The sequence below is a fragment of the Neovison vison genome, chromosome 7 (assembly GCF_020171115.1).
Source record: "Neovison vison isolate M4711 chromosome 7, ASM_NN_V1, whole genome shotgun sequence".
Taxonomy (NCBI): Eukaryota; Metazoa; Chordata; class Mammalia; order Carnivora; family Mustelidae; genus Neogale; species Neogale vison.
The window spans coordinates 73,369,208-73,440,750 of record NC_058097.1 but is presented as its reverse complement, the minus strand read 5'-3'; positions in this window follow the sequence as shown (position 1 = coordinate 73,440,750).

The window sequence follows — 71,543 nt, the reverse complement described above, 5'->3', positions numbered from 1 at the left end:
GATTGCTTTAAACAGTATAGACATTTTCACAATGTTTATTCTTCTCATCCATGAGAATGCAATGTTTTTCCGTGTTTTTCGTTTTCTTGCATTTTTTCATGAGTGTTCTCTAGTTCCTCGAGTACAAATCCTTTAAATCTTAGTTTGGTTTATTCCCAGGTCTATTATGGTTTGGGTGATGTAGTAAATGGAATTGATTCTCTAATTTCCCTTTCTGGATTTTTATTGAAAATGTAGAAGAAAGCCACTGATTTCTCTACCATGATCTTGTATCTTGCCACATTATTGAATTGCTGTATGAATTCTGGTAGTCTGGAGGCGGAGTCTTTTGTGTTTTCCATATCAAGTATGTCATCTGTGAGGAGAGAGAGTTTGCCTTCTTCGTTGACAATTTGGATAACTTTTCTTTCTCTTTGATGTCTGATTGTTGTTGCTAGGAATTCACATGCTATATTGAACTAGAGTGGTTTAGTGGGCATCCTTTTCATGTTCCTGATTTCAAACCGAAGGCTGTCACCTTTTACCTTTTGAGGATATTATGCATGGTGGTTTTTTCATAGAAACATTTTATGAAGTTGAAAATATTCCCTCTATCCCTATACTTTGCAGTTTTTAGTCATGAGCAGATGCTGGATTTTGTCCAAATATTTTTCTTCACCAATTGAGAGGACCATGTGGTTCTACTCTCTTCACTTCTCAATTTGTTTTATGACATTGATTGATTTGTGAATGTCGAACCAACCTTGCAGCCCAGGGATAGATCCTACTCGGTCATCGTGGAATGACTTTTTAATGTACTGTAGGTTTCAAGGAGCTAGAATCTTGTTGAGAATCTTAGCATCCATATTCGTCAGTGATATTGGTTTGAAATTCTCCTTTTTGGTGAGGTCTTTTCCTGGTTTGTGGATCAGGGTAATGCTGGCTTCATACAAAGTGTCTGGAAGTTTTCCTTATGCTTCATATTTTGGAAAGAGCTTCAGGGGAAGAGGTGTTAGTTCTTCTCTTAACGATAGGTAGAATTCACTAGGGCATCCTTCAGGTCGCGGGGTCTTGTCTTTTGGGAGGTTTCTGATCACTGCTTTAATCTCATTACTAAATAACGGTCTATTCAAGTTAAACATTTCTACCTGGTTCAATTTAGGGATTTTACAGTTTTCTAGAATGCATCCATTTCACCTAGGTTGCTTAGCTTATTGGCATATATTGTTTTTTTTTCCAATTTCTTTTCAGTGTAACCGTATTAATTGTTTTAGCACCACACCTAGTGCTCCACGCAATCTGTACTCTCTCTATTACCCACCACATATATCCCCAACCTCCAACTACCACTCTTTCAAAGCCCTCAGATTCTTTTTCAGAGTCCATAGTCCTTCATGGTTTCCCTCCACTTCCAAATTCTCTCCACTCCCTTCTCCTTTCCATCTCCCCTTGTCCTCCATGCTATTTGTTATACTCCACAAAGAAGTGAAACCATATGATAATTGACTCTCTCTGCTTGATTTATTTTACTCAGCAGAATCTCTTCCAGTCCCGTCCATGTTGCTACCAAACTTGGGTATTCATCCTTTCTGAATGGAGGCATAATAATCCAGAGTGTATATGGATCTTCCTTATCCATTCTTCCATTGAAGGGCATCTTGGTCCTTCCAAAGTTTAGCAACCGTGGCCATTGCTGCTCTATACATTAGGTTACAGATGGCCCTTCTTTTCACACCAACTGAATCTCTGGCGTAAATACCTAGGAGTGTAATTACATGGTTAAATGGTAGTTCTATTTCTAATTTCTTGAAGATTCTCCACAGTGTTCTCCATAGAGGCTGCACCAACTTGCATTCCCACCAACAGTGTAACAGGATTCCCCTTTCTCCGCATCCTCTCCAACATATGTTGTTTCCTGTCTTGTGGATTTGGGCTGTTCTAACTGGTGTCAGGTCCTATCTCAAGGTCATTTTAGTTTGCATCTCACTAATGGCTAGTGATGGTGAGCATTTTTTCATGTGTCTGATAGTCATTTGTCTTTCTTTGTTGGAGCAGTGTCTTTTCATATCTTCTGCCCATTTTTTGATATGATTATCTGTTTTGTGTGTGATGAGTTTGAGGTGTTCTTTCTAGATCCTGGATATCAGCCTTTTGTCTGTCATGTAATTTGCAAATATCTACTCGAATTTCGTGGGTTGCCCCCTTTGTTTTGTTGACCGTTTCCATTGCTGTTCAGAATCTTTGGATTTTGAGGAATTCCCAAAGGTTCATCTTTGCTTTGTTTCCTTTGCCTTTGGAGACATATCTCTAAAGAAGTTGTTGTGGACAATGTTGAAGAGGTTACTGAGTATGTTCTCCAAGATTCTGACGGATTCCTGCCTCATGTTGAGGTATTTTATCCATTATGAGTTTCTTTCTGTGTATGGTGTCAGAGAATGGTCGAGTTTCATTCATCTACACATAGCTGTCCCAATTTTGGCAGCACCTTTTATTACATACTGTTTTCCTCTGTATATTTTTTTTCCTGCTTTGTTGGAAAATTATTTGACTGTAGATTTGTCGGTCCATATGTGAGCTCTCTACTCTGTTCCACTGGCCTATGGGTCTGTTTTTATGCCAGTCCCATGCTGTCTTGGTGATCACAGCTTTGTAGTAACCCTTGAAACCAGGCAACCTAATGCTCCCACTTATGTTTTTCTTTTCGGCATTTCCTTAGCAATACGGGGTCTCTTCTGATTCCACACCAATTTTTGGCTTGTGTTTGCTCCAGCTATTGAACTATACCGGTGGAATTTTGTTCAGAATGGCATTAAAAGGATAGATTGCTCGAGGCCGGACCAGATCCATGGGACAGGGCCAAGGAGGGGAGCACCGCAGGTCTAGGAGATGGAGGCGTCGGCCTCGCCGGTTCCGCTTTGGTGGCATATGAATTCGTTGGGTTAGCCTAGAAGTTCCAGTCTGCAAGAACAGAGTCCATGTGGCTTTAGACCTACAGTGGCTTTTCGGAGCTGCCTTAGGGGTCTGTGGTATGCTCGGCAGTACCGATTCATGTCACTGGACAGCGTGGTGAGTTGTGGTTCCCAGAGCTCATTAGGCTGCAATGCTGCTTGCCCCCAGCGGGGGCAGTGGCGAGCTGCCGTGGCCAACACACCAGAAGAGCTGACTGTGCAGCCTGTTGGTTCTGAGAGCAGTGATGAGGGGCTGCAGGAAACGTGAGGTACGGCTGCTTGTTGTTCCTGGACAGAGTGTTGAGCTGAAGCCTCTGTTTCCCCATACTCAGGAATGGTGGTAAGAATTGCTGGAGTCAGGCCCCCACTCAGTCAGCATGTGACCCATTGCCCCACGTTGATGGCAATGTGCTGTCAGGATGGTTCAGGAGGGCCCTCCCGGTGGGGCACTGGAGACGGGGGAACCTAATTCAGTCCATGGTGTCTTTGGAACCAAGGGGTGGAGTGTTTGTTTGGAAGAGTCTATTTGCTTCTCCAAAAAGGACAAGGGCATGGGCCGGCTTGAGAAGGAAGTGGATGACCACTTAAGAAACAAGAATATGTCTCTTATTCTCGCAGGAATTGAAGCAGGTGTGTAGGCTTTAGGTGGGAGTTGCCTCAATATCCGCACCTCACAACCCTTCTTCGTTCTGGCTCCACGATACCTAAAGTATGGAAATCAGCATCTGAATCCGTCCTGCAGCTTGTGTCAGGACGTTGGCATTCAGAGAAAACAGCAGGCCAGTGGAGCACAGTGGCACATCCATGCCAACACGGGAGGTCAAAGTTCTCTTTCACCCCAAACATCCTGGGTCCTCTCTCACCTCCAGTGGAGCCAAAAAGTCCCACGAACGTAGCTGTCAGCCATGGAGGTGGGTGCTAGGCTTCCTGAGTTTCCTTGCAGGGAGCACCTGGCAAGGGAATCTCATTTTCTCTGCTTCTTTCTGGCTCCCTGATGTATTTGGAACATCTATTTCCTAGGAAATCCCTTAGATTCAAAAAGGAAGATGAGATGGACTCGGTGTGTTTTTGGGACGTAGACTGCATTCCTTTTTCGAACAAGGTTGATTCCATGTGTCCTAGGTTGTGGTGGAATGGCCGGCATCTAGAGGGTGGTGGCTGTTTGTGGTCAGATAGAGGCTCGGAGGATGCCTTCTCCTTTGTCCAACGGGATGGATCCTAATGGATTTGTCTTTTTTATCCGAAGAGTTCCTATGAGGGCAGAGGGAACACTCGAAAGGATTCCAAGGAGAGTTGTAGGATTAAAAAGGGAAGCATTACTTTCTACTTTCACTCAGTGGACCCTCTAGAGTGTTGGCCATGACATTCTTTCTCAGTAGTAACATGGGTGGTAAAGTCAGAAGGAGAGTCTTTGGGAATTCCCCTTGATAGAGGCATTCTGATGGCTTCCCATCGCATGGCGTCAGGAACCCTGGGGTGATTTTCTGGGGCTGCTTGCCGGCCATTGTCTGAGTCACGTTATACCCCAGGTTTTCTGTTTCCTCCTTAGAAAATTGCTGGCAGGGAAGGTTCTGCATCAGGAGGAATGCTCCTGCACTGTTGGTGGGCATGTGGGTTCTTGCAGCCCCTCTGGAAAAGAACACGGTGGTTCCTCTGAATGCTTAAAACAGAACAACCCTAGGAAACAGCAGTTGCCCTCCTAAGAATTACCCTCAAGGGCACAAAAATGCACAACCAATGAGGTACAAGCACTGTGATATGGACACCAGCATTATCAACCACAGCAAAACGATGGAGGGTGTCCCAATGTCCATTCGCTGATGAGCGAAATATATGTATATATGAATGTAGACATCTAATCTCCCACATATTCTCACTGGAATAGGAGCCAGGTTCAGAAAAATGTAATCTTACCATTTGCGAGGATGTGGATGGATCTAGAGTGGATTTAGCTATGCCATATCAGTAAGAAATGACCAATAGCCTATCATTTGCCATCTATGGAATTTCAGAAAGAAAAGATGAACATAGTAGGGGGAGAAAGAGAGGTCAGTGAGGAAAGAGACTCCAACATAGATCACCATCCGAAGGTAGCTAGAAAGCAGGGGTGTGGAGGGGAAGGATTCAATGGGTGATGGCTCTTAGGGAGGGCAGTCGTTGTGATGAGCTCGGGGCGTTCTGTGCAGGCGAGGAATCCTGAACTCCTACCCCTGAAGCGTTGGAACAAACACTGCATGGGAAGGAATTGGAATGAAAGTGAAGGAAGGAAAGAAGAAGACCGTGTTCTACTTCATGAAGATGGCGGTAAAAATGGAGTGATTTTCGCTATCTTGTTGTTTTGATGATCATTAGCAAACATACTGTGTTACGATCCACTAGGTTCTGCTTGCATAAGTCGCCGTCAGAAAGCTTCCAGGAAGTTTCAGATGTCAGAGCATTTCCATGTTCCATGGATATGTTCCTTGCAGTTCACCCAGGTACAAAGGTAAGTGGAGAGAAATAAGGAAGAAGAGGAAAGGAGGTGTGAATCAGTCAAGAGGTAGCCATCCCCCTTTGTCAAGGAAGCCTTGGGCCGATGTCCATCAAGAAGAAGGAGAGGGGAACCCAGAGTTTTTGGCAGGAAGGGGAGTTCCAGGTCTGCCTATAGCTGACAGGGGTCTCTGAAGAGAGATGAGGTAGGGGTGTTGCTTATCCGTACTTCCTATCTGTTGGTTGGATCTGCAAGGAGCCGAGAGGAGGACGGTGGTCAGGTGGTGCATCATGCTCCGGGGGGGCATCAGAAAGTGGGTGAGGACTCATGTGGACACAGTAGTTTCCACTAGCTCTGACAGCCCCGTGCAGCTCCAAACAGACTAGGGACCTGTTAGGTGTCTGGCGGACTCCTACGGTGTGACTTATGGTTTCCAAAGTGAGAGAGATTATGAGAAAGGCCCCTGTCAAAGGAAACTTGAAAACATGACTTAGGGTTAGGGTGATGGACATGGGGAATGGCTACACCGATTTGCCAGTGCCGAGATGGCTCCCTTCGTGGTTTACCTCAGGAAATGGATCCTGCTGTTTGGCAGAATCTGGGTTTGTGGTCAGGGAAAACAACCAGGATAGAATTGGTTTACAAGAGAGACCAGGCTGGTTCTGCTCCATCTCGGGATGAACATGGAGAGGATGCTCCTGGGAACTGGCCGGAATTGAAAGGCCCTGAGGACCAACGTGACCCCAGTGGACAAGGTCGCTTAAAAATCAGGGCAGTTGGCTACCAAAATTAAAAAGGGCCAATACCCAGGGGCAGGGGAGTGTACCTGAAGCAGAGTTGAGGGACAGGTGGCACAGGCTGTGCGATATTGTCTATTCAGGCGACAGTGGTGCCCAAGGATGGGGCTGACCTCAGTGGGGGCCTGCAGGTTTCTCTCAATCCGAGGCTTGTCTGAAGCCCCGAAAGGCACCATTGGTGCTCGAGATGCCGGCCAGGCCCGGGGGTGGGGCGGGTGCGGCCCTGCAGACATGCAGTGCCTGAAGCGAGTTCGCCTGGTGTTTTCCAGCCAATTCACACGAGCATTATGCCCAAACCGGGATAGGTTTGGGCAAAATGCTCGTGAGAATTGGTTGGCGTTGGGCAGCCCTAAGGACTGCCGTGTTCCCTCTGGCCCATGGTCCTTTCTCGCACGTGGCATGGTGCTTCTGCCCGGAAAACTCGCAGAGACGACTCGGCCAACCCGGGGGTTCCGGTGCAGGAGAGCGTTCCCCAAGCACAGTTGAGGGACGGGTGGTGGCCTGGTGTCCGCTCAGACATTTCGGGCGGCTGGGGCACCCAAGGATGGGCTGACCTCAGTTGGTGCATGCAGGTTTCTCTCGCTCTGACCCTTGTCTGAAGGGCTGAATGGCACTGTTGACGCCAGATTGGGAGGAGATGTGGCCACGGGACTAAGGGTTCCCCAGATGGAGGGCCCGAGGTACAGGAACCCCAAAAGTGGAAGGCTGGTGAAGCAGGCGAGTGTTCAAGCCCGGGCCTTGGTGAGGGCACGGCCCCATGGGACAGCACCAAGGAAGGAACCCCCCCAGTCCGGGGAGCAGGGGGCCTTGGCCTCGCAGCAGCCTGCCTTGAGGATGGCTTCCTGGCGTGTTTTGTGCATGAGCGCTCGTGATGCCAGGCCAGGCCCGGGGGGCGGAACTGCAGACGTGCTGCGCTGCAAGTGAGTTCGCCAGGGGTTTTCTGGCCAATTCTCAAGAGTGTTCTGCCCAAACCGATCCTGGTTTGGGCAGAATGCTTGTGAGAATTGGTCGGCATTGGGCAGCCCTGTGGACCGCCCTACTCCCCGTGGCTGAGGACCCTTTCTCACAGGGGCATGGGGCGGCCGCAGGAAAACACCCGAGACGACGTGGCCCACCCAGGAACCCTGGCACAGAGGAACATTCCCGGAGCAGAGATGACAGACCAGTGGCAGAGGGGCGTGCGCCTCCGACATTTCGGTCGGTTGGGGCGCCCAAGGATGGGGCTGATCTCATTTGGTGCATACAGGTTTCTCTTGCTCCGAGACTTGTCTGAAGTTCCGAAAGTCACCGCTGGCGCCAGAGTGGGAGGGCGATGAGTGGCAGCGGGACTCAGGGTCCCCGATATGGAGGCCACGAGGGACAGGACCCCGAAAAAGGAAGGCTGGTGGAGTAGGCATGGGTTCGAGCCCAGGCCTCGGGGCATGCCCAGCCCCATGGGAAAGCGCCAGGGAGGGGACCCCCGTAGGCCTAGGAGCAGGAGGTGTCTGCCTCGATGCAGCCTGCCTCAGGTAGGGCTTCCTGGCAGGATTTGGGCACAAGCACTCGCGATCCTGGGCCAGGCCCAGGGGGATGTCCCTGCAGACATGTGGCACCGGAATTGAGTTCACCAGGGATTTTCCGGCCAATTCTGACGAGTGTTAGGCCCATACCGGGATCGGTGTGGGAAGAATACTTGTGCGAATTGGCCAGAGTTGGGCAGCCCTGTGGTCCGAACTTGCTTCACGTGGCCCAGGGCCCATTCTTGCCTGGGGCATGGGGCATCCACCCAGAAAACGTGCCGAGACTACAAGGCCCAAACGGGAACCCTGGCACAGGGGAGCGTTTCCAGAGCAGAGTGGAGGGATGGGTGGCGACCGGGCGTGCGCCACCATCTTTCAGGCAGATGGGGCGCCCAAGGATTGGGCTGACCTCATTGTGGGCACACAGGTTTATCTCGCTCCGAGGGTTGTCCAAAGCGCCGAAAGGCAGTGTTGACACCGGCGTGGTAGGCAGATGCGTGGCCACGGTACTCAGGGTTCCCAATATGGAGTTCACGAGGGACAGGACCCAAGAAGCAGAAAGCTGGGGAAGCAGGCAAGGTTCGAGCCCGGGCTTCGTGGCAGGACTGGCCCCATGGTACAGCGCCAGGGATGGGATCCCTGTCTCGCGGAGGGCTCCTTGGTGGGGTTCGGGCTCGAGCGCTCGCAATGCCGGGCCAGGCCCGGGGTGGCGGCCCTGCAGACAGGCAACGCCTGAAGCGAGTTCGCTGGGCGTTTTCCAGCCAATCTGTAACCGGTTTGGAGAGAAGGTTCGTGAGAATTGGCCGGAAAACTTCCGGCGAACTCGCTTCGGGCATTGCCCTTCTGCAGGGCTGCCACCCCGGGCCTGGCCCGGCATTGCGAGCACTCGCTCCAGATCCCCACCAAGGAGTCCTCTACGAAGCCAGCTGCGGTGAGGCCGACGCCTGCTGATCCTCGGCCTGTGGGGACCCCATCCCAGACGCTGTATCATGGGGCCTGGTACATCACGAAGCCCGGGCTCGAACCCTCGCCTGCCTACACAGCCTTCTGCTTCTGGTGTCCTGTCCCTCGTGGCCTCCATATCGGTAACCCTGAATCCCACAGTCACGCATCTCCCTGCCCCGTTGGCACCAAAAGTGCCTTTCGGCGCTCCAGACAACCCCCGGAGCGAAATAAACCAGCATGCCGAAAATGAGGTCAGCCCCATCATGGGCGCCCCATTGGCCTGAAAGATGGAGGCACACGCTTGGCCGCCACCCGTCCTTCAACTCTGCTCCGGGAAGGCTCCCCTGCGCTGGGGCCTCCGGGTGGGCCACATCGTTTCCGCGCGTTTTCCGGGCGGCCGCCCCATGCCCCGGGCGTGAAAGGGCCCTGGGCCACAGAAAGAAGGGTGGTCCGAAGGGCTGCCATCGCCAGCCAATTCTCACGAGCATTCTGCCTAAACCAATCCGGTTTGGGCAGAACGCTCGTGAGAATTGACCAGAAACCGACCGGCGAACTCACTTCGGGTGTAGCATGTCTGCAGGGCCGCCCCCCCCAGCCCTGGCCTGGCATCAGGAGCGATTGCGCACGAACCTTGCCAGGAAGCCCTCCTCGAGAACAAGCTGCGTCGAGGTCGACGCCTCCTACTCCTCGGCCTGTGGGGGTCCCCTCCTTGGTGCTGCACCATGGGGCCGGGGCTGTCCCGCGACTCGGGATCGAAATTTCGTCTGCTTCCCAGTCTTCCAAATACGGGGTCCTGACCCTCAGTGCCTCCATCAGGGGAAACATGACTCCCGCGGCCACGCCTCCCCCTCTGACCCGGGCACCAACGATGCATTTTGGTGCTTCGGACAAGCCTTGGAGCGAGAGAAACCTGCATGACACAACTGAGTACAGCCCCATCCTTGGGCGCCCCATCAGCGTGAAAAGACGGAGGCGCACACCCTGCCGACACTGGTCCTTCAACTATGCTCTGGGAATGCTCCCCTGCGCGGGTGACCCCTGGTGGGCTGCGTCATTTCTGCGGGTTTTCCGGGCGGCCACAGCATGCCCTGGGCGAGAAAGGGCCCTGGGCCACGGAGACCAGGGCGGTCTGCCGGGTTGCACAATGCCGGCCAATTCTCACGAGCGTTCTGTCCAAACCGATCCCGGATTGGGCAGAATGCTCATGAGAATTGGTCGTAAAATGCCCGGTGAACTCGATTTGGGCGCCACACGTCTACACGGACACCCCCCGAGCCTCGTGCGGCACTGTGAGCAATGGGGCTCCAACCCCACGAGGAAGCTCTCTGCGAGACAGGATTCGGCGAGGCCAATGCCTCCTGATAATCCTCCTGCGGGGGTCCCCTCCATGGCGCTGTTCCATGGGGCCGGGCCCGCCACGAAGCCTTGGCTCGAAATTTCGCCTGCTTCCCAACCGTCCGCTTCTGGGGTCCTGTCCCTCGGTGCCTCCATCTGGGGAACCCTGAGTCCCACGGCCATGCCTCCCCCCCAAACCGGCGCCAACGGTGCCTTTCAGCTCTTCGGACAACCTCAGAGCGAGAGAAACCTGCGTGCCCCCTCTGAGGTCAGCCCCATTCTTGGGCCGCCACCCATCCTTCAATTCTGCTCCAGGAAAACTCCCCTGCACAGAGGCCCCGCATGTTCCGCTTTGTTTCTGCCGTTATCCGGACAGCCGCCCCATGCCCCGGGCGAGAAAGGGCCCTGGGCCAAGGAGAGCATGGCCGTCCGCAGGGCAGCCCAACGCCGACCAATTCTCATGTGCGTTCTGCCCAAACCGATCTCGCTTTGGGCAGAACGCTCGTGAGAAATGGCCGGTAAACTCCCGGCGAAATCGCTACAGGCGCCGCACGTCTGCAGGGCCTCCCCCCCGGGCCTGGCCAGGCATGCTGAGTGCTCACGCACGAACCTCGCCAGGAAGCCCTCTGAGAGGCAGGCTTCTGCGCAGCCGACGTCTTCTGCTCCACGGAGTGCAGGGGTCACCTCCTTAGCACTGTCCCATGGGTACAGGTCTTCCCTGAGACACGGACACGAAATTCTGCCTGCTTCCCAACCTTCCTCTTCCGGGGTCCTGTCCCTCAGTGCCTAGATCTGGGGAAACCTGAGTCATGCGGACATGCCGCCCACGCCAATCCCAGCGCAAACAGTGCATTTCTGTGCTTCGGAAAACCTCGGAGCGAGAGAAACCCACATGACTTAACTGAGGACAGCCCCATGATTGGGCGTCCCTTCAGCCCAAAAGATGGAGGCACACGATCTGCCGCCACCCGTCTTTCAACTCTGTTCCGGGAACGCTCCCCTGCGCCGGAGGCCCCACGTGGGCCATGTTTTTCCGTGTGTTTTCTGGGTGACCGCCCTATGCCCCAGGCGAGACAGGGCCCTGGGCCACGGAGAGCAGGGCGGTCTGCAGGGCTGCCCAACGCCGGCCCATTCTCACGAGCGTTCTGCCCAAACCGGTATCGTGAGAATTGGCCGGAAAAGGCCCGCCGAACTCGATTCGGGTGTCGCACGTCTGAAGGACCGCCCACCCGGGCCTGGTCCGGCATTTCGAGCGTTGGACCTGAACCCCACCATGGAGTCCTACGCGAGGCAAGCTGCTGCGAGACCGACACCTGCTTATCCGCGGCCTGCGGGGGTCCCATCACTGGCGCTGTACCATGCGGCCGGGCCCGTCTCGGAGCCCGGGCTCGAACCCTCGCCTGCTTCCCCAGCCTTCTGCTTCCAGGGGTCCTGTCCCTCGTGGCCTCCATATCGGGATCCCTGAGTTTCGCGGCCATGCATCACCCTACCACGACAGCGCCAACGGTGTCCTTCGGCGCTTCGGACAACCCTCGGAGCGAGATAAACCTGCGGGCCCACAATGAGGTCAGCCCCATCCTTGGGTTCCCCATTTGCCCGGAAGATGGAGGTGCATGGCCGGCCGCCAACCGTCCTTCAACTCTGTTCCAGGAACACTCCCGTGTGCCGGTGCCCCTTTGTGGGCCGCTTTGTTTCTGCGCGTTTTCCCTGCGGCCGCAACATGCCCTGCAAGAGAAGGGGCCCTGGGCCCCGGAGAACAGGGCGGTCCGCAGGGCTGCCGAACGCCGGCCAATTCTCACGAGCGTTCTGCCAAAACCAATCCTGGTTTGGGCAGAACGCTCGTGAGAATTGGCCGGAAAACGCCCGGCGAACTCGCTTCAGGCGCAGCACGTCCGCAGTTCCGCCCCCCGGGGCCTGGCCCGGCATCGCGATCACTTGTGCACGAACCTCGCCAGGAAGCCCTCTGCGAGGCAGGCTGTGGCGAGGCCGACGCCTCCTGCTCCTCGGCACGGGTGTCCCCTACTTAGCGCCGTCCCATGGGGCCAAGGCTGCCCCGTGACTCGGGCTCGATATTTCACCTGCTTCACAGCCTTCAGCTTCTGGGGTCCTGTCCCTCTGTGCCTCCATCTGGGGATTCCTGAGTCCCGCGGCCACGCCTCCCCCTTCCATCCCGGCCCCAACAGTACATATCGGTGCTTCGGACAAGCCTCGGAGAGAGAGAAACCTGCATGACCCAACTGAGGACAGCCCCATCCTTGGGTGCCCCATCAGCCTGAAAAGACAGAGGCGCACGCCCTGCCGCCACTTGTCCGTCAACTCTGCTCTGGGAACGCTACCCTGCGCCGGCACGCCCTGGTGGACCCAGTCGATTCCAAGCGTTTTCTGGGGGCAGCAATATGCCCTGGGAGAGAAAGGGACCTGGGCCACAGAGAGCAGGGCGGTCTGCAGGGCTGCCCAATGCCAGAGATTTCTCAGGAGCGTTCTGCCCAAATCGGTATCGGTTTGGGCAGAACGCTCGTGAGAATTGGCAGGAAAATGTCTGGCGAAATCGCTTCGGGCGCGGCACGTCTGCACGGACGCCCCCCCACCCGGCCTGGCGTGGCATTGCAAGCAATCGCGCTCCAACCCCACCAGGAAACCCTCTGTGAAGCAGGCTGTGGCGAGGCCAATGCCTCCTGCTAATCCTCCTGCGGGGTTCCCCTCCCTGGTGCTGTTCCATGGGGCCGGGCCTGCCACGAAGCCCGGGCTCGCAGTTTCGCCTGCTACCCAGCCATCTGCTTCTGGTTTCCTGTCCCTCGGTGCCTCCATCTGGGGAACCCTGAATCCCACGGCCACGCCTCCCCCTCCCACACCGGCGCCAACAGTGCCTTTCGGTGCTTCGGACAACCTCAGAGCGAGAGAAACCTGCGTGCCCCCACTGAGGTCTGCCCCATCCTTGGGCGCCCCATCCGCCCTAAAGACGGAAGCGTAGGCCCGGCCGCCTCCCGTCCTTGAACTCTGCTCTGGTAATGCTCCCCAGGGCAGGGGCCTCCGGGTGTGCCGCGACGTTTCCGCGCATTTTCCGGGCGGCTGCCCCATGCCCCGGGGGGAGAATGGCCCCTGGGCCAGGGAGAGCAGGGTGGTTCGCAGGGCTGCCCAACGCCGGCCAATTTTCACGAGCGTTCGGCCGAACGCTCATGAGAATTGGCAGGAAAACACCCAGCGAACTCGCTTCGGGCGTCACACGTATGCAGGGCCTTCCCCCAGGGTCGGGCCTGGCACTGTGAGCGCTTGCTCATGAACCCCGCCCAGGAGCCTTCCATGAGGCATGCTGCGGTGAGACCGATGCCTGCTGATCCTGCGCCTGCAGGGATGCCATCCCAGGCACTGTTCCATGTGGCCGGACCCATCAAGAAGCCCGGGCTCGAACCCTCGCTTGCTTCCCCTGCTTTCTGCTACCGGGGTCCTGTCCCTCGTGGCCTCCATATCGGGAACCCTAAGTCCCACGGCCACGCATCTCCCTACCACTCTGGCGCCAATGGTGCCTTTCGGCGCTTCGGACAACCCTCGGAGCTAGATAAATCTGCGTGCCCACAATGAGGTCAGCCCCATCCTTGGGCGCCCCATCTACCGGAATGACGGTGGCGCACGCCCGGCCGCCACCCAACCTTCAACTCTGCTCTGTGAACGCACCCCTGCGCCAGCGCCCCCTGGTGGGCTGCGTCGTTTCCACGCCTTTTCCGGGTGGCCACAGCATCCCTGGGCGAGTAACGGCCCTGGGCCACGGGAGCAGGGTGATCCGCAGGGCCTTCCAACACCGGCCAATTCTCACGAGCATTCTGCCCAAACCGATCCCAGTTTGGGCAGAATGCTCGTGAGAATTGGCCAGAAAAAGCCCGGCGAACTCACTTCGGGAGCAGCACGTCTGAAGGGCCACCCCCCTGGACCTGGCCCGGCATCGCGTGCGCTCACTCACAAAACTCGCCATGAAGCCCTCCGTGAGACAAGCTGCAGCGAGGCCCATGCCTCCTGCTAATCCTCCGGCAGGAGGGTCGCCTTCCTGGTGCTGTTCCATGGGGCCAGGCTGCACCGAGCCTCAGTCTCTATAATTTCGACACCTTCCCAGCCTTCAGCTTCAGGGTCCTGTCCCTCGGTGCCTACATCTGGGGAAACCTGAGTAACGTGGCCACGCCTTCCCCTCCCACCCCAGCGCCAACGGTGTATTTCGGCACTTCGGACCAGCCTCGGATCGGAGGAAACCTGCATGACCCAACTGAGGACAGCCCCATCCTTGGGCGCCCCATCAGCCTGAAAAGACGGAGGCGCACGCCCTGCCACCACCCGTCCTTCAATTCTGCTCCAGGAACGCTCCCGTGCGCCGGTGCTCCCTGGTGGGCTGGATCTATTGCGCATTTTTTTGGGCGGCCGCAGCATGCCCTGGGTGAGAAGGGGCCCTGGGCCACGGATAGCACGCGGTCCACAGGGCTGGCCAATGCCAGACAATTCTCACGTTCTTTCTGCCAATTCCGATCCTGGTTTGGGCAGAACACTCGTGAGAATTGGCCGGAAAACGACCGGCGAACTAGCTTCGGGCGTCACAAGTCTGCAGGGCCGCCCCCTGGGGCCTGGCCCGGCATTACGAGTGCTCGCTCACAAACACCTCCAAGGAGCCCTCCCCTAGGCAGACTGAGGTGGGTCGGACCCCTGCTTATCCTCGGCCTGCGGGGGTCCCATCCCTGGTGCTGTACCATGGGGCTTGGACTATCACGCAGCCCGGGCTCGAACCCTCGCCTGCTCCCCAGCCTTCTGCTTCCGGGGTCCTGTCCTTCGTGGCCTCCATATCAGGAACCCTGATTCCCACGGCCACGCATGTCCCTACCACTCTGGCGCCAACGGTACCTTTCAGCGCTTCCAATAACCCTCGGAGCGAGATAATCCTCTGTGCCCACAATGATGTAAGCCCCATTCTTGGGCGCCCCATTGGCCTGAAAGACGGAAGCACATGCTTGGCCGCCAAAGTCCTTCAACTCTGCTCCGGGTACGCTCCGCTGCGCCGGCGCCCCCTGGTGGTCCGCGTTTTATCCGCATCATTTCAGGACGGCCGCAGCATGCCCTGGGCGATAAAGGGTCCTGGGCCACGTAGAGCAGGGCGGTCCACAGAGCTGCCCAACGCCGGCCAATTCTCACGAGCGTTCTGCCCAAACCAATCCCGGTTTCAGCAGAACGTTTGTGACAATTGGCCGGAAAACGGACGGCGAACTCACTTTGGGCGTCACACGTCTACAGGGCCGCCCACACGGGCCTGGCCCGGATCGTGACAGCTCGCGCACGAACTTCACCAGGAAGCACTCCACGAGGCAGCCTGTGGCGAGGCCGACGCCTCGTGCTCCTCGGCCTGAGGGTTCCACTACTCGGAGCCGTCCCATGGGGCCAGGGCTGCCCCGAGACTTGGGATCGAAATTTCGCCTGCTTCCCAGTCTTTTGCTTCCGGGGTCCTGTCCCTCTGTGCCTCCATCTGGAAACCTGAGTAAACGTGGCCATGCATCCCGCTCCCACCCCGGCGCCAACGATGTATTTCGGCGCTTCGGACAATCCTCGGAGTGAGAGAAACCTGCATGACCCAACTGGGAACAGCCCCATCCTTGGGTGCCCCATCAGTCTTAAAAGACAGAGGCGCACGCACTGCTTTCACTCGTCCTTCAACTCTGCTCCGGGAACGCTCCCGTGCGCCAGAGGCCCCGTGTGGGCCACGTCGATTCTGCGCCTTTCCGGGTGGCATCATCATGCCCTGGGCAAGAAAGAGCCCTGGGCCACGGAGAGCAGGGCGGTCCGTTTGACTGCCCAATGCAGGCCAATTTTCACGAGCGTTATGCCAAAACTCATCACGGTTTGGGCAAAATGCTAGAGAGAATTGCCCAGAAAACACCCGGCTAACTCGCTTCGGGCGCCGCAGGACTGCACGGCCGCCCCCCCAGTTCTGGCACGGCATTGTGAGCTATCACACTCCAACCCCACCAGTAAGCTCTCCAGGAGGCAGGCTGCGGCTTGGTCGATGCCTCCTTCTAATCCTCCTGTGGTGGTCCCCTCTCTGGCGCTGTTCCAAGGGGCCGGCCCACCACGAAGCCCTGGCTCGAAATTTCGCCTGCTTCCCAGCTGTCTGATTCGGGGGACCTGTCCCTCTTTCCCTCCATCTGACGATACCTGAGTCCCTCGTCCACGCCTCCCCTCCCACCCCGGCGCCAACAGTGCATTGCGGCGCTTTGGACAAGCCTCGGAGCGAGAGATACCTGCATGACCCAACGGAGGACAGCCCCATCCTTGGGCGCCCCATCAGGCCGAAAAGATGGAGGCAAATGCCCTACCGCCACCCGTTCTTCAACTCTGCCCGGGGAACACTCCCCTGCCCTGGAGGCCCCGCATGGGCCGCGTCATTTCTGCGACTTTTCCGGGCGGCCGCCCCATGCCCCGGGCGAGAAAGGGCCCTGGGCCACGGAGAGTAGGGCCTTCCTCAGGGCTTCAAAACGCCGGCCAATTCTCACGAGCGTTCTGCGCAAACCGATCCCGGTTTGGGCACAACGCTCGTGAGAATTGGTCGGAAAACTCCTGGCAAACTCGCTTCAGGCGCCGCACATCTGCGCGGCGACCCCCCCCGGGCTTGTCGCAGCATTGCAAGGAATCGCACTCCAACCCCGCCTGGATGCTCTCCGCGAGACAGGCTGTGGAAAGACCAATGCCTCCTGCTAATCCTCCTGCAGGGGTCCCCTCCCTGGCGCTGTTCCATGGGGCCAGGCCCATCATGAAGCCCGGGCTCGAAATTTCGCCTGCTTACCAGCCGTCCGCTTCTGTGGTCCTGTCCCTTGGTGCCTCCATTTGAGTACGCTGAGTCCCGCGGCCACACGTGCCCCTCCCACATCGGCGCCAACGGTGCCTTTCCGTGCTTCGGACAACCTCAGTGCGAGAGAAATGTGCATTCCCACAAAGAGGTCAGGCCCATCCTTGGGCTCCCCATGTACCCGAATGATGGCCGTGCACACCCGGCTGCCACCCGTCCTTCAACTCTGCTCCGGGATCGCTCCACTGGCCCGCTCACAAACCCCACCAAGGGCCTCGCCGCAGTCGGCCTCGCGGAGGCCTTCCTGGCGCGGTTGGAGCGCGATTGCTTGCAATTATGCGCCAGGCCCGGGGGCCGGCCATGCAGACGTGCGGCGCCCGAAGCGAGTTCTCCGGGAATTTTCCGGCCAATTCTCACGAGCGCTCTGCCCAAACCGGGATCGGTTTGGGCAAAATGCTCGTGAGACTTGGCCGGCGTTGGGCAGCCCTGCGGACCACCCTGCTCACCATAGCCCAGGGCTCTTTCTCGCCCAGTTCTTGGGATGGCGCCCGGAAAAGGCGCGGAAACGACGCAGCCCACGTGGGGTCTCCACACAGAGGAGCGTTCCTAGAGCAGAGTTGAAGGATGGGTGGAGGCAGCGTGTGCACCTCCGTCTTTTCGGGATGATGGGGCCCGCAAGAGTGGGGCTGTCCTCAGTTGTGTCATGCAGGTTTCTGTCGCTCTGAGGCTTGTCCGAAGTGGTGAATTGCACCATTGGCGCCGGGGTGGGAGGGGGAGGCATGGCCGCGGGACTCAGGATTCCCCAGATGGAGGCATAAAGGGACAGGACCCCGGAAGCGGAAGGCTGGGAAGCAGGCGAAATTTCGAGCCCGAGGATCGGGGCAGCCCTGGTCCCATGGGATGGCGCCAAGTAGGGGACACTTGCTGGCTGAGGAGCAGGGGCGTTGCCTCGCTGCAGCCTGCCTCGCGGAGGGCTTCCTGGCGAGGTTCTGAGCGAGCGCTTGTGATGCCGGGCCAGGCCCGGGGGTACGGCCCTACAGACGTGCTGCACCCAAAGCGAGTTTGCCGGGCGTTTTCCGGCCAATTCTCACGAGCGTTCTGCCCAAACCAGGATCGGTTTGGGCAGAACGCACGTGAGAATTGGCCAGCATTGGGCGGCCCTGCGGACAGCCCAGCTCTCCATGGCCCATGGCCCTTTCTCTCCCAGGGATGCTGCGGCTGTCCGGAAAACTCGCAGAAGCGACGCGGCCCACCGGGGTGGTGCCGGTCCATGGGAGCGTTCCCGGAGCAGAGTTGAAGGATGGGTGGCGGCTGGGCATGTGCCAGAGTCATTCGGGTAGATGGGGCGCCCAATGATGGAGCTGACCTCCTTTTGGGCAGGCAGGTTTATCTCTCCAAGGGTTGTCCGAAGCCCCCAAGGCACTGTTGGTGTCAGAGTGGTAGGGAAATGCGTGGCAGCGGGACTCAGGGTTCCCCAGATGGAGGCCATGAGGGACAGGACCCCAAAAGCAGAAGGCTGGGGAAGGAGGCGAGGGTTCGAGCCCGGGCACTGTGAGGGGCCCGGCCTCATGGAACAGTGCCAGGGAGGGGACCCGCAGGCCGAGGACCAGCAGGCATCAGCCTCGCCACAGTCTGCCTCGTGGTGCGCTCCTTGGAGATGTTCGTGAGCGAGTGCTCGCAATGCTGGGCCAGGCCCCGGGGGGCGGCCCTAGAGACGTGTGACGCCCAAAGCTAGTTCGCGGGGCATTTTCCAGCCAATTCTCATGAGTGTTCTGCCCAAACTGGGATCAGTTCGGTCAGAACGCTCATGAGAATTGGCCGGCATTGGGCGGCCCTGCTGACTGCCCTGCTCTCCGTGGCCCAGGGTCCTTTCTCGCCCAGGGCATGCTGCGGCCACCCGGAAAAGGCGTGGAAACGACGAGACTCAACAGGGGTCGTCGGCGCAAGGGAGCATTCCTGGAGCAGAGTTGAAGGACGGGTAGCAGCCTAGCGTGCGCCACCATCATTTCGGCAAATGGGGCGCCCAAGGATGGGGTTGAACTCATTATGGGCACGTAGGTTTATCTCCCTCCGAGGGTTGACTGACGTGACGAAAGGCTCCATGGCGCCAGAGTGGTAGGTTGATGCATGGCCGCGGGACTCAGGGTTTGGGCAGAATGCTCATGAGAATTGGCCGGAAAACGCCCAGCGAACTCACTTCGGGAGCCATACGTCTACTGGACCGCTTCCCCAGGCCTGGCCTGGCATCACGAGTGCTCATGCATAAAACACGCCAGGAACCCATCCACGAGGCAGGCTGCTGTGAGGCCGAGGCATCCTGCCTTTCGGACTGCAGGGGTCCCCTCCCTGGTGCTGTCCCATGTGGCCGGGCCTGCCTCGAGGCCCGGACTCGAACACTCTCCTGCTTCACCAGCCTTCCGCTTTTGGGGTCCTGTCCCTCGGGGCCTCCATCTGGGGAACCCTGAGTCCGTGACCACACCTCTCCTCCCACCCCGGCATCAACTGTGCCTTTCAGCCCTTCGGACAAGATCACAGCGAGAGAAACCTGCATGCCCCAACTGAGGTCAGCCCATCCTTGGGCGCCCCAGCCACCTGGAAAGTCTGAGGCGGACGCCCGGCCGCCACCCTTTCCTCAACTGTGCACGGGGAACGCTCCCCTGTGACAGGGCCCCCGGGTTGGCCATGTCGTCTCTGCAAGTTTTCCGGACAGAAGCACCATGCCACGTGCGAGAAAGGGCCCTGGGCCATGGGGAGCACGGCGGTCCTTAGGGATGCCCAACGCCAACCAATTATCACGAGCGTTCTGCCCAAACCGATTCTGGTTTGGGCAGAATGCTCGTGAGAATTGGCCGGAAAATGCAGGCGAACTCGCTTAGGGCACCACACCTCTTCAGGGCAGCCCCCCCGGGCCTGGCCGGCATCTCGAGCGCCAACGGTGCCTTTTGGGGCTTCAGACAAGCCTTGGAACGAGAGAAACCTGCATGCCCCCACTGAGGTCAGCCCCATCCTTGGGCACCCCTGACCCCTGAATAGACAGAGTTGCACTGCCTGCTGCCACCTGTCCCTCAACTCTGCTCCAGGAACGCTCCCCTGCCTCTGCGTATTAGACCTTTTTTTCTTTTGGACACCAACTGCCCTGATTTTTAAGTGACCTTGTCCACTGGGGTCACGTTGGTCCTCAGGGCCTTTCAATTCCGGCCAGTTCCCAGGAGCGTCCTCTCCATATTGATCCCGAGATGGAGCAGAACCAGCCTGGTCTCTCTTGTAAACCAATTCTACCCTCGTTGTTGTCCCTTCCAACAAACCCAGATTCTGCCAAACTGCAGGATCCATTTCCTGAAGTCAAGCCCGAAGGGAGCCATCTCGGCACTGGCAGATCGGTGTAGCCATTCCCCATGTCCATCACCCTAACCCTAAGTCGTGTTTTCAAGGTTCCTTTGACCGGGGCTTTCTCGCAATCTCTCTCGCTTGGGAAATCGGAAGTCACACCGTAGGGAAGGAGAGAAGTCACCATGGGGAAGGAGGAGTTCTGATTTCTGCTTCACGTTCACCCCTTGGCCGGGTATGGAGTGAAGGTCTAAGTTCGGAAGCCTGAAAAGCTAGGTTGGGAAGAGATGAGCTAAGGTCATGGTGGGTCTGATGTGCTCAGTGTGCGGTCAGCTGTCTGTGTGTTGGTGAGGAGGTCCGAGCTCAGGCTGTGTCAGACACTGTATTATTGCCCAGGTTAGACTATATAATTTGGATACAGTAGAGTGCTGTGTAGGTAAATCCTCATTTGGGGTGTCTGGGAAAGCTCCTTAGGGCAAACTTTTTCTTCTGTAAGGCAGGCAGAGTGCTGCATTGTGGGTCCGGAATTGCCACACTTGAAGGCTTGGGGCCAGGAGTGTGAGGACGGAAGTCTGAGAACACAAGCTAGACTTAGGTTTCAGGGCGAGGGCAAGGCATGCACCCTCTGCAGATTTGAATCAAGATCTCGTGCATCTGAAGTCAGGGCGAGGATCAGATGTTGGCTCAGGTTGGAGTTCCTGTCCATGATTTCCCCTTCATAAAGGGTGGGGGAGCATCACAAAGCCATCGAGGTTTTCCCACGTTGGGAGTTGTGAGATGCTCCAAAACACAAGGATTCCTTCTGCAGGACATTTGATACCTGTTGGATGGCTCCAGGATGTTCCATACGGAAAGACACCAGAGCAGCGATCTAAGGTGGATGCCTGTGCAGCACGCTTTGCATTCCAATTGTCTCCTAGTGAAAAGATAGGTTCAATTTGCTGGCTCTAGGGGAGCAACCAAGTGGGCTGAGTTGAAATGGACTCTCCTGCGGATGGCTCCCTATGTGTTTTTGTATCCATTTAGACCTTGGAATGGGGCGGTGACACCGGGGCCCTGAAGGATTTTCCTAACTGGAGATTTTGAGTCAGCTCCAAAGAGCAAGTTTCCCATGTGGAGACAAGAATTGTTCTAATTGGTGCCTCAGGAAACCCCATATGCTGCTATTGGTAACCAGGCCTCTGAGGAGAGATACCTGGAAATCACAGCAATGGATCCAATTAGGGCCTAAAGCCCTGTACAGTTCAATCTTCTTCTCTGGGGACATCCATCTACGGTATGAGTTGAGGTAGATGCTCAGCTGGTGTCAGACCACCCGTTTGTCTGGGAGGCCTACACTATTGGGATGGCCTCAGTGATTTTGGAGGTTTCTTTAATTTGTATGATTGTGGAAAATGGGATGGGCAGAATTCCCTTGGAGTAGGCAGGCACAGACCTGAAGTGTGGCTCTAGGGACCCCGGCCTGTAGGGTGTGTGGGCCAGGACTGTGGGGACAGAAGTCTGAAAACACAAACTCGGCTTAGGTTTGGGGACGTAGGTATGGCAGGCCCGATCTACAGACTGTGAGGAGAACTCCTCCGGATTTGAAGAAAGAGTGAGTGTGAGGCACTTGCTCAGGCTTTTGTCTCTGGATTTTGTGTCAACGATGGCTGTGGAATGTCGGAGAGGCCTCATGGTTCATGGGAGAATCTTCCTCTCTGAGGATTTGGCCCATTCCCAAGAGTTTTGGGTCAATCTGTGGCATGGGATGAGCTATTTATATTTTGTTACTTCAGGTGTCCCACCAAAAGAGGGATTTCAGAGCAGAGCCCTGGTGAGTTGCGACTGGACAACCCGACCTCTGGTCAAAAATTTGGGCCTAGGGGGATGACAAGTCCAATATGCCATCTCTTGGTCCAGCCATGGAAAGGCCTTACTTGAGGACATGCCTCACGCTGAGGGTCCCAATGCGTGTTTATGCCCTCACGGCACTCAAGCATGGGCGGGTCCTCGTGGGCCAGGCTGATTTCTCCTACACTGAATGGTGGACAAAATGCCAGCCTCAAGGTTTCTTGCCATGGGGTAGTCAGGGCGAGGATCAGAAATTGGCTCAGTTTGGGGTTTCTGTCCATGATGGCCCTTTCATGAAGGGGGCAGGGCAACACGAGGCCATGGAGTTTTTCCCTCAATGGGAGTTTTGAGATGTTCCAAACCACCAGGATTCCTTTTGCGGGACAATTGAAACCTGTTGGAGTGCTCCAGGACGCCCCATATGGAATGACTCCAGAGCACAGTTCTAAGGATGTATGCCTGGGCAGCCCACCTCGCATTCCAATTGTCTCCTAGTAACAAGAAAGGTTTGAGGATTTGGCTCTTGTAGAGAAAGCAAGGGGTTGAGTTGAAATGGACTCTCCTGCAAATGGGTCTTAATGTGGGTTTGTGTCCATGCAGACCTTGGAATGGGGTGGTTGCACCGAGGTACTGAAGGATTCTCCTAACCAGAGGGTTTGACACAGCTCCAACACCAAGTTTCCCATGTGGAGACGAGATTTGCTCTGATGGTGCCTCAGGCAACCCCCATATGCTTGTATTGGATAACAGGCCTCTGAGGAAAGATGCCTGGAAACCAATGCAATGGATCCTATTATGGCCTAGGGGCCTGTCTAGTTCAATCTTCTTCTCTGTGGACATCTGTCTATGGTTTTGAGTGGAGGCTGTTGCTCAGCTGGTGTCATATCACTCCTGCTTGTCCTGGGCGACCTACACTATTGGGATGGCCTCAGGGACTTTGGAGGTTTCTCCTAGTTTGTAAGGTTGTTGCCAATGGAATGGGCAGAATTCCCTTGGAGAAGACAAGCACAGTCCTAACTTGTGGCAACAGGGACCCCAGCATGGAGGGTGTTTGGTCAGGGCTGCGAGGACAGAAGTCTGAAAACACAAACTTGACTTAGTTTTGGGGCCGTAGGTATGGCAGGCCCAATGTAGAGATCGTGAAGAGACATCTTCAGGATATGAACAAAGGGTGAGTGTGAGGCACATGCTCAGGCTTTTGCCACGGATTTTGTGTCACCGATGGCTGTGGAATGACGGGGTGGCTTCATGGGACATGGACGAATCTCCAAACTGTGGGGATTTGGCCCGATCCCAAGAGTTAGGGGTCATTCTTGGGATGGTAGGAGTCCTTTCTGTTTCCTAACTAGATCTCCCACCAAAAGAGGGATTCTTGAGCAGAGCCCTGGGGAAAGGCGACTGTACATCCCGAAATCTGGTTAAGATTGGGGGGCCTAGGGATGTTGCAAGCCCCATATGTGGGCTTTTGCACCAGCCCTGAGAGGCCTTACTTGAGGACAGGGCTCACGCTGAGGGTCACAATTTATGATTGTGCCCAACGCTTCCCTCAAGCATGGACGGGGCCTCATGGGCCATGCTGGTTTCTCCTACACTGAACATTGGACAACATGCCAACCACAATATTTCTTGCCATGGGGAAGAATGAGTTCTGATTTCTGCATCACATTCAACCCTTGGCAGTGATTGGAGTTAAGGTCTAGGTTCTGAAGCCTGAAAAACGAGGTTGGGAAGAGATGATGACCTAAGGCCATGGCGGGTCCAATGTGCTCAGTGTGCGGCCAGCTGTCTGGTTGTCAGTCGGGAATTCCATGTCCAGACTGTCAAACAGTGCATTAATGCCCAGGGTAGACTGTATAATTGTAGTACAGTCGAGTGGTGTGCAGGTTGATCCCCGTTTATGGTTTATGGGTAGCCCCATAGGGCAATATTTTTCTTCTGGAGGGCAGTTAGATTGCTGCATTGTGTCTCCATAATTCCGAAACTGGAGGACTTGTGAGCCAGGAGTATGAGGAAGGAATTCTGAGAACACAAGCTAGGCTAAGATTTCGGGGTAAGGGCACCGAATGCACCCTCTGCAGAGCTGAATCGAGATCTCATGCATCTGAAGTCAGGGCGAGGCTCAGACGTAGGCTCAGGTTAGGGTTTCTGTCCATGATAACCCCTTCATGTAGGGGCTGGGCATCACAAGGCCATGGAGGTTTTCCCATGGTGGGAGTTCTGAGATGCTCCAAACCACAAGGATTCCTTCTGCAGGATAGTCAGGACCTGTTGGATGGCTCCAGGATGTCCCGTACAGAATGACTCAAGAGCAGGGTTCTAAGGATGGATGCCTGGGCAGCCCGCCTCACATTCCAATTATCTCCTAGTGACAAGACGGGTAAGATCTGCTGGCTCTGGGGGAGCAACTGAGGATACTGAGTTGACATGGACTTTCCTGCATATAGGTCCTAATGTGGGTTTGTGTTCATGGAGATCTTGGAATGGGGCGGTGGCACTGGGGCCTTGAAGGATTCTACTAACCAGGGATTTTGAGACAGCTCCAAAGAGCAATTTTCCCATGTGGAGATGAGATATGTTCTGATGGATGCCTCAGGAAACCCCATATGCTGGTATTGGAAAACAGGCCTCTGAGGAGAGATGCCTGGAAACCAAAGCAATGGGTCCAATTAGGGCCTATGGTCCTGTCTGGTTCAATCTTCTTCTCTGCAGACATCCATCTACGGTTCTGAGTGGAGGCTGTTGCTCAGCTGGTGTCAGATCACTCCTGTTTGTCCTGGGTGGCCTTCAATATTGGGATGGCCTCGGGAACTTTGGAGGTTTCTCCTAATTTGTACAGTTGTTGCCAATGGAATGGGCAGAATTCCCTTGGAGAGGACAGGTACATTCCTGAGTTGTGGCAACAGGGAACCCAGCATGGTGGGTGTTTTGTCAGGGCTGTTGGGACAGAAGTCTGAAAACACAAACTCGGCTTAGGTTTTGGGACGTAGGTATGGCAAGACCCGATCTACAGACAGTGAGGAGAACTCTTGAAACATCAACAAAGGGCAAGTGTGAGGCGCTTGCTCAGACTTTTGCCTCTGGATTTTGTGTCAACGAAGGCCGTGGAATGTCAGGGTGGCACCAAGGGCCATGGACAAGTGTCCCTCTGTGGGGATTTGGCCTGATCCCAAGAGTTTGGGCGCATTTTGTGGGATGCCTTTTTTTTTTTTTAACCTTTGTTGTCTCACCAAAGTGGGACTCTAGAACAGAGCCCTGGGAAGGGGCGACTTGACAGCCTGAACTCCAGTTAAGGATGAGTCTTCCAGTTAAGGATGGCACGGCAAGCCCCAGAAGCTGGCTCTTGGTCCAGCCACTGAGGGGCCTTACTTGAGAACAGGGGTCACGCTGAGGGTCACAATGGGTGTTTGTGTGGAATGCTGCCCTCAAGCATGGGCGGGGCCTCATGGGCCACGTTGGTTTCTCCTACACTGAATGTTGGACAACAAGACATCCACAATATTTGTTGCCATGGGGAAGGATGAGTTCTGATTTCTGCATTATGTTCATCCCTGGTCAATGATTGGAGATAAGGTCTAGTTTCTGAAGCCTGAAAAACGAGGATGGGAAGAGATTACGACCTAAGGTCATGGCGGGTCTAATGTGCTCAGTGTGTGGCCAGCTGTCTGGGTGTCGGTCAGGAGTTCCGGGCTCAGGCTGTTTCAGACAGGGCATTATTGCCCAGGGATAGACTGTATAATTGGGGTAGGTGTGCAGGTTGATAGTCATGTGCATTTCTGGGTAGCCCAGAGGGTAACATTTTCTTCTAGTGGGCAGGCAGAGTGCTGCATTGTGGCTCCAATATGCCAAACTGGAGTGGTTGTTGGCCAGGAGTGTGAGGACAGAAGTCTGAAAACACAAGCTATGCTTGGGTTTTGGGGCAAGGGCACGGAAGGCACCCTCTGCAGAGCTGAATCGAGATCTCATGCATCTGAAGTCAGGGCGAGGATCAGACGTTGGCTCAGTTTGGTGTTTCTCTCCAGATTGCCCCTTCATGAAGGGGGTGAGCATCACAAAGCTGTGGAATTATTTCCACGATGGGACTTGTGAGATGCTCCAAACCGCAAGGATTCCTTCTGCAGGACAACTGAGACCTGTTGGAATGCTCCAGGACGTCCCATACAGAAGGACTCCAGAGCACGGTTCTAAGGATGGATGCCTGGGCAGTCCACCTTTCATTCCAATTGTCTCCTAAGGACAGGACATTTTCGATCTACTGGCTCAGGGGGAGCAACAGAGGGGACTGAGTTGAAATGGACTCTCCTACAGAAGGGTCCTAATGTGGGTTTGGGTCCATGGAGACATTGGAATGGGGAGAATTTCCTTCTATGGACAGGAGATGTTCTGTTGTGTGACTCAGGGAACAGATATTGTATCATAAGTTGGTTTTAGAGAACAGCCATCTTAGGACAGATGCCTGAAAACCTATTATTGGGTTCCAATGATGTCCTAGGGGCATGTCGGGTTCAATTTTCTGACTCAGGATCATTGACTTGGGTGTCTGCCTTCATGTAGGTGATCAGGGTGTTTCAGATTGTGCATTTTCATCCAGAGCCGCTTCCAATATTGCGGTGGGATCTGGGACTTTGGAGGTTTCTCTGAATCTTCAGGGTTTGGGCAAAATTTATGGGCAAAGTTACCTTGGGGATGGCAGGCACAGTCCTGTGGTGTGACTCCAGAGACCCCATCCTGGAAGACAAGTGAGGCATGGTTTTGGGAGAGAAGTTTGCAAACGAAAACTAGGTTTAGGCTTAGTGGCACAGTGATCGCAGTCCAATGCATTGATCTAGAGGGAAGCTCATCAGGAACTGTAACTAGGGTGACTCGATGATGGTAGCATAGCCTTTTCTATTGGCATTGTGTGTCCAGGATGACCTCAGAATGGAGGTGTGGTCTCATGGGTCCATGGGAGATTTTTCCTCTCTAAGAATCCTGGCAGATCCCCATAGTTTGGTGGCTTTTTCGGGGAAGGGAAGAGTGCTGTTTTCCATCCTAGGGATGCCCAACAACAGAGACGGGCTCTGGGTCTTGCCACCAAGAAATTCCCACCAAGGGTTAGGATTTGGGCCTTGGGACCTACCAGGACTACAATGAAGGATTCTGGTGGTGCAACTGAGAGGGCTTGTTTGAAAGCATGCTCAGGCTGAGGGTCACAATGGCTTTTTCTTCCCTGGACACCCTTCAGGAAGGGAATGTTCTAATTGCCAATGCAGCTGGCTCCCTCCCTGAAGGTTAGACACCCATTCCAACAGCTAGGTTTCATGCCATGGGGAAGGGGCAGTTCTCTTTTAGGCCTCAGGTTCCCCCATTGACAGGGATTCCAGCAAAGGTCTGGAGACAGATGCCCAAATACCAAGGATGGGTAGTGAGGACGGACTGGGCCATGGCCAGTGTCACATGATGGATATGGGTCCTTCTCTCTGGGTGGCTGACATGAGGTCGGGGCTCAGGCTCTGTCAGACACAGCACTAGTGGCCAGAGCAGCCTGCAAATCAGGGATCCTTGAGGGCCAAGCAGACGATACTCATGTGGGTTTCTTAGGAAGTCTTACCAGGCACTTCTTCTTTCTGTGGGGAAGGCAGAATGCTGCATTGTCGCTCCAGAATTCCCTATCAAGAGGACTTCGGGACCAGTAGGGTAAGGATTGAATTGTAAACACAAGCTAGGGTTAACACCAGTTCAAAGCAGAAGGCAGTTCAAATGTGCAGTGACTCATTCGAGACATCCAGCACCTGAGTACAGGCTGATGAAAGATATTTGCTCACACTAGAGTTTGTGTCTTCAATGGCCAACATATGGAGAGGTGGTATCAAGAGGCCATGGAGGATTTCCCATACTGAGGCTTGTGAGATGTTCCAAATAGCAAGGTTTCCTTCTACTGCACTTGTGGAGTCTGGTTTATTTGCTCTGGGGTCCGTCATGTGTAAATTTTTGGTAGCAGAGACCTTCTGCGTGGATGCCCGGAATGCACACGTCAGTGGCCATTGCAGCTGACGAACATGTCGGGTTCGTATTGGTGGCTCTTGGGCCAAGTGGCAAGGCCTTGACTTGACATGAAATCTCTTTCAGATGGGTCCCAATACTGGTTTGTTACCCAGTAGGTCTTAGAATGTGCTGGTGGCTAAGTGGCTATGAGGGATTCTCCTACCTTTGACACAGGTCGAAGTGCACAGTTTCCTTCTTGGGGCAGGAGATGTTCTGTTGTGTGGCTCAGGGTCCACATGTTGTATCCTAACTTGGTATTCCAGAAGAGGCCTCTGAGGTCAGATACCGGAAACGTAATCTAGGATTCCTATGATGTCCAAGGTGCATGTCAGGTTCAATTTTCTGATTCAGGACAATTGACGTGGGTGTCTGTCTGGATGTAGGTGATCAGGGTGTTTCAGACTGTGCATTTGCGTCCACATTGGCTTCCAATATTGGGGTGGGATCAGGGGCCTTGGAGGTTTCTCCTAACCAGGAGGGTTTGGGGAAATGTGATGGGTAAAGTTTTCTTGGGGATTCCAGGCACAGTCCTGTGGTGTGGCTCCAGAGACCTCATCCTGGAGGTCATGTGAGCCATGGTTTTGGGAAAGAAGTCTGCAAACAAAAATTCGGGTTAGTGTTACTTGCAACGTTGTCACAGGCCCAATCCGTAGACGTTGAGGGCAGCTCGTCAAGAAGTGTAATTAGGGTGATTGGAAGTCAGTAGAACAGGCTTTTCTACCTGGATTGTGTGTCCAGGATGGGCTCAGAATTTTGTGTGGTCTCATGGGTCCATGGGCGACTGTTCCTCTCTAAGGATCCTGGTGGCTCCCCATGGTTTGGTGACTTTTTCAGGGAACTGAAGAGTGTTGTTTTCTATCTTAGGGGTGCCCAAAACATGGATTCCAGGGATGGGCTCTGAGTCTCGGTGCCTGGAAAATCCCACCAAATGTTAGTATTTGGTTCTATGGGCATCCTGCTATGTAGGATCCTGGTGGTGCCACTGAGAGGGATTGTTTGAAAGCATGCTCAGGCTGAGGGTCACAATGCCTGTTTTTGCCCAGGCGGCCCCTAGGAGATGGCTTTGGCTCATTGCCCATGCAGCTGACTCCCTCTCTGAAGGTTGGACACCCATTCCAACAGCCAGGTTTCCTGCCATGGGAAGGAGGAGCTCTCTATTGTGCTTCAGGTTCCCCCAATGGCAGGGATTCCAGCAAAGGTCTGGGGACAGGTACCTCAATAACAGGGATTTGTAGAGATGATGGAGTAGGTCCATGTTTGTCCCCACCTGCCAGATATAGGTCCCACTCTCTGGGTGGCTGACACTAGGTCACTTCTCAGACTGTCAGACACAGCACTAGTGGCCAGGGAAGCCTATAAATCGGCATTCCCTCGAGGGCTGAGCAGATTGATCCTCATGTGGGTTTTCTGGACAGACTTACCAGGCACTACTTATTTCTATGGGGAAAGCAGAATGCTGCATTTAGGCTCTAGAGATCCTTATCAAGAGACCTTGGGGCGTTAGAGAGGAGTAGGGAATTTGGGTAAATTTGAAGGGGAGGTGAACCATGAGAGACTATGGACTCTGAAACACAGTCTGAGGGGTTTGAAGTGGCGGGGGGGTGGGAGGTTGGGGTACCAGGTGGTGGGTATTATAGAGGGCACAGCTTGCATGGAGCACTGGGTGTGGTGAAAAAATAATGAATACTGTTTTTCTGAAAATAAATAAATTGGGAAGAAAAAAAAAGAGACCTTGGGGACAAGTAGGGTGAGGATGGAATTGTAAACACTAGCTAGTGTTCAATTCAGTGCCAAGCAAAAGGCAGTTCCAGTGTGCAGCAGCTGATTCGAATATCCAGCATCTGAGGAAGGGCGGATGTCTGATATTTTCCCACACTGGAGTTTGTGTCTATGATGACCGACAAATGGAGGGGTGGCGTCAAGAGGCCATGAAGGATTTCCCAGATGCTTGTGAGATGCTCCAAACATCTCAGTGGAAGGAAGGTTTCCTCAGTGGAAGGAAGGTTTCCTTCCACTGGAAAGATGGAGTCCGGTTTGTTTGCTCAAGGGTTCCCCATGTGGAAAGTTTTGGATGCAAAGCTCTCCCGCATGGATGCCTGGAAAGCACACCTCAATTGACGATTGCAGCTGAGGAGCATGGCAGGTTCTTTCTGATGGCTGTAGGGCGAAGTAGAAAGGCCTTGATTTGACATGGAATGTCTTGCAGATGGGCCACAATGCACTTTTGTTTCCAGGGATATCTTAGAATGTGATGGTGCCTAACATTACGTGCAAGATTCTCCTACACTGAGGGTTTGGCACAGGTCGAAGAGCACGGTCTTCTGGGGACAGGAGATTTTCTGTTGTGTGGCTCAGGGAACACATGTTGCATCATAAGTAGGTATTCGAAACAGGCCCCTGAGGGAAGGTGACTGAAAACCCAATATAGGGTTCCAATGAGGTCCGAGGGGCATTGACTTGGCTGTCTGCCTGGAAGGAGCTGTTGAGGTTGCTTCAGACTGCACATTTGCGTCCAGAGCGGCTTCCAATATTGGGGTGGGCTCAGGTGCCTTTTAGTTTTCTCCTAATCTGTAAGGTTTGGGAAACTGTGATGGATACATTTTCCTTGCGGATGGCAGGCACAGTCCTGTGGTGTGCCTAGAGAGACCCCATCCTGGAGGGCATGTGAGCCATGGATTTGGGAGAGAAGTCTGCAAACACAAATCTGGGTTCAGGTTAGTTGCAAGGCGATCGCGGGTCCAGTCCATAGACCTGGAGGGCAGCACATCAGGAACTGTAATTAGCATGACTGGAAGGTGGTAGCATAGGCTTTTCTATCTGGATTGTGTGTCCAGAATGGCATCGGAATGCAGGTGTAGTCTCATGGGTCCATGGGAGACTTTTCTTCTCTAAGGACCCTGGTGGCTCCCCACAGTTTGGTAGTTTTTTCAGGGAAGGTAAGATTTATGTTCTCCATCTTTTAGGTGCCCCAAAACAGGGATTCCAGAGACGGGCCCTGGGTCTGGGTGCCTTTAAATCCAACCGAGGTTTAGAATTTGGGCCTAGGGGCGTACCAGGCCTGCAATGCGGGATCCTTGTGGTGGAACTGAGAGGACTTGTTTGAAAGCATACTCAGGCTGTGGGTCACAATGTCTGCTTGTGCCCAGGGCAGCCGTCATGAGTGGGTGTGGTCACATTGGCCATGTACCTGGCTCCCATGTTGAGGGTTGGACACCCATCCCAACAGCCAGGTTTCCTGCCTTGGGGAAGGAGTAGTATTCTATTGTGCTTCAGGTTCCCCCATTGGAAGGATTCCAGCAATGTCTGGGGAAAGAAGCCAGAATACCAAGGATGGGTAAAGATGACTGACTTGAGCCATGGCCAACACCGCATGCTAGATATGGGGCCTAATCTCTTGGTGGCTGACACTAGGTCTGGGATTAGGCTCTGTCAGAAACAGCACTAGTGTCCAGAGCAGCCTACAAATCGGGGTTCCCTCGAGAGCTGAGCCGATTGATCCTCTTGTGGGGATTCTGGGCAGATTCAGCAGGTACTTCTTCTTTCTATGGGGAAGGTAGAATGCTGCGTTGTGGCTACAGAATTCAGTATCAAGAGGCCTTGGGGATCAGGACGCTGAGGATGGAATTGTAAACACAAGCTATAGTTCAATTCAGTGCCAAGCAGAAGGCAGTTCAAATGTAAAGCATCTTTTTTGAGATATCTAACACCTGAGTAAGGGAGGATGTCAGATGTTTGCTCACACTAGAGTTTATGTCTTGATGACCGACAAATGGAGTGGTGGTGTCAAGAGGCCATGGGGGATTTCCCATATTGAGGCTTGTGAGATGCTCCAAATAGCAAAGTTTCCTTCTACTGGAATGGTGGAGTCTGAATTGTTTGCTCCAGGGTCCTCCATGTGGAAAGTTTGGGTAATAGAGCTCTCCCGTATGCATGCCTGGACAGCACACCACCATTGAGCATTGCAGCTGAGGCACAAGGTAGATTCGTTCTGGTGCCTCTGCGGTGAAGGACCAAGGCCTTGAGTTGACATGGAATCTCTTGCAGATGAACCACAATGCTGGTTTGTTACCAGGCAGATCTTAGAATGTGCTGGTGGCTAAGGTACCATACAGGATTCTCCAACCTTAAGGATTTGGCACACGTTGAAGAGCACAGTTTCCTTTTCAGGACAAGAGATATTCTGTTGTGAGGATTAGGGACCACATTTATCATATATTGGTATTCCAGAACAGGCCCCTGTGGACAGATGCCTGAAAACCTGATCTAGGGTTCCAATTAGGTCATACGGTAATGACAGTTTCAATCTTCTGACTCAGGACCTTTCACATGGCTGTCTGACTGGATGTAGGTGATCAGGGTGTTTCATACTGCAGGTTTGCACCAGAGAGACCGCCAATATGGAGGTGGGCTCAGGGGATTTGCAGGTTTCTCCTAATGTTGAAGGTTTGGGCAACTGTGACGGGCACAGTTTCCTTGGGTATGGCAGGCACATTCCTGTGCTGTGACTCCAAATGCCCCATCCTTGGTGGCATGAGAGCCATGGTTTTGGGAAGGAATTCTGAAAACTGAAATTCGGGTTAGGGTTAGTGGGGAGGTGAATAGTCCCAATGCACAGACCTAGAGGGCAGCACATCAGGAGCTGTAAATAGGGTGAATAGAATGCAGTAGCACAGGCTTTTCTCTCTGGATTGTGTGTCCAAGATGGCCTTGGAATGCAGGTGTGGTCTCATGGTTCCATGGGAGACTTTTCCGCTCTAAGGATCCTGGCGGCTCTCCATAGTTTGGTACCTTTTTCAGGGAAAGAAAGAGTGTTGTTTACCATCTTAGGGGTGCCCCAATACAGGGATTCCAGAGATGTGCTCTGAGTCTGGGAGACTGGAAAATCCAACCAAAGGTTAGGATTTGGGCCTAGGGTCGTACCTGGCCTGCATGCGGGATCCTGGTGGTGTCACTGTGAGGGCTTGTTTGAAATTATGCTCAGGCTGAGGGGCACAATACCTGTTTGTGCCCAGGGCGGATCTCAGGCGTGGGCGTGGTCTCATTGGCCATACAGCTGGCTCCCTCTTTGAGGGTTGGACACACATACCAACAGCCAGATTTCGTGCCATGGGGAAGGAGGAGTTCTCTATTATAATTTAGGTTCCTCCTTTGTCAGGTATTCCAGCCAATGTCTGGGGACAGGTGCCTGAATACCAAGGATGGGTAGAGATGACAGACTTAGGCCATGTCCAGTCTCACATGCTGGATATGGGACCCACTTTCTGGGGGTTGAAACTAAGTTTGGTCTCAGGCTCTGTCAGACACAGCAATAGTAGCCAGGGCAGCCTATACATCGGGGTTCCCTCAAGGGCTGAGCAGATTGATCCTCATGTGTGGTTGCTGGGAAGACTCACCAGGCACTTCTTCTTTCCATGGCAAAGGCAGAACGCTGCATTGTGGCTCCAGAATTCCCTATCAAGAGGACTTAGGATCCAGTAGGGTGAGGATGGAATTGTAAACACAAGCTATGGTTCAATTCAGTGCCAAGCAAAAGGCAGTTCCAATGTGCAGTGTTGGATTCAAGATATCCAGCACCTGAGTAAGGGCAGATGTCAGATGTTTGCTCACACTGGAGTTTTTGTCTATGATGGCCGACAAGTGGAGAGGTTGTGTCAAGAAACCTTGGAGGATTTCTCATGCTGAGGCTTGTGAGATACTCCAAACAGCAATGTTTCCTTCTACCGGACATGGGGAGTCTGGTTTGTTTGCCCCAGTGTCCCCCATGTGGAAAGTTTGGGTAGCAAATCTCTCCCGCATGGTTGCCTGAAAAGCACATCTCCATTGACCATTGCAGCTGAAGAACATGGAAGTTTCATTCTGGTGGTTCTGGGCGAAGTACCAAGGCCTTAAGTTGACAGGGAATCTATTATAGATGGCCACACTGCTGGTTTGTTACCACGGAGATCTGAGAATGTGCTGGTGGCTATGGTGCCATGCAGGATTCTCCTACCCTTAGGATTGGCACAGATCTAAGATCGCTATATCCTTTTGGGGACAGGATTTGTTTTACTGTGTGGTTCAGGGACCACATGTTGTATCCTAAGTTGGTATTCCAGATCATGCCCCTAAGGACAGATGCCTGAAAACCTAATGTTTCATTCCAATGAGGTCTGAGGAGCATGTCAGGTTCAACCATCTGACTCAGGACCATTGACTTGGCCTTTTGCCTGGATGTAGGTGATCAAGGTGTTTTAGACTGTGCATTGCATCCAGATCGGTGGCCAATATTGGGGTGGGCTCAAGGGCATTAAGGTTTCTCATACTCTGGAAGGTTTGCAAAACTGTGACGGGCACAGCTGCCTTGAGGATGACAGCCACAGTCCTGTGCTGTGGCTGCAGAGACCCCATGCTGGAGGGCATGTGAGCCATAGTTTTGGGAGGGGAGCTGCTAATTCAAATACAGATGTGGGTTAGTGGCGATGTGATCACAGGCCCAGTGCATAGACCAAGAGGGCAGGATGTCAGGAACTGTACTTAGCATGAATAGAAGGAGGTAGCACAGGCTTTTCTATCTGGATTGTGTGTCCAGGATGGGCTCCAACTGCAGGTGTGGTGTCATGGGTTCATGCAGACTTTTCCTCTATAAGATTCCTATTGGTTCCCCATAGTTTGGTGGCTTTTTTGGGGAAGGGACGAGTGCTGTTTTCCATCTTAGGGGTGCCCAAAACAGGGATTCCAGAGATGGGCTCTGGGTCTGGGCGCCTGGAAAATCCCACCAAGTGTTAGGATTTGGGCATAGGGGCGTAACAGGCCTTCAAAGCTAGATCATGGTCATGCAACTAAGAGGGCTGGCTTGAAAGCATGCACAGGCTGAGGGTCTACATGCCTGTTTGTGCCCAGGGTGGCCCCCATGAGTGGGCGTGGTCTCACTGGCCACGCAGCTGGCTCCTACTCTGAGGGTTGGAAACCCATCCCAAAAGCCATGTTTCCTGCCTTGGGGAAATAGGAGTTTTCTATTGTGCTCAAGGATCGCCCATTGGCAGGGATTCCAGCACAGATCTGGGTACAAATGCCTGAATACCAAGGATGGGTAGAGAGGATGGATGTTGGCCATGGCCAGTCTGACATGCTGGATATGGGCCCGACTCCCTGGGTGACTGAAACGACATCGGGGCTCAGGCTGTCAGACACAGCACTAGTGGCCAGTGAACCTGTAAATCGGGGTTCCCTCGAGGGCTGAGCAGACAGATCCTCATGTGGGATTTCCTGGCAGTCTCTCAGGCACTTATTTCTATGGGGAAGGTAGAATGCTGCGTTTTGGCTCCAGAATTCCCTATCAAGAGGGCATGGTGAAGAGTAAGGTGAGAATGGAATTGTAAACCGAAGACGCGGTTAAATTCAATGTCAGGCCAGAGACAGTTCTAATGTGCAGTGTCTTATTCGAGATATCCAGCACGTGAGAAAGAACAGATGTCACATGTTTGCTCACCCTGGAGTTTGTTTCTATGATGAGCAACAAAAGGAAAGGTGTCGTAAAGAGGCCCTGGAGGATTTCCCACACTGAGTCTTGTGAGATGCTCCCAACAGCAAGTTTTTTCTCTACTGGACAGGTGGAGCCTGATTTGATTGCTACAGGGTCCCCCATGTGGAAAGTTTTGGTAGCAGAGCTCTCCCACATGGATGCCTGGAAAGCACATCTCCATTATCATGCAGCTTAGGAGCATGGCAGGTTCTTTCTGGTGGCTCTGCGATGAAGTACCAAGGCCTTGAGTTGACATGGAATCTCTAAAAAGGGGTCACCATGCTGGTTTGTTATAAGGGAGATCTTAGAATGTGTTGGTGGCTAAGGTTCCATGCAGTATTCTCCTACCCTGAGGGTTTGGCACAGCTCCAAGAGCACGGTTTCCTTCTAGGGGCAGGAGTTTTTCTGTTGTGTGGATCAGGGACCACATGTTCTATTATAAGTTGTCATTCCAGAACAGGCCTCTGAGGACAAATGCCTGAAAACCTAATTGGAGTTCCAATGCGGTACTAGGCGTATGTCAGTTTCAATTTTCAGACTCGGAACCATTGACTTGGATGTCTGTCTGGATGTAGGGAATCAGGGTGTTTCAGACTGTGCAATCATGTCCAGAGAAGCCTCCAATATTAGGGTGGGCTCAGGGGCTTTGCAGGTTTCTCCTAATCTGGAGGGTTTGGGCAACTGTGATGGCCAAAGTTTCCTTGGGGATGGAGACACAGTCCTGTGGTGTGGCTCCAGAGACCCGATCCTGGAGGGCATGTGAGCCATGGTTTTGAGAGAGAAGTCTGCCAACACAAACTTGGGTTAGGGTTAGTGGCGATTTGATTGCGAGCCCAGTGCATAAACCTGGAGCACAGATTGTCAGGAATTGAAATTTGGGTGACTCTAGGTGGTAGCACAGGCTTTTATATCTGGATTGTGTGTCCACAATGGCCTCGGAATACAGCTGTTGTCTCATGAATCCATGAAAGATTTTTCCTCTCAAAGGATCCTGGCAGTTCCCAATACTTCAGTAGCTTTTTTGGGGAAGGTAAGAGTGTTGATTTCTTTCTTAGGGGTGTCCCAAAACAGGGATTCCAAAGATGGGCTCTGTGTCTGGGCGCCTGGAAAATCCAACCAGGGGTTAGGATTTGGGCCTAGGGGCGCCCCAGGCTTGCAATGCAGTATCCTGGTGGTGTAACTGAGAGGGCTTGTTTGAATGTAACACGTTAGGGTCGCAATGCCGGTTTGTGCCCAGGGCGGCTCTCAGGAGTGGGCGTGGTCTCATTGGCAATGCAGCAGCAAAACCCTCCCACTTTGAGGTTTTGACACCCATCCCAACAGCCAGGTTTCCTGCCATGGGGAAGAAGGAGTTCGCCATTGTGCTTTAGTTTCCCCCATTGGCAGGGATTCCAAAAGGTCTGGGGACAAATGCCTGAATATCAAGGATGGGTAGAGATGGGTCATGGATGGTCTTACATGCTGGATTCGGGGCCCAATCTCTGGAAGGCTGACTTGAGGTCGGGGCACAGGCTCTGTCAGACACAGCACCAGTGGCCAGGGCAGTCTATAAATCAGGGTTCCCTCAAGGCAGGAGTAGATTGATCCTCATATGGGGTTCCTGGGCAGACTCACCAGGCACTTCTTTTTATCGGGAATGCAGAATGCTGTGTTGTGGGTCCAGAATTCCCTATTAAGTGGGCTTGGGGACCAGTAGGGTGAGGATGTAATTATAAACACAAGCTATGGTTAAATTCAGTGCCAGGTGGAAGGCAGTTCCAATGGGCTTCTTCTTATGTGAGATAACCAGCATGTGAGTAAGGGTGGATATCAGATGTTGCTCACACTGGAGTTTGTGTCTATGATGACCGACAAATGGAGGGTTGGCATCTAGAGGCCATGAAGGATTTCCCACACTGAGGTTTATGAGATGCACCAAACAGCAAGGTTTATTTCTACTGGACAGTTGGAGTTTGGCGTGTTAGCTAGGGACCCCATATGGAAATTTTGGTTAACAGAGCTCTCCCGCATAGGTGCCCAGAAAGCATATCTCAATGGGCCACGCAGCTGAGGAACATGGCCATTTCGTTCTGGTGGCTCTGGGGTGAAGTACCAATGCCTTGAGTTGACATGGAATGTCTTGCACAGGGGTTACAATGCTGGTTTGTTACCAGGGAGATCTTAGACTGTGATGGTGGCTATAATTCCATTCAGGAGTCTCCTATCTTGAGGGTTTGACACAGGTCCAAGAGCACGTTTTCCTTCTGGGGACAGGAGTTTTTCTGCTGCGTAGCTTAGGGACCACATGTTGTATCCTAAGTTGGTATTCCAGAACAGGCCTCTGAGGACAGATGCATGAAAACCTAATTGGGGTTCCAATGAGGTCCTAAGGGCATGTGCGTTTCAATCTTCAGACTCCGTACCATTGACTTGAATGTCTGCCTAGATGTAGGGACTAAGGGTGTTTCAGACTGCACATTTGAGTCTAGAGCAGCTTCCAATATTGGGGTGGGCTCAGGGGCCTTGCAGGTTTTTCTAATCTGGAGGGTTTGGTCAAGTCGTTGGGCAAATTTTCCTTGGGTATGGCAGGCAAAGTCCTGTGGTGTGGCTCCAGAGACACCATCCTGGAGGGAATGTGTTCCATGGTTTGAGAGAGAAGTCTGCAAACACAAACTAGGGTTAGGGTTAGTGCTATGTGATCACAGGCCCAGTGCATAGACCTGGAGGGCAGTTCATCAGGAACTGTAATTAGGGTGATGCGAGGCAGTAGCACAAGATTTTACATCTGGACTCTTGTCCCAGATGGCCTTGGAATGCAGATGTTGTCTTATGGGTACATGGGAAATTTTTCTTCTCTTAGGATCCTAGCGGCTCCCAATAGTTTGGTGGCTTTTTTGGGGATGTGAGGAGTGTTGTTTTCCATCTTATTGGTGACCCAAAACAGGGATTTGAGAAACAGGTTCTGGATCTTGTCCCCTGGAATATCCCAACAAGGGTTAGTATCTGGGACTAGGGGCATACCCGGCCTTCAATGTGGGATCCTGGTTGTGCAACTGAGAGGGCTTGCTTGAAAGCATGATCAGGCTGAGGGTAACAATGCCTCTTTGTGCCCAGCGTGACTCCCATGAGGGACTGTGGCCTCAAGGGCCACACAGCTGGTTCCCACTCTGAGGGTTGAACACCCATCCCAACAGCCAGGTTTCATGCCATTGGGAAGGAGGAGTACTCCTGGGCTTCAGTTTCTCCCATAGGCAGGGATTTGTGCTATGGTCTGTGGAGAGATGCCTGAATATCCAGGTTGAGTAGATGTGATGGCTTCGGGCCATCAAGCTTCAAGCCAATAGGTCCCACCTGCAGAATATGGGACCAACTGACTGTGTGGCTGAATGGAGGTCATGGCTCAGGCTGTGTAAGACAGAGCCTGAGTGTCCTGGCAGTCTATGATATTAGGGTTCCGTCAAGGATCATGCAAGCGAATCCTCATGTAGGTTTTCTTGGCAGACTCACCAGGCACTTCTTTCTGTGGGACAGGCAAAATGCTGCATCGTGGCTCCAGAATGCCCTATTAAGTGGCCTAGGGGACCAGGAGGGTGAGGATGGAATGGTAAACACAAACTACAGTTCAATCCAGGGCCAATCAGAAGGCTGATTCGAGCTATTCAGCACCTGAGTAATGGCGGATGTCAGATGTTTGCTGACACTGTACTTTGTGTCTATGATGACCAACAAATGGAGGGGTGGCACAAGAGGCCATGGAGGATTTCCCATGCTGTGACTTGGGAGATTCTCCAAACAGCAATTTTTTCCTTTTACTGGACAGGGAGATTTTGGTTTGTCTGCTCCAGTTTCCCCCATATGGAAAGATTGGGTAGCAGAGCTCTCCTGCATCGATGGCTAGAAAGCACACCTCCATGGTCCATTGCAGCTGACCAAATGGTAGGTTAGATATGGTGGCTTTGTGGCTAAGTTCAAAGCAGCCTGAGTTGACATGATGTTTCATGCTGTTGGATCACAATGCTGGTTGGGATCCATGGAGAAGTTAGAATGTTGGTGTGGTCAGAGGGCCATGCAGGATTCTCCTACACTGTGACTTGGACACAGCTACCAAAAGCAAGGTATACTTCTGTGGACAGGAGGTGTTCTGTATTGTGGCTCAGGGATGACATGTTGGAATATAAGTTGGTATTGGGTAACAGAACCCTGGCGATAGGCACCTGAAAATCTAAGCTCGGGTATCGATGAAGTCCTAGAGGCATGTCAAGTTCAATCTGCTGACTCAGGACCTTTGACTTAGATGTCTGCCTGGAGGCAGGTGCTCATTGTGTGTTAGAATGCACATTTGGGTCCAGAGGGTTCTTCAAAATGGAGGTGTGCTCAGGGGCTTTGTACTTTGCTCCTAATCTTCAGTATTTTGGCAAGAGTGAGGATAGAGTTTCCTTCGGGAGGGTAGGCACAGTCATCTGGTGTGGTTCTAGAGGCCCCAGCCTGAGGGTATGTGGGCTAGGGCTTTGGGGACAGGAATCTGGAAACATGACCTAGGCTTAGGGTGAGGGACGAGTTGATCACAAGCCCGATTTGCAGGCCCTGAATGCAGATCATGTTGTACTGAAATTAAGGTGTCTTAGAGGTGGTAGCGCAGGCTTTTCTGTCTGGATTGTGTGTCCAGGATGGTTGCAAAATGTAGGAGTGTTTCATGGTGCCATGGGAGATTCCTCATCTCTGTTTTCCGTCTCAGGGGACACCCACAAGAGGGATTCCAGAGACAGATCTTTGTTCTGGGCACCTGGAAAACACAAATGAAGCTGAGGATTTGGACCTAGGAAACTGGTAGGCCCACTCTGTGGGCTCCTGGTTGAGCTACCGAGGGAGTTTGTTTGAAATTAGGCTCACTCTGAGGGTCACAATGCCTCTTTGTGCCCAAGGCGGGTCTCATGAGTGGCCGTGGTTTCATGGGCCATGTAGCTGTTTCCCACTTGGAGGGCTGGACAGCCATCTCAACAGCCAGGTTTCCTGCCATCGGGAATGAGGAGTACTCTTGTGCTTAAGGTTCCTCTATAGGCAGGGGTTTTAGCTACAGTCTGGGGAGAGATGCCTGAATACCCAGGTTGAGCAGAGATGACGGCTTCGGGCCATGGCATTTCCCACCTTCAGAATATGGCGACTACTGTCTGCTTGGCTGTCTGGAGGTTGTGGCTCAGGATGTGTCAGACAGAGCCTGAGTGCCCATTGCAGCCTATGATATTAGTGTACAGTCGAGGTCCATGCAGGTGGATTATCATGTGGGGTTTCTGGGCAGAACCACCAGGCAGGACTTCTTTCTGTGGGGTAGGCAGAATGCTGTGTTGTGGCTCCAGATTTCCATATATAGTGGGTTTGTGGACCAGGAGGTTGAGGATCAAATTGTAAACATAAGCTACAGTTAAATTCAGTGCTAAGCGGTAGGCAGCTCCAGTGTGCAGTGGCTGATTTGAGATATCCAGCACCTGACTAAGGGCGGATGTCAGATGCTTGCTCACACTGGAGTTTGTGTCTATGATGACCAACAAATGGCGGGGTGGGGTCTCGAGGCCATGGAGGATTTCACATGCTGGGGCTTGTGAGATGCTCCAAACAGCAAGGTTTCCTTCTACTTGACAGGGAGAGTCTGGTTTCTTTGCTCCAGGGTCCCCCATATGGAAAGTTTGGGTAGCAGAGCAATCTCGCATGGATGCCAGGAAAGTACAAATCCACTGACCTTTGCAGCTGAGAAACATGGCAGGTTTGATCTGGTGCCTCTGGGGCGAAGTTCCAAGAGGCCTGAGTTGACATGGAGTTTCATGCTGTTGGATCACAGTGCTGGTTTGAATCCAAGGAGACCTTAGAATGTTGAGGTGGTCAGAGGCCCATGCAGGATTCTCCTACACAGAGTCTTCGACATAGCTACCAAAAGCAACGAATCCTTCTGGGGACAGCAGAGGTTCTGTTGTGTAACTCAGGGACCAATGTTGGAATATAAGTTGGTATTGGAGAACAGGTCTCTGGTGACAGGCACCTGAAAACCTAAGCTCGGGTATAGATAAAGTCCCAGAGGCATGTCAGGATCAATCTTCAGACTCTGGGCCTTTGACTGGGATGTCTACCTGGAGGCAGGTCCTCATTGTGTGTCAGAAGGTGCATTTTGGTCCAGAGTTTTCCTTTGAATTGAGGTGGGCTCAGGTGCTTTGCACTTTGCTCCTAATCTTCAGGGTTTGGAAACAGTGAAAGTTGGAGTTTCCTTCGGGAACATATGCACACTTGTCCGGGGCTCCAGAGACCCCACCCTGGAGGGCATGTGGGCCTGGGCTTTGGGGACTCTGAAAATGCAAACTAGGGTTAGTGTGAGGGCCGAGGTGATCATAGGCCTGATCTCCCTGAGGGCAGCTCTTAGTGTACTGAAATTAGGGAGTCATGGAGGTGGTATCACAGGCTTTTCTATCTGTGTAGTGTGTCCAGGATGGTTGCAAAATGTATGGGAGTCTTCATGGGGCCATGCGAGATTCTTCAACTCTGGGGATTCTACCCAGCTCCCAAGAGTTTGGTGTCTCTGGGTGATTGAAATATTGCTGTTTTCCGTCTCAGGAGACCGCCAGAAGAGGGATTCCAGAGATAGTTTCTGGGTCTGGGCACCTGAAAAACATGAACGAGTGTGACGCTTTGGCCCTAGGGACCTGGCAGTTCTACTCTGCAGACTCCTGGTGCAGCTACCGAGGGGGTGTGTTTGAATGTAGGCTCACGCTGTGGGTCACAATGCCTGTTTGTGCTCAGGGCGGCTCCCATGAGTGACCGTGGTCTCATGGGGCATGCAACTGGTTCCCACTCTGAGGGTTGCACACCCATCTCAACAGCCAGGATTCCTGCCATCAGGAAGGAAGAGTACTCCTGTGCTACAATTTCCCCCTTAGGCAGGGATTTGAGCTACGGTCTGGGGAGAGATTACTGAATAACCAAGTTGAGTAAATGTGACGGCTTTGGGCCACGGCAGGTCCCACCTGCAGTATATGAGGTCCACTGTCTGCGTGGCTGACTGAAGGTCATAGCTCAGGCTGTGTCAGACAGAGCCTGAGTGCCCATGGAGGCCTAGGTATTTAAGGTCCCATCGGGGCCATGCTGGTGGATCCTAATGTGGGGTTTCTGGAAAGACTCACCAGATACTTCTTTCTGTGTGGAAGGCAGAATGCTGCGTTGTGACTCAAGAATTCCCTACCAAGAGGGCGTGGGAAAAAGGAGGGTGAGGATGGAATTGTAAACACAAGCTAAGGTTAAATGCAGTGATAAGCAGAAGGCAGTTCCAGTGTGCAGCGGCTTATATGAGATATCCAGCACCCGAGTAAGGGTGGATATCAGATGTTAGCTCACACTGGAGTTTGTGTCTATGATGACTACCAAATGGAAGGGTGGTGTCAAGAGGCCATGGAGTATTTCCCACGCTGTGACTTGTGAGATGCTCCAAACAGCAATGTTTCCTTCTACTGGACAGGTGGTGTCTGGTTTGTTTGCTACAGGGTCCACATTATGGAAAGTTTGTGTAGCAGAGCTCTCCCCCATGGATGCCTGAAAGCACAACTCCATTGACCTTTGCAGCAGAGGAACATGGCAGGTTCGATCTGGTGCCTCTGAGGCAAAGTTCCAAGAGGACCAATTTGACATGGAGTTATATGCTGTTGGGTCACAATGCTGGTTGTTATCCAGGGAGATGTTAGAATGTTGGGGTTTTCACGGGTTCATGCAGGATTCTCCTTCACTGAGTCTTGGACACAGCTACCAAGAGCAAGGTATCCTTCTGGGGACAGGAGGGGATCTGTTTTGTGGCTGAGGGACCACATGTTGAAATCTAAGTTGGTATTGTAGAACAGGCCTCTGGGTACAGGAGCCTGAAAACCTAAGCTAGGGTACCGATGAAGTCTTAGAGGGAGGCATGTCAGGTTCAATCTTCTGACTTAGGGCCTTTTACTTGGATGTCTCTCTGGAGGCAGGTGCTCATTGTATATCAGAATATGCACTTGGGTCCAGATCATTCTTTAAAATGGAGCTGGGCTCAGGTGCTTTGTACTTTGCTCCTAAAATTCATGGTTTTGGCAAACGTGAAGGGCAGAGTTTTCTTCAGGAGTGTTAGCACACTCGTCCGGTGTGGCACCAGAGGCCCCATCCTGGAGGGCATGTTGGCCAGGGCTCTGGGGACAGAAATCTGTAAACACAAACTATGGTTAGGGAGAGGGCCGGTGTGATCACAGGCCAAATCTGCAGGGTGTGAGTGCACCTCATAGTGTACTGAAATTAAGGTGTCATGGAGGCCATAGTGCTGGCTTTTCTGTCTGGACTGTATATCTAGGACACTCACAAAATGTAGGGGATTCTTCATGGGGCCATGGGAGATTCTTCGACTGTGGGGATTCTGCCCAGCTCCCTAGAGTTTGGTGTGTCTGGGGGAAGGGAAGACTGAAGTTTCCTGTCTCAGGGGACCCCCAAATGAGGGACTCTAGAGACAGTTTCTGGGACTGGGCATCTGGAAAATATCGAGGGTTAGAATTTGGCCCTAGGGACTTGGCAGGCCTGCCCTGTGTGTTCCTGGTCCAGCTACCAAGCAGTTTGTTTGAAAGCAGGCTCACACTGAGGGTCCCAATGACTGTGCCCAGGGCGACTCCCATGAGTGGCCGTGGTCTCATGGGCCATGCAGCTGGTCCCATGCTGAAGGTTGGACACCCATCTTAACAGCCTTCATTCCTGCCATCGGGTAGAAGGAGTACTCCTGTGCTTCAGGTTCCCCCATAGGCAGGGATTTGAGCTATGGTCTGGGGAGTGATACCTGAATATCCAGGTTGAGTAGATGTGACGGCTTCGGGCCATGACAAGTACCACCTGCAGGATATGGAGCAAACTGTCTGTGTGGCTGACTTGAGATAGTGGCTCAGGCTGTGTCAGACTGAGCCTGAGTGTCCATGGCAGCCTATGATATTAGGGTGCCATTGAGGGCCATGCAGGTGGATCCACTTGTGGGGTTCCTTGGAAGACTCACCAGGCACTTCTTCTCTCTGTGGGGTAGGCAGAATGCTACGTTGTGGCTCCAGAATTCCCTGTCAAGAAGCCTTGGTGATGAGGAGGGTGAGGATAAAATTATAAACACAAGCTACAGTTAAACTCAGTGCCAAGTGAAAGGCAGTTCGAGTGTGCAGCTGCTGATTCAAGATACCAGCACCTGAGTAAGTGCTGATGTAATATGTTTGCTTACACTGGACTTTGTGTCTATGTTGGCCACCAAATGGAGGGGTGGCATCACGAGGCCATGGAGGATTTCCCACACTGGGGCTTGTGAGATGCTCCAAACAGCAAGGATTCCTTGTACTGGACAGGGCGAGTCTGGTTTGTTTGCTCCACCATACCCCACATGAAAAATTTGGGTAGCAGAGCTCTCCAAAATGGATGCCTGGAAAGCACACTTCCATTGACCATTTCAGCTGAGGAACATGGCAGATTCGTTTGGTGACTCTGCGGTGACGTTCCAAGTGGCCTGAGTTGACAGGATGTTTCATGCTGTTGGATCAGAATGATGGTTTGTATCCAGGGAGATGTTAGAATGTTGGGGTGGTCAGGGGCCATGCAGGATTCTCCTACACTGAGTCTTGGACATAAATACCAAGAGCAAACTATCCTACTGGAGACAGGAGGGATTCTTTTGTGTGGCTCATGGACCACATGTTGGAACTTACGTTGTTATTGGAGAAAAGGCCTCTGGGGACAGACGCCTGAAAATCTAATCTATGGAATCAATGAAGTCCTAGGGGCATGTCAGGATCAATCTTCTGACTCAGGGCATTTGACATGAATATCTGCCTGGAGGCAGGTGCTCATGGTGTGCCAGAATATGCATTTTGGTCCAGAGTTTTCCTCGCAATTTCCTAATCTTCAGGTTTTGAGCAACAATGAAGGGCAGAGTTTACTTCGGGAGGGTAGGCACAGTCATCTGGTGTGGCTCCAGAGTCCCCATCCTGGAGGGCATGTGGGCCAGGGCTTTGGGGAAAGAAATCTGCAAACATTAACTATGGTTTGGGTGAGGGCCAAGAAGATCACAGGCCCAATATGCAGGCCCTGAAGGCAGCTCATAATGTACTGAAATTAAGGTGTCATGGGGGCAGTAGTTCAGGCTATTTTGTCTGGATTCTGTGTCCAGGATGGTCGCAAAATATAGGGGTGGCTTCATGGGGCCATGAAAAATTCTTCGTCTCTGGGTATTCTGCCCAGCTCCCAAGAGTTTGGTATCTCTGGGGAAAGGGAAGACTGCTGATTTCAGTCTCAGGGGAACCGGAAAAGAGAGAATCTGGAGACAGTTTCTGGGTCTGGGTGCCTGGAAAACACAAACGAGGGAGAGGATTTGGCCGAAGCAACCTTGTAGGTCTGCTCTGTGGACTTCTGGTGCAGCTACTGAGAGGGTTTGTTTGAAAACAGGCTCACGCTGAGGGTCACAATGCCTGTTTGTGCCCAGGGCGTCTCCCTTGAGTGACCGTGGTCTCAAGGCCCATGCAGCTGGTTCCCACTCTGAGGGTTGGACACCCATTTCACAGGCCAGATTTCCTGCCATCAGGAAGGAGGAGAACACTCGTGCCTCAAGTTCCCCCATAGGAAGGGATTTGAACTAAGTTCTGGGGACAGATGCCTGAATAACCAGATTGATCAGAGATGACGGTTTCTGGCCACAGCAAGTCCCACCTGCAGGATATGGGGCCCAATGTGTAGGTGGCTGACTGGAGGTCGTGGATCAGGCTATGTCAGACAGAGCTTTAGTGCCCACGGTGGCTTATGATATTAGGGCGTTGTCAAGGGCCATTCAGGTCGATCTTCATGTGGGGGATCTGGGCAGACTCTCCAGACACTTTTTTTTTTTCCATGGGCAGGCAAAATGCTGCGTTTTGCCCCCATAATTCCCTATTAGGAGGGCTTGGGGACAAGTAGGGTGAGGATGGAATTGTAAACACAAGCTACAGTTAAATTCAGTGTTAAGTGGAAGGCAGTTCCAATGTGCAGCGGCTGGTTCTAGAGATACACCACCTGAGTCAGGGCAGTGTCCAATGTTTGCTCACAATGGAGTTTGTGTCTATGATGACCGATGAATGGAGGGTTGGCATCAAGATGTCATGGAGGATTTCCAACGCTGAGGCTTGTGAGAAGATCGAAACAGCAAGGTTTCCTTTACTGGACAGGTGGAATCTGATTTGTTTGATCCAGGGTCCCCCATGTGGAAATTCTGGGTAGCAAAGCTCTCCAACATGGATGCCTGGAAAGCACACCTCCATTCTCCATTTCAGCTGAGGAACATGGCAGGTTCATTCTGGTGGCTCTGCTATGATGTACTAAGGGTGATGAGATAACATGGAATCTCTTTCAGATGGGTCACACTGCTGGTTTTTACCAGGGAGAACTTAGAATGTGCTGGTGGCTAAGATGTGGTGCAGGATTCTCCTCTTCTGAGGGTCTGGCACAGGTCAAAGAGCACGGTTTCCTTCTGGGGACAGGAAATGTTCTGTTGTGTGCCTCAGGGACCACATGTTGTAGCATAAGTTGGTATTCCAGAATAGGCCTCTGAGGACAGATGCCTGAAAACCTAATCAAGGGTTCCAATGAGGTCCAAGGGCATGTCAGGTTCAATCTTCTGACTCAGGACCATTGATGTGGCTGTCTAGCTGAATGTAGCTGATCAGGGTGTTTCAGGCTGAGCATTTGCATCCAGAGTGGCTGCCAAAATTGATGTGGTCTCAGGGGCCTTGCAGGTTTCTCTTAATCTGTAAGGTTTGGGCAACTCTAATAGGCACAGTTTCCTTGGGGAATGCAGCCACAGTCCTGTGGTGCACCTCGAGAGACCCCATCCTGGAGGGCATGTGAGCCATGGTTTTGGGAGAGAAATCTGCAAACACAAATTCGGATTCAGATTAGAGTCGCGAGGAGATCGAAGGTCAAAGGTAACGACCCGGGGGTCAGCTTATCAGGAACTGTAATTAGGGTGACTGGAAGATGGTAGCACAGACTTTTCTATTTGGATTGTGTGTCCAGAATGTCCTCAGAATGTAGGTGAGGTCTCATGGGTCCATGGGAGACTTTTCCTCTCTAAGGATCCTGGCGGCTCCCCTTAGTTCGGAGGCTTTTATGCGGAAGGCAAGAATGCTGTTTTCCATCTTAGAGGTGCCCCAAAACAGGGATTCCAGAGATGGCTTATGGGTCTGGGAGCATGGAAAATCCCACCAAGGGTTAGGATTTGGGCCTAGGGGCGAACCAGGCCTGCAATGTGGGAACCTTGTGGTGGAGCTGAGAGGGTTTGTTTGAAAGCATACTTGAGTGAGGATCACAATGCCTGTTTGTGCCCCGTGCAGCCATCAGGAGTTGGCGTGGTCACATTGACCATGTACCTTGCTCCCACTTTGAGGGCTGGATACCCATACCAATAGGCAGATTTCCTTCAATGGGGAAGCAGTAGTACTCTATAGTGCTTCAGGTTCCCCCATTGAAAGGATTTCAGCAAAGTCTGGGGAAAGGTGCCAGAACACCAAGTATGGGTAAAGATGATGGACTTGGACCATGGCCAGTCCCATATGTTAGATATGAGGCCCGTTCTCTTGGTGACTGACACTAGGTCGGGGCTCAGGCTCTGTCAGACACAACACTAGTGGTCAGGGCAGTCTATAATATAGGGGTTCCCTCCAGGGCTGAGCAGACTGATCCTCGTGTGGGGATTCTGGGCAGACTAACCAGCACTTCTTATTTCTATGGGGGAGGCATATTACTGCATTGCAGCTCCAGAATTCAATATCAAGAGGCCTTGGTGAGCAGTAGGGTAAGGATGGAATTATAAACACAAACCAGTGTACAATTCAGTGCCAAGCGGAACGCAGTTCCAATGTGAAGCGTGTTTTTTGATATATCCAGCACCTGAATAAGGGCAGATGTCAGATGTTTGCTCACACTAAAATGTGTGTCTATCATGGCCAACAAATGGAGGGGTGGCATCAAGGGCCCATGAAGGATTTCCCACGCTGAGGCTTGTGAGATGCTCCAAACAGCAAGATTTCCTTCTACTGGACAGCTGGAGTCTGGTTTGTTTGCTCCACAGTACCCCATGTGGAAAGTTTGTAGGAGAGCTCTTCAGCATGGATTCCTGGAAAGCACACCTCCATTGACCATTGCACCTGAGGAACATGGCACGTTCATTCTGGTGACTCTGGGGCCAAGTACCAAGTCCTTGAGTTGACATGGAATGTCTTGCCCATGGGATGCAATGCTGGTTTGTTACCAGGGAGTTCTTAAAATGCGCTGTTGGCAAAGGGGCCTTGCAGGATTTTCCTACCCTAAGCGTTTGACACAGGTCCAAGAGCATGGTTTCCTTCTGGTGACAGGAGTTGTTCTGTTGTGTGGCTCAGGGACCACAAGTTTTATCATAAGTTGTTATTCCAGAATAAGCCTCTGAGGACAGATGCCTTAAAAACTAATGGAGGTTTCCAATGACATCCTAGGGGTGTGTCTGCTTCAATATTCTGACTCAAGAGTGTTGACTTGGCTGTCTGCCTGGACGTAGAGAATCAGGTTGTTTCAGAGTGCTCATTTATGTGCAGAGTGTCCTCCAATATTGGGGTGGGCTCAGGGACCTTGCAGGTTTCTCCTAATCTAGAGGTTTTGGGCAATTGTGATGGGCAAAGTTTCCTTGGGAATGGCAGGCACAGTCCTGTGGTGTGGCTCCAAAGACAACATCCTGGAGGGCATTTGAGCCATGGTTTGGGAGAGACATCTGCAAAGAAACACTTGGGTTAGAGTTAGTGTCGAGGCAATTGCAGGCCCAATACGTAGACCTGGAGAGCAGCTCGTCAGGAACTGTAAAGAGGGTGACACTAATGCTATAGCACAGTCTATTATGTCTGGATTGTGTGTCCTGGATGGCCTCGGAATGCAGATGTTGTCTCATGGATACATGGGAGTTTTTCCTCTCTAAGGATTCTAGTGGCTCCCAATAGTTTGGTGGCCTTTTCTCAGAAGGGAATAGGGCTGTTTTCCATATTAGGCGTGCCTCAAAACAGGGATTCCAGAGACGAGCTCTGGGCCTGGGTGCCTGGAATATCCCACCAAGTGTTAGTATTTGCGACTAGGGGATTACCAGGCCTGCAATGCGGGATCCTGGTGGTGCAACTGAGAGGGCTTGTTTGAATGCATGCTCAGGCTTAGGGGCACAATGCCTGTTTGTGCCCAGGGTGGCTCCCATGAGTGACCGTGGTCTCATGGGCCATGCAGCTTGTTCCCACTCTGAGGGTTCGAAACCCATCTCAACAGCCAGGTTTCCTGCCATCGGGAATGAGGAGTACTCTTGTGCTTCAGTTTCCTCCATAGTCAGGGATTTGAGCTATGGTCTAGGAAAGGTGCCTGAATACCCATGTTGTGTAGAGATGATGGTTTTGGGCTATTGCATGTCCCACCTGCAGGATATGGGGCCCACTGTCTGTGTGGCTGTCTATAAGTCATGGCTCTGGCTGTGTCAGACAGAGCCTGAGTAACCATAGCGGCCTATGATATTAAGGTGCCATCGAAGGCCAGGCAGGTGGGGTTTCAGGCAGACTCAACAGGCATGTCTTCTTTCTTTGTGGTAGGCAGAATGCTGCGTTGTGGCGTGTAAGTTCCTTATCAAGAGGGTTTGGGGACGAGGAGTTAAAGATGGAATTGTAAACACAACCTACGGTTCAATTCAGTGCCAAGCAGAATGCAGTTCCAGTGTGCAGCGGCTGATGCGAGGTATCCAGGACCTGAGTAAGGGCGGATGTCAGATCTTGCTCACACTGGAGTTTTGTCTACAATGACCGCCAAATGGAGGGGTGGCATCATGAGGCTTTGGAGGATTTCCCACCCTGGGGCTTTTGAGATGCTCTGAATAGCAAGGTTTCCTTCTACTGGACAAGGTGAGCCTGGTTTGTTTGCTCCAATGTCCCCCATATGGAAAGTTTGTGTGCAAAGCTTTCCCGCATGGATCCCTGAAAAGCACAACTCCATTAACCACTGCAGCCAAGGACCATGGCAGGTTCGATCTGGTGGCTCTGGGGCAAAGTTCCAAGCGGCCTGAGTTGACATGGAGTTTCATGCTTTTGGATCACAATGCAGGTTTGTATCCAGGGAGACATTAGAATGTTGGGGTGGTCAGGGGCCATGAAGGATTCTCCTACGCTGAGACATGGACACAGCTACAAAGAGAAAAGTATCCTTCTGTTGTGGGGTTCTGTTGTGTAGCTCAAGGACCACATGTTGGAATGTAAGTTGGTATTAGAGAACAGGCTTCTGGGGACAGGCGCCTAAAAATCTAAACTAGGGTATCAATGAAGTCCTACAATCATGGCAGGTTCAAACTTCTGACTCAGGGCCTCAGATTTGGATGTCTGCTTGGAGGCAGGGGCTCATTGTGTGTCAGAATGTGCATTTGGATCCAGAGCCTTCTTCGAAATTGAGGTGGGCTCAGGGGATTTTTACTTTGCTCCTAATCTTCAGGTTTTGGGCAACCGTGAAGGGCAGAGTTTCCTTTGGGAGCGTAGGGACAGTAGTCTGGTGTGGCACCAGAGGCCCCATCCTGGAGGGCATGTGGGCCAGCGCTTTGGGGTCAGAAATCTGCAAAAGCAAACTAGGGTTAGAGTGAGGGCCGAGGTGATCACAGGCCTGATGGGCAGGCCCTGAGGGCAGCTCATAGTGTACTGAAATTAAGGTGTCATGGAGGTGGTAGCGTAGACTTTTCTGTCGGGTGTGTGTCCAGGATGGTCGCAAAAGGTAGGGGTGGCTTCATGAGGCCATGAGAAGTTCTTCCACATTCCAGTGTGCAGTGGCTGATTCAAGTTATCCAGCACCTGAGTAAGGGTGGATGTCAGATGTTTGGTCACACTGGAGTTTGTGTCTGTGATGACAGACAGATGGTGGGGTGGTGTCTAGAGACCATGGAGGATTTCCCACTCCGTGGTTTGTGAGATGCTCCAAACAGCAAGGTTTCTTTCTATTGGACAGGGGGAGTCTGGTTTGTTTGCTGCAGTGTCCCCCATATGGAAAGTTTGGCTAGCAGAGCTCTTCGCATAGATGCCTGGAAAGCACACCTCCATTGACCATTGCAGCTCAGGAACATGGCAGGTTAAATCTGGTTGCTCTGGGACGAAGTTCTTAGGGGGCTGAGTTGACATGGAGTTTCATGCTGTTGGATCACAATGCTGGTTTGTATCCAGGGAGACGTTAGAATGTTGGGGTGGTCAGGGGTCATGCAGGATTCTCCTACACTGAGACTTGGACACAGCTACCAAGAGAAAGGTATCCTTCTGGGGACAGCAGTGGTTCTGTTGTGTGGCTCAAGGACCACATGTTGGAATATAAGTTGGCATTGGATAACAAGCCTCTGGGGACAGGCGCCTAAACATCTAAACTAGGGTATTCATGAAGTCCTATAGTCATGGCAGGTTCAAACTTCTGACTCAGGACCTTTGACTTGGATGTCTGCCTGGAGGCAGGGGCTCATTGTGTGTCAGAATGTGTATTGGGGTCCAGAGCCTTCTTCGAAAATGAGGTGGGCTCAGAGGCTTTGTACTTTGCTCCTCATATTCTGTGTTTGGGCAACAGTGAATGGCAGTTTCCTTCAGGAGTGTAGGCACACTCATCTGGTAAGGGACCAGAAGCCCTATTCTGGAGGGCATGTGGGCCAGGACTTTGGGAACAGAAATTGCAAACACGAACTAGCGTTATGGTGAGGGCCGAGGTGTTCACAAGACTGAGCAGCAGTCCCTGAGGGCAGCTCATAGTGTACTGAAATTAAGGTGTCATGGAGGCGGTAGCGCAGGCTTTTCTGTCGGGATTTTGTGTCCAGAACGGTCGCAAAAGGTAGGGGTGGCTTCATGAGGCCATGGGATATTCTTCGTTTCTGGGGATTCTGCCCAGCTCCCAGTGTTTGGTGTCTCACGGAGAAGGGAAGACTGCTGTTTTCCGTCTCTGGAGACCCCCAAAAGAGGGATTCGAGACACAGGTTGTGGGTCTGGGCGCCTGGAAAGCACAAACGAGGGTGAGGATTTGGCTCTAGGGACCTGGCAGGCCCACTCTGTGGACTAGCTACCAAGGGTGTTTGTTTGAAATGTGCTCACGTTTAAGGTCACAATGCCTGTTTGTGCCCAGGGCGTCTCCCATGAGTGGCCTTGGTCTCATGGACCATGTAGCTGGTTCCCACTCTGAGGGTAAGACACCAATCTCAACAGCCAAGTTTCCTGCCATCGGAAAGGAGGAATATTCTTTTGTCTCAGGTTCCCCCATAGGCAGGGATTTGAGCTAAGATCTGGGGACAGATGCCTGAATATCCAGGTTGTGTAGAGATGATGGTGTCGGGCCATGGAAGGTCCACCTGCAGGATATGGGGCCCACTCTCTGCGTGGCTTCTTGGATGTCGTGGCTCCGGCTGTGTGAGACAGAGTCTTATTGCCCATGGCGGCCTATGATATTGTGGTGCTGTCGAGGGACATGCAGGTGGTTCCTCATGTGGGGTTTCTGTGCAGACTCACCAGGCACTTCTTCTTTCTGTGGGGCAGGCAGAATGTTAGGTTGTGGCTCCAGAATTCTCTATCAAGAGGGCTTGGGGACCAGGAGGGTGATGATGGAATTGTTAACACAAGCTATGGTTAAATTGAGTTCCAAGTGGAAGGCACTTCCAGTGTGCAGCGCCTGATTAGAGACATCCAGCACCTTAGAAAGGGCGGACGTCAGATGTTTGGTCACACTGGAGTTTGTGTCTATGATGACCGACAAATGGAGGAGAAGCGTCATGAAGCCATGGAGGATTTACCACCCTGGGGCTTGTGAGATGCTACAAAGAGCAAGGTTTCCTTCTAATGGACTGGCGGAGTCTTGATTGTATGCTCCAGAGTCCTCCATGTGGAAAGTTTGGGGAGCAGAGCACTCCTGCATTGATGCCTGGAAAGCCCACCTCCAGTGTCCATTGGAGATGAGGAAATGGAAGTTTCATACTTGTGATGCTGGGGCAAAGTTCAGTCACCGGTGTTGACATGGGGTTTCATGATGTTGGATCACAATGCTGGTTTTTATCCAGGGAGACGTTAGAATGTTGGGACAGTCAGGGCCCATGCAGGATTCTCTTAAACTGAGCCTTGGACACAGCTACCAAGATCAAGGTATCCTTAAGGGACAGGAGGGGTTCTGTTGTGTGGCTCAGGGACCACATGTTGGAATATAAGTTGGTATTGAAAAACAGGCCTCTCTCACATTGAGGTCCTTAATCCATTTTGAGTCTATTTTTGTGTGTGGTGTAAAGAAATGGTCCAATTTCATTTTTCTGCACGTGGCTGTCCAATTTTCCCAACACCATTTATTAAAGAGGCTGTCTTTTTTCCATTGAACATTCTTTCCTGCTTTGTCGAAGATTAGTTGACCATAGAGTTGAGGGTCTATTTCTGGGCTCTCTATTCTGTTCCATTGATCTATGTGTCTGTTTTTGTGCCAGTACCATGCTGTCTTGATGATGACAGCTTTGTAATAGAGCTTGAAGTCTGGAATTGTGATGCCACCAACTTTGGCTTTCTTTTTCAATATCCCTTTGGCTATTCGAGGTCTTTTCTGGTTCCATATAAATTTTAACATTATTTGTTCCATTTCTTTGAAAAAGATGGATGGTACTTTGATAGGAATTGCATTAAATGTGTATATTGCTTTAGGTAGCGTAGACATTTTCACAACAAGATCAAAACCTTTTGCACAGCAAAGGAAACAGTTAACAAAACCAAAAGAAAACTGACAGAATGGGAGAAGATATTTGCAAACGACATATCAGATGAAGGACTAGTGTCCAAAATCTATAAAGAACTTAACAAACTCAACACCCAAAGAATGAATAATCCAATCAAGAAATGGGCAGAGGACATGAACAGACATTTCTGAAAAGAAGACATCCAGATGGCCAACAGACACATGAAAAAGTGCTCCATATCACTCGGCATCAGGGAAATACAAATCAAAACCACAATGAGATATTACGTCACACCAGTCAGAATGTCTAAAATCAACAGGTCAGGAAATGACAGATGCTGGCGAGGATGTGGAGAAAGGGGAACCCTCCTACACTGTTGGTGGGAATGCAAGCTGGTGCAACCACTCCGGAAAACAGCATTCGAGGTTCCTCAAAATGTTGAAAATAGAACTGCCCTATGACCCAGCAATTGCACTACTGGGTATTTACCCTAAAGATACAAACGTAGTGATCCAAAGGGGCACGTGCACCCGAATGTTTATAGAAGCAATGTCCACAGTAGCCAAACTATGGAAAGAACCTAGATGTCCATCAACTGATGAATGGATCAAGAAGATGTGGTATATATACACAATGGAATACTATGCAGCCATCAAAAGAAATGAAATCTTGCCATTTGCGACAACATGGATGGAACTAGAGCGTATCATGCTTAGCGAAATAAGTCAAGCGGAGAAAGACAACTATCATATGATCTCCCTGATATGAGGAAGTGGTGATGCAACATGGGGGCTTAAGTGGGTAGGAGAAGAATCCATGAAACAAGATGGGATAGGGAGGGAGACAAACCATAAGTGACTCTTAATCTCACAAAACAAACTGTGGTTTGCTGGGGGGAGGGGGGTTGGGAGAAGGGGGATAGGATTATGGACATTGGGGAGGGTATGTGCTTTTGGGGAAACTGGAAGGGGAGGTGAACCACGAGAGACTATGGACTCTGAAAAACAATCTGAGGGGATTGAAGTGGCGGGGGGGGTGGGAGGTTGGGGTACCAGGTGGTGGGTATTATAGAGGGCACGGCTTGCATGGAGCACTGGGTGTGGTGAAAAAATAATTAATACTGTTTTTCTGAAAATAAATAAATTGGAAAAAAAAAGAAAAAAAAAAAAAAGAAAAACAGGCCTCTGGGGACAGGCACCTGAAAATCTAAGCTAGGGTACTGATAAAGTCCTAGAGGCATGTCAGGTTCAATCTTCTGGCTCAGGGCCTCTGACTTGGATGTCTGCCTGGATGCAGGGGCTCATTCTGTGTCAGAATGTTCCCTTGGGTCCAGAGTTTTCATCAGAATTGAGGTGGGCTCATGGGCTTTGTACTTTGCTCCTAATCTTCAGGGTTTGGGCAACCGTGAAGGGCAGATTTTCCTTTGGGTGTGTAGGCACAGCCCTCTGGTGTGGCTCCAACGGCCCCATCCTGATGGGCATGTAGGCCAGGGCTTGGGACAGAAATATGCAAACGTGAACTAGGGTTAGGTTGAAGGCTGAGGTAATCGCAGGCCCAATCTGCAGGCCCTGTTGGAAGCTCATAGTGTACTGAAGTTAAGGTATCATGGAGGCGGTAATGCAGGCTTTTCTGTCTGCATTGTTTGTCCTGGACTTTCACAAGATGCAGGGTTGTCTTCATGGGGCCATGGGAGATACTTCGGCTCTGGGGATTCTGCTCAGCTCCCAAGAGTTTGTTGTCTCTGGGAGAAGGGAACAGTGCTGTTTTCCGTCTCTGGGGACCCCAAAAGAGGGATTCCAGAGACAGGTTCTGGGTGTGGGCGAGTGCAAAACACCTACGAGGGTGAGGGTTTAGCCCTAGGGTGGTAGGTGCTCTGCGGGCTCCTGGTACAGCTACCAAAGGGTTTTGTTTTTCAAACAAAAACAGCCTCATGATGAGTGCAACAATGCAAGTTTGTTCCCAGAGTGGTTCCCATGAGTGGCCGTGGTTTCATGGGCCATGCAGCTGGTTCCCACTCTGAGGGTTGGACACCTATCTCAAAAGCCAGGCTTCCTGTATTCGGGAAGGAGGAGTATTATTGTGCTTCAAGTTCCTCCATAGTCAGGGATTTGAACTACAATCTGGGAAAGATGCTTGAATATCCAGTTTGAGTAGAAATGACAGCTATGAGTCACAACAAGTCCAACCTGCAGTATATGGGGCCCACTATTTGCATGGCTGACTCTAGATCGTGGCTCAGGATGTGTCAGATAGAGTCTTAGTGCCCATCTCAACAACCAGGTTTTCTGCCATTGGGAATAAGGATACTCCTGTGTTTCAGGTTCCTCCATAGGCAGGAATTTGAGCTATAGTTTGGGAAAGATGCCTGAATAACCAGGTTGAATAGAGATGACGGCTTCTGGCCACGGCAGGTCCCACCTGCAGGATATGGGGCCCACTGTCTGCTTGGCTGCCTGGATGTCGTGGCTCCGGCCATGTCAGACAGAGCCTGAGAGCTCATGGCGGCCTAAGATATTAGGGTGCTATCGAGGGCCATGCAGGTGGATCCTAATTTGGGGTTTCTGGGTAGACTCACCAGGCACTTCTTCTTTCTGTGGGGAAGGCAGAATGCTGTGTTGTGGCTACAGAATTCCCTATCAAGAGGGCTTGAGGACTAGGAGGGTGAGGATGGAATGGTAAACACCAGCTACGGTTCAATTCAGGAATAAGCGGAAGGCACTTCCAGTGTGCAGCAGCTGATTCGAGGCATCCAGCACCTGAGTAAGGGCGGATGTCAGATATTTGCTCAGACTGGTGTTTATGTCTAGGATGATGGACAAACGGTGGGTTTGCGTCAAGAGGCCATGGAGGATTTCCCACTCTCTGGCTTGTGAGATGCTCCAAACAGTAAGGTTTCCTTCTACTGGACAAGGGGCGTCTGGTTTGTTTGCACTAGGGTCCACCATGTGGAAAGGTTGGTAGCAGAGCTCTCCCTCATGGATGCATGGAAAGCACTACTCCATTGACCATTGCAGCTCAGGAACAAGGCAGTTTCGATCTGGTGGCTCTGGGGCAAAATTCCAAGGGGGCTGAGTTGACATGGAGTTTGATGCTGTTCGATCACAATGCTGGTTTGTATCCAGGGAGACACTGGAATGTTGGGATGGTCAGGGGCAATGCAGGATTCTAATACACCGAGTCTTGGACACAGCTACCATGAGCAAGGTATCCTTCTGGGACAGGAGGGGTCTGTTGTGTGGCTCAGGGACAACATGTTGGAATATAAAACATTATGGGGGAACAGTCCTCTCTGGACAGGTGCCTGAAAACCTAAGTTAGGGCATCAATGAAGTCCTAGGAGCATGTCAGGTTCAATCTTCTGTCTCAGGTCCTTTGACTTGGATGTTTGCCTGGAGGCAGGTGCTCACTGTGTGTCACAACGTACACTTGGGTCCAGACCGTTCTTGGAAATTGAGTTCGGCTCAGGGGCTTTGTATTTTGCTCCTAAGCTTCAGGGTTTTGGCAACAGCGAACAGCAGAGTTTCCTTCAGGAGGGTAGGCTCAGTCATTCGGTGTGGCTCCAGAGGCCCCATCCTGGAGGGCATGTGCGACAGGGTTTTAGAGAAAGAAATCTGCAAACACAAACTAGCGTTAGGGTGAGGCCCGAGGTGATCACAGCCCTGGTCTGCAGGCTCTGAGAGCAGCTCATTGTGTAGTGAAATTAAGGTGTCATTGAGGCAGCTGGGCAGAATTTTCTGTCTGGAATGAGTATCCAGAACGGTCACAAAATGTAGGGGTGGCTTCATGGGGCCATGGAACATTCTTCATCTCTGGGGATTCTGCCCCTCTCCCAAGAATTTGCTGTCTCTGAGAGAAGGGAGGACTGCTGTTTTCCATCTCAATGGACCCCCACAAGAGGGATTCCAGGGACAGTTTCTGGGTCTAAGCGACTGAAAAACACCAACGAGGGTGAGGATTTGCCCCTAGGGGCCTGGATGTCCCACTCTGCGGCCTCCTGGTCCAGCTTCCCTGGGGGTTTGTTTGGAAGCAGGCTCACGCTGATGGTCACAATGCCTGTTTGTGCCCAGGGTGGCTCACATGTGTGGCTGTGGGCTCATGTCCATGCAGCTCCTTCCCACTCTGAGGGTTGGACCCCCATCCCAACATCCAGATTTCCTGCCATCAAGAAGGAAGAGTACCCTTGTGCTTCAGGTACCCCATAGTCAGGGATTTGAGCTACTGTCTGGGCACAGAGGCTTGAATATCCAGGTTGACTAGAGATGACGGCTTTGGGCCACAACAAGTCCCAACTGTAGGAAATGGTGCCCACTGTCTGGGTGTCTGACAGGAGGTCGTGGCTCAGGCTCTGTCAGAGAGAGTCTTAGTTCCCACGGTGGACCAAGATATTAGGGTGTCATCGAGGGCCCTGCAGGTGGATCCTCATGTGGGGTTTCTGGGCAGACTCACCAGGCAATTCTTCTTCCTTGGGGCAGGCAGAATGCTGAGTTGTTGCTCCAGAATTCCCTATCAAAAGGACTTGTGGACCAGGAGGGTGAAGAAGGAATGGTAAACACACGCAACTCTTAAAGTCATTACAAAGCGGAAGACAGCTCCAGTGTGCAGTGGCTGATTGGATATATCCAACACCTGAGTAAGTGCGGATTTCAGCTGTTTGCTCACACAAGAGTTTGTGTCTATGATGACCAACAAATGGAGGGTGGCGTCAAGAGTTCATGGAGGATTTTCCACTCTGGGGCTTGTGAGATGCTCCAAACAGCAAGGTTTCCTTCAACCAGAAGGGGTATTCTCGTTTGCTTGCTCCAGGGTCCCCCAGGAGGAAAGTTTGAGTAGCAGAGCACCCCCATACGGATGCCTGGAAAGCACACCTCCATTGACCATTGCAGCAGAGGGACATGGCAGGTTCGTTCTTGTGGCTCTAAGGCGAAATGCCAAGGCCTTGAGTTGACATAGAGTCTCATTAAGATGGGTCACAATGCTGGTTTATTACCAGGGAGATCTTAGAATGTGCTTCTGGCTAAGGGGCCGTGCATGATTCATCAACCCTGAGGTTTTGACACAGGTCCAAGAGCATGGTTTCCTTCTGGGGACAGGAAATGTTCTGTTGTGTGGCTAAGGGATGACATGTTGAATCATAAGTTGGTATTCCAGAGCAGGCCTCTGAAGACAAGTGCCTGAAAACCTAATCTAGGGTTCCAATGAAGTACTAGGGGCATGTCAGGTTCAAACATCTGACTCAAGCCCATTGATTTGCTTGTCTGCCTGGATGTAGGTGATCAGGGTGTTCCAGACTGTGCATTTGAGTCCAGAGCGGCCTCCAAAATTGGGGTGGGCGCAGGGGCCTTGCAGATTTCTTCCATCTGGTGGATTTGGGCAACTTTGATGGTGCAATTTCCTTGGGAATTGTGGGCACAGTCCTGTGGTGTGGCTACAGAGACCCCATCCTGGAGGGCATATAAGTCATGGTTTTGGGAGAAAAGTCTACAAACACAAACTCGGCTTAGGTTCAGTGGCTAGGTGATCTCAGGCTCAATGCATAGACCTGGAGGGCAGCTCGTCAGGAAACAAACATCGGGTGACTCGAAGGCAGTAGCACAGGCTTTTGTCTCTGGCTTGTGTGTCCAGGATGACCTCGGAATGGAGGTGTGGACTCATGGGTCCATGGGAGATTTTTCCGCTCTAAAGATCCTGGCGGATCCCATTGTTCGGTGGCTTTCTTGGGGAAGGGAATGGTGCTGTTTTCCATGTTATGCATGTCACAAAGCAGGGATTCAGGAGACAGGTTCTGGGTCAGGGTGCTTGGAAAATCCCACCAAGGCTTAGGATTTGAGCCAAGGGGCATACCAGGCCTGCAATGTGGGATCCTGGTGATGCAACTGAGAGGGCTTGTTTGAAAACTTTATAAGGCTGAGGGTCACAATGCCTGTTTGTGTCCAGCGTGGCCCTCAGGTGTGGGCGTGGTTTCATTGGCCATTCAGCTGGTTCCCCTTTGAGGGTTGGACACTCATCCCAACAGCCAGGTTTCTTGCCATGGGAAGGAGGAGTTCTCTATTGTGCTTCAGGTTCCCCCATTGGCAGGGATTCTAGCAAAAGTCTGGGGACAGTTGCCTGAACACCAAGGATGGGTAGAGATGACAGACTTTGTCCATGACCAGTCTCACATGCTGGATATGGGGCCCTCTCTCTGAGTTGCTGACACTAGGTAAGGGATCAGGCTCTGTCAGACACAGCACTAGTGGCCAGGAAGCCTATAAATCGGGGTTCCCTCGAAGGCCAAGCAGATTGAATCTTATGTGGGGTTTCTGGGCAGACCCACCTTGCACTTCTTCTTTCTATGAGGAAGGAAGAATGCTGTGTGGTAGCTCCAGAATTCCCTATCAAGAGGGCTTGGGGACCAGTAGGGTGAAGATGGTACTGTAAACATAAGCTACCGATCAATTCAGTGCCAAGCAGGAGGCAGATCCTTTGTTCAGTGGGTTATACGTGATATCTATCACCTAAGGGTGGATGTGAGATGTTTGCTCACACTGGAGTTTGTAACTATGATGACTGACAAAGGGAGCGGTGGTATCAAGAGGCCATAAAGGATTCCCCACTCTGAGGCTTGTGAGGTGCTCCAAATGGTAAGGTTTCCTTCGACTGGAAAGTGGAGTCTAGTTTGTTTGCTCCAGGGCCCCCATGTGGAAAGTTTGGGTAGCAGAGCTCTCCCGCATGGATACCTGGAAAGCGCACCTCCATTAATCATTGCAGCTGAGGAACATGCAGGTCCATCTGGTGGCTCTGGGACAAAGTATCAAGGACTTGAGAAGACATGTAATCTCCTGTGGAGGGGTCACAGTGGTGTTTTCTTATTGGGGAGATCTTAGAAAGTGCTGTTGATTAAGGTGCTGTTCAGGATTCTCCTACTCTGAGGGTTTGGCAGAGGTCGAGGAGCACGGTTTCCTTCTGGGGACAGGATATCTTCTGTTGTAGGGCTCAGGGACCACATGTTGTATCATAAGTTGGTATTCCAGAAAGCTCACTGAGGAGAGATGCCTGAAAACCTAATCTAGGGTTCCAATGAGGTCCTAAGGGCATGTCAGTTTCAAACTTCTGACTGAGGACCATTGACATGAGTGTCTGCCTGGATGTAGGTGATCAGGGTGTTTCAGACTGGGCATTGCGTGCAGAGGGGCCGTCAATATTGAGGGGGGATCTGGGGCCTTGTAGGTTTCTCCGAATTTGAAATGTTTGGGTTATAGAGACGGGCACAGTTTCCATTGCGATGGCAGGCAGAGTCCTGTGCTCTGGCTCCAGAGACACCATCCTGGAGGTCAGGTAGCCATGGTTTTGGGAAAGATGTCTGCAAGCACAAATTCGGGTTAGGGTTAGTGGCGGGGTGATTGCAGGCCCAGTGCTTACACTTGGAGGGTAGCTCGTGAGGAGCTGTAATTATGGTGACTCAAAGGTGGTAGTACAGGCTTTTCTATCTGGATTGTGTTTGCAGGATGGCCTCGGAATGCAGGTGTGGTCTCATGGGTCCATGGGAGATTTTTCCCCTCTTAGGATCCTGGCAGCTCCCCACATTTGGTGGCTTTTTCAGGGACAGGAAGTGTGTTGTTTTCTGTCATTGTGTTGCCCCAGAACAGGGATTCCAGAGACGGGCTATCAGACTGGGTGCCTGGAAAATCACGCCAAGGGTTAAGATTTGGGCCTAGGGGCGTATCCAGGCCTTCAATGCGGGATTCTGGCCATTCCACTGAGAGGTCTTGTTTGAAAGCATGCTCAGGCTGAGGGTCACAATGCCTGTTTAGGCCCAGGGCAGCACTCAGGAGTTGGCATGATCTCATTGTCCATGAAGCTGGCTCCCGTTCAACAAACATCCCAACTGCCAGGTTCCCGGTCATGGGGAAGGAGGAGTTCTCTATTGTGCTTCATGTTCCCCTATTGGTAGGTATTCCTGCAAAAGTCTAGGGAAAGGTGCCTGAATCCAATGATGGATAGAGATGATGGACTTGGGCCATGGCCGGTCTCACATGCTGGATATGGGGCCCGCTCTCTGGGTGGCTGATACTAGGTCGGGGCTTAGGCTCTGTCAGACACACCACTAGTGGCCAGGATAGCCTATAAATCAGAATTCCTACGAGTGCAATGCAGATAGATTCTCATGTGGGGTTTGTGTGCAGACTGTCCAGGCAATACTTCTTTCTATAGGGAAAGCAGAATGTTGCATTGTGGCTCCAGATTCCTCATCAATAGGGCTTGGGGATCAGAAGGTTGAGGATGGAATTGTCAACACAAGTTACAGCTCAATTCAGTGCCAAGCGGAAGGGAGTTCCAATGTGCAGAGACTAATTCGAGTTACCTAGCACCTGAGTAAGGGCGGATGTCAGATGCTTGCTCACACTGGATTTTGTGTCTATGATGAGTGACAAATGGAGTGGTGGTGTCAAGAGGCCATGGAGGTTTTCCCACGCTGGGGCTTGTGAGATGCTCCAAACAGCAAGGTTTCCTTCTACCAGACAGGGGAAGTCTGGTTTGCTAGCTCCAGGGTCCCGCATATGGAAAGACTGGGAGCAGAGCTCTTCCTCATGGATGCCTGGAAAGCACACCCCCAATGACCATTGCTGCTGAGGAACATGGCAGGTTCCTTCTGGTTTCTCTGTGGCGATGTTCCAAGGCCTTGAGTTGACACTGAATCTCTTGCAGATGGGTCACAATGCTGGTTTGTTACCAGGGAGATCTTAGAATGTGCTGGTGGCTAAGGGGTCATGCAGGGTTCTCCTACCCTGAGGTTTTGACAGAGGTCAAAGAGCACAGTTTCCTTTTGGGAACAGGAAATGTACTGTTGTGTGGATCAGAGGCCACATGTTCTAACATAAGTTGGTATTCCAGGGAAACCGTGCTCTTCGACCTGTGCCAAACCCTCAGGATAGGAGAATCCTGCTGGGTACCTTAGCCACCAGCACATTCTAAGATCTCCCTGGTAACAATTCAGCATTGTGACCCATTCCTGAGGAGAGGTGCCTGGAAAACTAATCTAGGGTTCCAATGAGGTTCAAGGGGCATGTCAGGTTCAATCTTCTGACTCAGGAATATTGACGTGGGTGTCTGCCTGGATGTACGTGACATGGGTGACTGCTTGGATGTCTGTGCATTTGCGACCAGAGCAGGCTCCAATAAGGCAGTGGGCTCAGGGGCCTTGCAGGTTTCTCCTATTCTGGAGGAATTGGGAAACTGTGATGGCAAATTTTCCTTGGTGATAGGAGGCACAGTCCTGTGATGTGGTTCTAGAGAGTCCAACCAGCCTGGCATTTAAGCAATGGTTTTGGGAGAGAATTCTGCAAACACAAACTCAGGTTAGCGTTAGTGGTGAGGTTATCGCATGCTCAATGCATAGAAATGGAGGGCAGTTCGTCAGGAGCTGTAATTAGGGTGACTCGAAGACAGTAGCAAAGGATTTTCTATCTGGATTGTGTGTCCAGGAATGCCTCAGAATGTAGGTATGGTCTCATGGGTCCATGGGAGAATTTACCTCTCTAAGGTTCCTGGCTTCTCCGAATAGTTTAGTGGCTTTTTTGGGGAAGGGTTGAGTGCTGCTTTCCATCTTAGGGGTGGCCCAAAACAGAAATTACATAGATGGGCACTGGGTCAGGGTGTCTGGAAAATCCCACCAAGGGTTAGGATTTAGGCCTAGGGGCATACCAGAACTACAATGTAGGATCCTAGTTGTGAAGCTGAGAGGGCTTGTTTGAAAGCATGCTCAGGCTGAGGGTCACAATGCTTGTTTGATCCCAGGGCGGCCCTCAGGAGTGGGTGTGGTCTCATTGGCGATACCGCTGGCTCCCACTCTGAGGGTTGCACACCCATCCCAACAGACAGGTTTCCTGCCATTAAGAAGGAGGAGCTCTCTATTATGCTTCAGGTTTCCCCATTGACCTGGATTCCAGCAAAGGTCTAGGGACAGATGCCTGAATACCAAGGATAGGTAGAGATGATGGACTTGAGCCATGGCGGGTCTCACATGCTGGATATGGTCCCTGGTCTCTTGGTGGCTGACACGAAGTCAGGGCCCAGGCTCTGTCAGACACAGCACTAATGGCCAGGGCAGCCTACAAATTGGGGTTCCCTCGAGGGTCGAGCAGATTGATCCTCATGTGGGCTTTCTTGGAAGACTGAACGGCACTTCTTCCTTCTATGAGGAAGGCAGAATGCTCTGATGTGGCTCGAGAATTACCTATTAAGGGGCCATGGAGACCTTGATGGTGAGGATAGAATTGTAAACACAAGCTACGGTTCAATTCAGTGCCAAGCGGAAGGCAGCTCCAGTGTGCAGCGGCTGATACGAGATATCCAGCACCTGAGTCAGAGTGAATGTCAGATGTCTGCTCACACTGGAGTTTGTCTCTATTATGACCGACTAAAGGAAGGGTGGCGTCAAAAAGCCATGGAGGATGTCCCACGCTGGGGCTTGTGAGATTCTCCAAACAGCAAGGCTTTCTTCTACTGGAGTTGGGGAGTATGGTTTGTTTGCTCCAGTGTCCTCTACGTGGATAGTTTGGGTCGTACAGCTCTCCCGCATGGCTGCCTTGAAAGCCCACCTCCATTGTCCACTGAAGCTGAGGAATATGGAAGTTTCGTTCTGGTGGCTCTGGTGTGAAATACCAAGGGCAATGAATTAACATGGAATCTCTTTTAGATGGGTCAAAATGCTGGTTTGTTACCAAGGAAATCTTAGAATGTCCTGGTGGCTAAGGGGCCATGCAGGATTCTCCCACCCAAAGGGTTTGACACAGGTTGAAGGGCATGGTTTCCTTCTGGGGACAGGAGATGTTTTGTTCTGTGCCTCAGGAACCATATGTTGTATCATAAGTTGTTATTCCAGAACAGGTCTCTGAGGACAAATGCTTGAACACCTAATCTAAGGTTCCAGTGAGGTCCTAGGGGCATGTCAGTTTTAATCTTCTGACTCAGGATCATTGACTTGAGTGTCTGCCAGATGTAGGTGATCAGGGTCTTTCAGAATACGCATTAACTTCCAGAGCGGCCTCCAATATTGTGGTGGGCTCAGGGGCCTTGCAGGTTTCTCCTATTCTGGAGGGTTTGGGAAACTGAGACAGGCAAATTTTCCTTGGGCATGACAAGCACAGTCCTGTGGTTTGGCTCCAGAGACCCCAACCTGTACGGCATTTGAGCCATGATTTTGGGAGAGAAATCTGCAAACATAAACTTGGGTTAGGATTAGTGGTGAGATGATCACAGGCCCAGTGCATAGACCTGAATTGCAGCTCGTCAGGAACTGTACTTAGGGTGACTTGAAAGAGGTAACAAAGGCTTTTCTATCTGCTATCTGCATTGTGTGTCCAGGATGGCCTCGGATTGCAGGTGTGGTTTCATGGGTCCATGGGATATTTTTCCTCTCTAAGGATCCTGGCCGTTCCCAATACTTTGGTGACTTTTTCAGGGAAGAGAAGAGTGCAGTTTTCCATCTAAGGGGTTCCCCAAAAGAAAAATTTCAGAGATGTGAACTGGGTATGGGCACCTGGAAAATCTCACCAAGGGTTAGAATTTGGGCCTAGGTGTATACCAGGCTGGCAAAGCAGGATCCTTGTGGTGAAACTGAGAATTCTTGTCTGAAAGCATCCTCAGGCTGAGGGTCACAATGCCTCTTTGATCCCAGGGGGGCCCTCAGGAGTGGGTGTGGTCTCATTGGCAGTGCAGCTGGCTCCCACACTGATGGTTGGACACCCAACAGCCAGGTTTCCTGCCATGGGGAAGGAGGAGTTCTCTATTGTGCTTCAAGATCCCCCATTGGCAGGGACTCCAACAAAAGACAGGGGACAGATGTCTGAATACCAAGCATGGGTAGATATGACGGACTTGAACCATGGCCGGTCTGCATGCTGGATATGGGCCCCACCCTCTGGGTGGATGACACGAGGTCAGGGCTCAGGCTCTGTCAGACACAGCACTAGTGACCAGGTCAGCCTATAAATCTGGGTCCCCTCGATGGCTGAGCATATTGATCCTCATGTGGGGTTTCTGGGCAGACTCACCAGGCACTTCTTCTTTCTATGGGGAAGGCAGAATGCTGCATTGTGGCTCCAGAATTCCCTCTCAACAAGGCTTGGAGAACAGTAGGGTGAGGATGGAATTGTAAAACCATGCTACGATTCAATTCAGTGCCAAGCAGGAGGCAGTTCCTATGTATATGTAGCAACTTATTTGAGAAACCAGCACCTGAGTTAGGGCGGTTGTCAGATGTTTTCTCACAGTGGAGTTTGTATCTATGATGATTGACAAATGGAGGGGTGGCGTCAAGAAACCACGGAGGATTTCCCATGCTGAGACTTGTGAGATGTTCCAAACAGCAAGGTTTGCTTCTACTGGAGATGTGGAGTCTGGTTTGTTTATTCTAGGTTCCCCCATGTGGAAAGTTTGGGTAGCAGAGAACTACCGCATGGATACCTGGAAAGCAAACCTCCATTATCCATTGCAGCTGAGGAACATGGCAGGTTTGTTCTGGTGGATCTGGGGCGAAAGACCAAGGGCGATGAGTTAACATGGAATCTCAGATGGGTTACAATGTTGGTTTTTTACCAAGGAACACTTAGAATGTCCTGGTGCTAAGTGGCCAAGCAGGATTCTACTACCCGGCAGGTTTGACAGAGGTTGAAGAGCACGGTTTCTTTCTGGGGACAGGAGATGTTCTTGTTATTTCATTTTATATCATAAGTTGGTATTCCAGAACAAGCCTCTGAGGACAATACCTGTAAACCTAATCTAGAATTCCAGTGATGTCCTAGGGGCATGTCAGGTTCAATTTTCTGACTCAGCACCATTGACTTTGACGTCTGCCGGATGTAGGTAATCAGGGTGTTTCAGACTGTGCATTTGCGTACAGAGCAGCCTCCAATATGATGGTGGGCCCAGGTGCCTTTGAGGTTTCTCCTAATCTAGATGATTTGGGAAACTGGGACGGGCAAATTTTCCTTGGGGATGGCAGGCACAGTCCTGTGGTGTGGCTCGGATATATAAGCCATGGTTTTGGGAGAGTAGACTGCAAACTCAAACTTGGGATAGGCTTCGTAGTGAGGTGATCACAGGCCCAGTGTGTAGACCTGTAGGAGAGCTCGTCAGGAACTGTAATTAGCGTGACTGGAAGGCAGTAGCACAGGCTTTTCTGCCTGGATTGTGTGTTTGGATGGCCTCAGAATGCAGGTGTGGTATCATGGGTCCATTGGAGATTCTTCTTCCTTAAGGATCCTAGCGGCTCCCAATAGTTTGGTGGCTTTCTCGGGGAAGGGGAGAGTGCTGTTTTCCGTCTTAGGGGTGCCCCAAAACAGAAATTCCTGAGATGAGCTCTGGGTCTGGGGGCCAAGAGATTCCCACCAAGGGTTAGGATTTGGGCCTAGGGGCATTCCAGCCCTGCAATGCGGGATCTTGGTGGTGCAATAGAGAGGGATTGTTTGAAAGCATGCTCAGGCTGAGGGTCACAATGCCTGTTTTGTTTTTCCCCCAGGGCAACCCATATGAGTGGGCATGGTCTCATTGCCCATACATCTGGCTCCCTCTATGAGGGTTGGACACCCATCCCAACAGCTAGGTTTCATGCTATGGGGAAGGAGCAGTTTGTTATTGGGCTTCAGGTTCCCCCATTGGCAGGGATTCCAGCAAAGGTTTGGGGACAGATACCCGAATACCAAGGATGGGTAGAGAGGACGGATTGAGCCATGGCTGGTCTCACATGCTGGATATGGAAACCACTCTCTGGGTGGCTGACATGAAGTCATGGCTTACGCTCTGTCAGACACAGCACTATTGGCCAGGGCAGCTGATAAACTGGTGATCCTCGAGGGCTGAGCAGATGATCCTCATGTAGGGGTTCTGGACTGTCTCACCCGGCAATTCTTTCTGTGGGGAAGGCAGAATGCTGCGTTGTGGCTCCAGAATTCCCTATCAAGAGGGCTTGGGGACCAGTCAGGTGAGGATGGAATTGTAAACACTAGCTATGGTTCAATTCAGTGCCAAGCGGTAGGCAGTTCCAAAGGGCAGCGGCTTATATGAAATAACCAGCACCTGAGTAAGGGGGGATGTCAGATATTTGCTCACACAGGAGTTTGTGTCTATGATGTCTGACAAATGGAGGGGTGGTGTCAAGAGGCTATGGAGAATTTCCCACGCTGAGGCTTGTAAGATGCTCCAAACAGCAAGGTTTCCTTCTACTGGACATGTGGAGTCTGCTTTAGTTGCTCCACAGTCCTCCATGTGGAAAGTTTGGGTAGAAGAGCTCTACAGCATGGATGCCTGGAAAGCACACGTCCATTAATCATTGCACCTGAGGATCATGGCATGTTCCTTCTGTTGCCTCTGGGGCGATTTACCAAGGCCTGGAGTTGCCATGGAATTTCTTGCAGATGTTTCACTATGCTGGTTTGTTACCAGAGAGATCATAGAATGTGCTGGTGGCTAAAGGGCCATGCAGGATTCTCCCACATTGAGGGTTTTATACAGGTCCAAGGGCACGGTTTGCTTCTAGGAACAGGAGGTGTTCTATTGTGTGGCCCAGGACCCAAATATTATATCATAACTTGGTATTCCAGAACAGACCCTTAAGGACATATTCCTGAAAACCTAATTGAAGGTTCCAGTGTGGTCCTAGGGGCATATCAGGTTTAATCTTCTGACTCCGGACCATTGACATGGCTTTCTGCCTGGATGTAGGTGATCATGTTTTTTCAGACTATGCATTTCCGTCCAGAATGGCCGCTGATATAGGGGTGGAATCAGGGCCTTCCTTCTTTCTCCTAATCTGGAAGGTTTGGGCAACTGTGACGGGCACAGTTTCTTTGGGGATGGCAGCCACAGTCCTGTGGTGTGGCTCCAGAGACCCCATCCTGGAGGGCATGAGAGCCATGGTTTGGGGATTGAAGTCTGCATACACAAATTCGGGTTAGGGTTAGTGGAGTGGTGGTCGAAGGCCCAATGCATAGACCTAGAGGGAAACACATCAGGAAAAGTAAATAGGGTGGCTGGAAGGCGGTAGCACAGGGTTTTCTATCCGGATTGTGTGTCCAGTATGGGTTGGGAATGCAGGTGTGGTCTCATTGGTCCAAGGGAGACTTTTCCTCTCTAAGTATCCTGGTGGCTCTCCATAGACTGGTGTCTTTTTCGGAGAAGGGAAGAGTGCTCTTTTCCATCTTAGGAGTGCCACAAAACAGGGATTCCTGAGACGGGCTCTGGGTCTGGGCTCCTGAAAAATCCCACCATATGTTAGGATTTGAGCCTAGGGCATACCAGGCATACAATGCAGGATCCTGGTAGTGCAACAGAGATCGTTTGTTAGAAAGCATGCTCAGGCTTTGGATCACAATGCCTGTTTGTGTCCAGGGCAGCCCTCATCAGTGGGCGTGGTCTCATTGGCCATGCAGCTGGCTCCCACTCAGAGGGTTGGACACCTTTCCCAACAGCTAAGATTCATGCCATGGGGAAGGAGGAGTTCTCTATTGGGTTTCAGTTTCCCCCATTAGCAGGGATTCCAAAAAAGGTCTGGTAACAGATGCCTGAATACCAAAGATGGGTAAATGTGATGGTGTAGGGCCATGGTCGGTCCCATATGCTAGATATGGGTCCCGCTCTCTGGGTGGCTGAGACTAAGTTGGGGCTCGGGCTCTGTCAGACACAGCATTAGTGACCAGGGAAGCTTATAAACTGGGGCTCCCTCAAGGTCTAAGCAGATTGATCCTCATGAGGGGTTTCTGGGCAGACTCACCAGGCACTTCTTCTTTCATGGGGAAGGCAGAATGCTGCGTTGTGGCTCTAGAATTCACTATCAAGAGGCCTTTGGTAACATTAGAGTGAGGATGGAATTGTAAACACATGCTACGGTTCAACTCGGTACTAAGTCGAAAGCAGTTCTAATGTGCAGCAGCTTATTTGAGATATCCAGCACCTGAGTAAGGGCGGCTGTCAGATATTTGTTCACACTGAAGTTTGTGTCTATGATGACTGAGAAATAGAGGGGTAGAGTCAAGAGGTCATGGAAGATTTCCCATGCCGAGGCTTGTGAGATGCCCCAAACAGCAAGGTCCTTCTCCTGGACAAGTGGAGTCTGTTTTATTCGCTCCAGTGTCCCCCCTGTGGAAAGTATGGGTAGGAGAGCTCTCACATATGGATGCCTGGAAAGCACACCTCCATTGTCCTTTGCAGCTGAGGAACATGACACGTATGTTATGATGGCTCTGTGGTGATGGACCAAGGACTTGATTTGACATGGAATCTCTTAGAGATGTGTCACAATGCTGGTTTGTTATCAGGGAGTTTTTAAAATGTGCTGGTGGCTAAGGTGCCTTGCAGGATTCTCCTATGCTTAGGGTTTGGTACAGGTCAAAGAGCACGGTGTCCTTCTGGGGAAAGGAGATGTTCTGTTGTGTGGCCCAGGGACAATATTTTGTATCCTATGTTGGTACTCCAGAAAAGACCACTGAGGATAGATGCCTTAAATCATAATCTAGGGTTCCAGTGCATTCCTAGGGTCATGTCAGTTTCAATCTTCTGACTCAGTACCACTGATATGCGTGTCTGTCTGGATGTAGGTGATCAGGTTGTTTCAGACTGTGCATTTGCTTCCAGAGCAGCCACCAGTATTGGGGTGGGCTTAGGGGACTTGCAGGTTTCTCATAATCTGGAAGGTTTGGGCAATTGTGGTGTGCACATTGTCCTTAGGGATGGCAGCAGTCCTGTGGTGTGGCTCCAGAGACCCCATCCTTGAGGGCATATGAGCCATGGTTTTTGGAGAGAAATCTGCAAACACAAATTCGGGTTAAGGTTAGTGGCGTGGAGGTTGCAGGCCCAATGCATAGACCTGGAGGGGAACCTCATCAGGAACTGTAATTAGGGTAATAGGAACGTGGTAGCACAGGCTTTTATATCTGGATTGTGTGTCCAGGATGGCCTCGGTATGCAGGTGTTGTCTCAAGAGTCCAAGGGACACTTTTCCTCTCTAAGGAAGACAAGTCCATCATCTCTACCCATCCTTGGTACTCAGGCACTTTCCCCCCAGACTTTTGATGGAATCCCTGCCAATGGGGAACCTGAAGCACATAGAGAACTCCTCATTCCCCATGGCAAGAAACCTGGTATTGGGATAGGTGCACAAACCTCAAAGTGGGAGACAGCTGTATAGTCAATGAGACCAAGCCCACTCCAGACGGCCGCCCTGAGCACAAACAGGCATTGTGAACCTCAGCCTGAGTATGCTTTCAAACAAGCCCTCTCAGTAGCACCATCAGGATCCCGCATTGCAGACCTGGTATGCCCCTAGGCCCAAATCCTAACCGTTGGTGGGATTTTCTAGGCCAAGAGACAGAGAGCCCGT